Below are 70,420 nucleotides of genomic sequence, written 5' to 3'. Positions count from 1 at the left end.
TAATACACTTATAACAAATTTACCCCAAATTATTTTTTTAACCACGAAAAATCTCAAACTGATACACATGTGATAAATTTACTATAAATTGATACACATGTGATAAATTTACCTTCCGTTAGTCTCCGTTAAATTTTACCGTCAAATTATTGATCTCGATGATAAGTGGCTATTGACGAGTGTATCGCTTTGGGATTTTTAACTTGTATTTGTCATAAGTGTATTATTTGAATTTTTTGAGGTATTAACCCAACTTAACGGAAACTAACGAAGGTTAAATTTGTCACATGAATACTAATTTGAGATTTTTAGTGGTAAAAAAATTAGTTTATGGCTAAATTTGTGCTTGGTTCGAGTCCACTCGTGGCAATGCCATTTTGTTCATACATAAGGGTAGACTCACGGGAGCATCAATTTGGGGTTATCTGTGGTCAATAAAATAGTTTGGGATAAATTTATCATAGGTGTATTAGTTTGGGATTTTTCATGATCAAAAAAATAATTTGACATAAATTTGTCACGGGTGTACCAATTTCAGATTTTTTGTAGTATTAATGCTCAATAATAAGCTATTCAAACACAAGTTAGTGAGAAAAAATCTAGCTAGTGAGTAGCTTAATTGGAGAAAAATGATAAGTCACTCAAGTAAAGATTGGTAATTATTGGTAAATTGCGTAAATGATACGGGAAATTTTTTTCGTTCAAGATAAGAGAAGTTGGTGATAAAAAAAAATATGTAACTAATTGAAATCAGGGCTGGTAACACAAATTTGTGGAAATTTTTAAGAACAATTGATAAATCTAATAGGGTGGTAAGTAAGGCAAATAAAAGTCGATTGCTCAATAGAAAATTCGGTAAATTTTAGAAATGCCAATTAATCATTGGTGAGCAACTCAACTAAAACTTTGTAGACCGAAAAATTTCCCAATCAGCGCTAAATATATTGTATGGATGCGAAATAAGTCACAAACTTTTCATTTTTGTCAATTTAGTTCTAAACATTTGCGCAAATTTCTAATATAGTTCTTCCGGCCAATTTTCACAATAAAATTGCTAACGCGATTGTCTAGTCATTGCTAGCCATTCTACGTGGCATACCACCATGTCAATGATTTTAGGGAAAAATTGACCGGAAAGACTACATTGAAAGTTAGTGCAAACGTTTATGACTAAATTGATAAAGTTGAAAAGTTTAGGATTGAATTAGCTTCTGTGTAATAGGTTTAGTACTAATTGGATAACTTCTCCCTGAATAAATCTAAACTAATTGGTAACCCAATGAGAGCAAAACTATTAACATACTAAGAGTTGATAAGTTTGAGGACTGAATTGGCTTCCATGCAATAGATTTAGCAATGGTTTGATAATTTCCCCTTGATAAATCTAAACTAATTGGTAACCTGATAAAAGTTGATCACTTTGAGGCATTTGTAAGAGAGACAAAAACCAGTTAGAAACAATACAAAAAGTTGATGAATTAAGAAAACAAATAATTTTTTGGTGAGCAAGTCAAATAAGAATTGGTAACTCAAAACTAGTCGATAACATGAACATGAAAATGTTGGATAAGTCACTCAAATGAAATATTGACATCATATATAAGTTGGCAGAATTATGGCTTTAGGAAGAAACACAAATAAAAGTTAGTCAAGGATAAGTATAGTTGATAATTGGTAAACCATAAAAAAGAGTCAATAATTTCATAGAAGTACCATTAAGTTACCAACAGGTTATCAATAAATCAAGTAATTGGTAACTTTTTTCACCAATACCTCTTTTTTATATATATTTACCAACTCTTTTACAAATTTATCTACTGAACGAAGAAATATTCCATTTTTTTTCCATTTCAAAACAATGAATTCCTCAGGATTCATCATCTCTATTTTGACTATGAAATTTTCTTCTCTCCCTTGATTGCTAGCCCCAACTCACATACAGGTATCACTGTCTACAAACTCCCCATTGCAAGATGGACCGTGAACCAGGTTGTGAACTAGACTTAGTGGCCCACAAATGACTCGACATGGCCAAAGCATGATCCAAGGCAACAAGGCATGTGACCAAGCATGACCCCTAGTATTCTGGAACACTCCAAGATCATCCTAGGGGGTGAAGAGTTTCACAAAGGATAACTTATGTAAGATAAAACATAGGAATCCAAACATGCAATACAAGGCATGTAGGACAAAAGGGAAAAAGACAAGGACTAGGAAGACAAGAGGTCTCCCACTTGTGTATATAAAGGAGTCATCTCCTCAATTGTAACACACTATTCCGAATATGAATTCGTGCTTCCTCCCCATACCCTCTATCTCCTTGTATGACCCTTGTATCGTGTGCATGTTTGTGTGTATGTGTGAGAATCGGTTAACTTGAGAAGGTTTTCCTAAAGCCGCATGGGCATGGGAACGCAAGATACAATCGACCCGTGACACATGCATGTGATATTTGACAATCGACTCCTTGCCATGTCCAAATTCCATCTAATGTTAATGGTGATGTGATCAATTGCTTGGTTGTTTCTGCAAATGACTAAGCACTTTGCCTTTAAAAAGGCACATGACTCCCAATTTTTGCTGTCAACATGAGTGAGGGGGTGTGAACATTCTATTCAATTTCAAAGTGGAAATATATTTGAAATTCATCCGGCCCAATATAACTTGAACTGGACCGAGAAGAGAACAGGGCTATCGCAAACTGGGGCTTTTCTTCTTGACCCAAAGATTCAGGGGTTTTAACCTCTCTTTTTTTCAACATTTTGTTTTTGGTACTTTCGTGGATTATTACCTTTAGATAAAGGGTTACATCTGAATAATCTTCTTGATTTGATTAGGATTAGGAGTGGACCCCTCCAATCAATATTTGTATCACACCTTGGGCCTATGCTCACGTGGGGCAATGAATTGGAGGGAATAATAAAAATAATAGCTCCAGTGAAAAACTATTAGCACCACAAAAGGGTAAAAAATCATTGGTATTTGCGCTGCATGCCTTGCACGTGACCATGTGCTAAACTAATGCACATTACAAAATGTCATTAGGACAATCATGAAGTTCTTTTAAGACCCTGCAAAAGAACCTCAGCTAATGGGCCATTGGTTCTTAGTTAGGTCCGAGAAATACATGTGCATCATAGGCAGGAGTAATGATAAGGACAATTAACAGTAAGTAAACTTTTTTTTTCTTTATTATAGGATATTGAGAGCCAAAATTTATATTTTTGCTAGCCCGATGTCGACTATGACATTTGACAATACATGGAGAGAGAGAGAGAGAGAGAGTACTAGTACTTGGTGGGAGCGAACGAGCCGTGATGGGGGAGCTCCGACGAAGTACATCATTTCCTATCTATATGACTATATGAGTGCTACCTGAGGAGCAGCAACTAATTCTTGCCCTTTTTCTTTTGATTTTTGAAGTACATAATCTTTTCAATGAATATTTTATGAACACCGTGTTAGGTTTTTATTGAACGGGAAATACTCCAAACACTTTGTGGGATGCAAATATCGACTTATACATTCATATGAATATTTTTTGTTATTGAATTTTGGAGGGAAGCACACGGTTTAAGGAAGATAAAACTATTATTATATGAGTGTCATCCGGCGAATAACAGCTAACTCTTACCCTTTTTTTCTTTTGATTTTTTGAAGTACATCATTTTTTTCATGAAAATTTTATGAACATTGTGTTAGGTTTGTATTGAACGGGAAAATACTCGAAACACTTCATGGGATACAAATATGGACATACATACTCAAAGGAATATATTTCTTTTGCTATTATATTTTGGAGGGAAGCACACGGTTTCAGGAAGATAAAACTGATGAGAGCTGCAATCCAGAAATCACAGCCAACATGGGGAAAGAGGCAAATCATCCGTGAAGTGCAATGAACAAACATGAATGAAATCGAGCATCTTGTACTTTGGTTTGCCAGCATTAAAAAGGTCCCTGAAACTGCACATTAATTGATTCCCTCTTTTTTAGGACCCTCTTAAGAACGATGTCCCCTCAAAAGGGCGACATACGAGAATTTAACAGCGTAGCATTGCCTCCACCTCCACATGTTCGGACAGAACAAGACGGACTCATCCTCATCTTCAAACCTTGTTAAACAAAACATAAAACGAGAGAGAGAGAGAGAGAGAGAGAGATTCTTCTGCAATCATACCATGGTCTTAAGCTCATTGATATCGACAAAACTTGGATCTTTTTCTTACTTTTTTTTTTTTTATATTGTGTACTCTTGATTTGTTTTGTTTTAATTTGCCGACATTTCAATTGATTTAATCTCGATTTTATAGCTTCCTAAATTCTACAATTCAACTATATGTTTCACCTCCTCTTTTGAGGGTTTCCAGAGCAATATCAAGTTGTTATATTCTTATACAAGGTTTGAACATTCATCCCCCTAGATAGACACTATCCAAGGTCGGAGCTGTACAAGGAGGACGATATAGCCCACACCAACAGGTATCACAAGACGACAACACGGTCATTATCAGCCACGTGGTTCGCTCACTGTTAGGGTTTAGGTGTGGAACCCACGATTTGTCCTTTTAAATCTCCTTTCTCAAATTTATTAACGTGGAGCAACAGGGAATCTATGCTCTAGTGGGTATTATTGTTTCATGTAATTCCATGTTTAGTGCGGGTCCCCCCTTTTTGAAAAGAACAAGGGAACATTGCGCTATGATTGATCGATTTTAAAATGTGGCGTTTCACAAGTTGGATTTTAGGGTTAGCAATGTTTTTTAATGTAGGGTCTAATCGAAGTTGTTGCTTCCTACCAACGTTTGATGAATCCAAAGCTCTACAAAAAAAACTTGTAGATGTTTTCATCACAACTTTCACTTTGATAAACTCTTGTCACATGATCCGCTTTTGCTAATAAGGGAATGGTTTGATGATCTTGTACACACTTCTAAATGTTTAATAGCTCTACCATGAAATATCCGTATGGAGGTTTTGCATCTTCTGAATTTCAATATGTAGATTTTAGAGACCGCATCGGCTATATTTATTTCATGATGTCCTTTCATGTTTCAAACTTTTCGAACAAGTGGTAGTATAATTAATTATTCAAACGATGCGATCGAATCCCGTACTTGTCAATACCTAATTTTCTTTGCAAACTTATTGTTAAAAGGTTGGGAAATCGGTATTTCGACACTTATAAAAAGAGAAGTCAAACAACCCAAAAAAGAATAATTTAAGAAAAGGTCGATTTCCATCGATTAGCTGAATGGTGTTATAGTCTAAATGGCGATTTCGTGCAATTGCTTCCTATTCACATGTTGAGAGCATCCGTGGACTTCAACGTGTCTAGCGAAAGGATCCAGAGTAGGCTTCTTGTTTTCTTGAAAAGACAAAAGCCTGTGAGAAGTAAACAAGAGACCAAGCATTATTAACAAGTCCGTAATGAAACCTAATAATAATCGTACAACCTTTTTTCCTTAAAAATAAAAATAAAACATTGACATATGTTCCAAAAAAAAAGAAGACAATTGTTGTCGAGAGTATGTGGCGATTAAGGGGATGCATGACAGCCATTCTATTTCTCTGTTTCTATTCCAAACTCATTTCTAAACAGGGTTTGGAACAAAAACTCATTTGGTAATGTAATTCTATTTTTCTATTTCTGAAACAAAAATTTGTTCCGAAAATAGATTTGGAAGGGAAATTAGAAATAAAATTTTTTAGCTTCTTAGAAATCAGAAATAATAACTAATCATTTTTTCTCAAGTACCCGTTGCCACCAACCACCGCCGTCGCCGCCCGCCATTGCCCCCCGCCTCACCGCCGACCACCGCCAACCACCGCCGACCTTCGTCGCCGCTAACCACCATCCTCGATCGCCCGCTGCTCGCCGTCGCCCCCCGCCTCACCGCCGGCCCGCGCCACCCACCGTCTATTGCCATTGGCCACCGTGGACCACCGCCTACCTCCAACCACCGCCCACCGCCACTCTCTGCTAGCATTCGCCGACCTCCGCCGACCGCCGCCGTCCACCACAACCACAATCGTTGCCATAGTAAAAATAAATAATAATTTCTAGAAGTATAAATTTTCAACCGTTGTCAAACGAACTTCACTTCCAAGATCAGAAATTTTATGTCGTTATCAAATACATTTTTTTGCTCAAAAGCTCACCCAGAAACAAAAGCAGAAAAATCTATTTCTAGTCAGAAATTTATTTCTAGAATAGAATGGTTGTCATGTACCCCCTAAGAGTGCGCATGGCAACACTTTTGCTCCAGAAATCAACTTCTGATTAGGAGTTGATTTTTCTACTTCTGTTTCTAAGCAGAAATTGATTTTTCTACTTATGGAGACAAGTAATTTTTTTTACTTCTTCAAGTGACTCCAAAACTACTTCTAGAGCAAAAGAATGCTCCAAAAGTATAATAATGAAGTTGTGTAACCAAACAGATTTCTACTCCGGAAATATTGTCATATGTTTATCTTGTTCCAAGCTATGATCATATCTGTTTATTCTAAATTGAGTTTAAAAAAAAGGGAGGATTTTCACTATTTGGTAATATTTAAAAAGAATTCCGTATGTGTTGATAATTAAAGCACGTCTTATTATAATGCAATACAGGAAAAGTCAATATAAAAGTAGAATAGTTAAGGCATGCATGAGTAAACCACTCAATTTATTCATCATAGATATAGTAGTCAAATTAAACTAAGAAACTATGTTTCCGTGCAATAGAAAACGCCCAAAGTACGCCGGTTCTCAGCCTCTCCTTTTTGCAACTTTCAAATGTATATTCTATGTTTATATTACGGAAAAGAATAATCATTTCTCGAGAGCTCATCAAGGAAAAATGCTCATCACATAATGATTACTCGAACAAATAATCCTAGGTTTTAACCAAATCCGTTATCATTCAAGATCAATGCAGAAAAGACTTAAAATATAGAGCTCAAATTCAGGAGTGCGCAATTAACAAATAATATCCTCTTAAAACAGTGTCCTTGTGGTAACTACATATGTACACTTGTTTAAGAGCAATTTAAGGATTAGTTTATCTTTTGTATGGCAACTTTGTGGACATCATAGTATTTAATTGGAGGTAGATAAGCTATAAAATCAAGTGATTAAATTAATGATTCATCACCACATTGCTGACAGCTTAACATAACCATACGCTAGGAATTAAAAAAAAAATACAGCAACTGTTCCCCCATGCTTGGTGTGAAATTTACACATCAACCAACATTTGGTAGTACGATAATCAATCAAGAATGCTAATAAAGAATTTCTTTTTTCGGATTTCCAGGTAATGGTTCATTAAACACTATCATGAGAGGGAGGGGGGGTCCTCGGATGTAAGCTTCTATTACGGGCGATTGATTACTTCCTTCGTGTCCGGGGCCGCGCACTATGATTGGTGGACCGCATTGTTATCACCAAGATCAGCTAAAAGATATCGTTAGTATTATATTAAGGTAAACGACGGATTAGCGAACGTAATTAGATCGCAAGTGAGAGCAATTACTTGAAAGAATCACAAGGAGCCTAGTGCTAACAATAATTCAAGCTGGTCAACCGATACATAGACGTGGTTCCTTTTTCCGGGTCATGTATCACAACACTTTGAAATGATCAAAACACGAGGACTTAGGTTTTATTTTTAATCTTCGTTCTGCCTAAGCAGGTCTCAACTCGCCCGGTGCTTTGACCAGGGATCAGCTTTTCCAATACTCTATCGAATTATCTTGTATGTCTCGAATATAAGCTTTTTAAAAATAAAATAAAAAAGGGAAATTTGCGTAGTTAGGGATTTCAGCTCCTATTTACTATGGGGATTATCCCACATTAGTTGTGGAAGGGGCAACCCGTATCTCCCGTGTGACAGTTGGGTTCGGATTGAAGAGATCTATCGTAAACCAATTCGGAATGATCGCACAGATAATAGAAGAAAAATAGACGACGCACGGTTTACCCAGGTTCACCCCGTAATATGGCTACGTCCTACAAAGAGATTTCACTACAATTTTGGTTTACGATCGCACAACCCGTTACAATAATCAGCCAAAAAACGAGCAAATATATATATATGCCCTAATCGGGCCCAAAACCTAATCTATCCGAAACCCCTTTAATCCCTCGTTAAATGAGCTAACTTAAGCAAAAGCCCAAACCCATTGAGGTTTTCGGGGCGCTATCCCCGAACCGCTGCCCGTATGCCCTAATCGGGCCCAAAACCTAATCTATCCAAAGCCCATTTAATCCCTCAATAAATGGGCTAACTTAAGCAAAAGCCCAAACCCATTGAGGTTTCGGGGGCGCTGCTCCCGAACCCCCGCCCATTCACCGACGAGCGGGGCAGCCGTCCGCTCACGGGGAAGCGGAACCCCCGCCCGCTAATCGGGCAGCGGGATACCCGTGTCGAGGGCGCTGCTCCCGAACCCCCGCATCCCGTGCGCAAGGGTCACATGTCGTCGGATCATACTTCGGTTTCCCTAAGCTTACGTGGGCGTGCCCGGTGTGAGAAACAAGAGTCCCCGAAGTATTCGTCAACTCCAACACGGATTTGCTAATAAACTAAGCTCTCGTATCAATTTTTGCATGGATAGATGTGGCATTTTATTATCAGAGTAGAAGTAATCATGGATTTAACCACACAAAAAAAAAAAAAAGTAATCATGGACGTATGATTATAAGAGGTCTTTCTGCAGTTTCATTTTATATCTACAACAATACATACTCCTTCCTATTAGCACTCCCATTTTAGTATTTTCAAAGTTATTTAAAAGGTAAATATTTATATTTATGGTCTACTTTTGGGTCAAAGTTTAGGGTTTCGATTGAGGAAGTATAGTGTGATGAAGGGTACAAACTTTTTTATGTTGTTTTGTCAAAGAAGAAGAAATTGTTGTAGTAACCCAAATTCACGTTACGTTTTGGGATAGTGGGCTCTCATTTGTAGACCGGAAACAAGGTAAGATGAGTGAGGACAGAATTGAGCTGTAAGCACTTGTTCCCATATCACATTCACATTGTATTATAGTGTATTTTTTTTTAGTATTTCAATTTTTAGTTTTGACTTTTAAGCACGTGCCCGCACGGCGATGGATGAAATGGACATGTTGATGGCGCCAAGTGGGAGATACGTATGAGGAGCTGGTGATTGGGGGTGTCTTCCCCAAGGACAGATCAAAGGTGCATTCACCAAGTCAAGACTTGCCTTCTTGGCGGAGAGAGAGAGAGAGAGAGAGACATCTTTTTTCCCTTTTGAACAAGTTTGATGAAGATAATTATATAATGTAGAATCTTGCAGATAGATGTGAATAATGAGTAGGGCCGCCATTCACTAAGTTAAATTCTTCTTGTTGGATATGGCTAATTTCAATGTTTTGCTTAGAACAACATCGACTTTACCTCTTCGTACATATAGCTTTGATATAAGATCGATTATAGTTACGAGAAATAAATAACAACGGAAATTTTCTCTTCTTGCAAAATACATAACGTTTTGTGAGAGTTGGATCTCTCTATAGCCTAGTTTGACAGAGACTCATCAAAATATGGGACGGCGTGTTGCGTTGGTAGATTGCCTTGTCTTCCAAGTACACTTAATCAAGTATTCAAGCTCTCAAAGGTTGAGTGAGAAGAGAAAGTAGATGAAATAAATTGTGATTTGGATTGGCTATGGTACCAAGACTTGGTCAACTAAAACACCCTCATTATCCAGTAAAGGAAAAGAAAAAGAAAAAGGGTAGTCCAGACTCCAGTATGTTTAAGTTAGATGGGCATCTTCATTTTTCTTAGGTAAAAGGGTTTGATTCCTTTCTTGATCACTCATTCAAAGATCAAGCTAAATTCTCCAAGGTACCAAAAAAGGTGGAAAAATATTTAAAAAAATTGGGAGTTTAAGCTCTTTTATCACTTTTTTATTCTTGAAGAAATCACTTTGCACCGTTGATTCTAATTTAGATAAGTGAAAAAATAAAATTATTCACCCTTGAAAAAGAATCCTCAAAGAAACCCCGTACGATGCAGGGACCTAACATCCAAACCCTATTCTGAAAATGTCTATTAAGTTAATTACAGTGGCATTTTAATTTAACCATCTTGGGCATGACAAGCAACAAAATTCCAAAAGAGAAAAAAGAGCGAGAACTCCCCGGAATTTAAGTCGGGGTTGGAAGGAGAGAACAATTCCCAATGGAGATGGACAGCTGCCTCGTGGCCGACAGCCATGCGCTGCACTTAATCCTCTCTGCCTTTGAGTCGGAGACCGCACGTGAATTCTCTCTCTCTCTCTCTCTCTCTCTCTCTCTCTCTCTCTCTCTCTCAACTCGTTTCCTCAACTTGGCTTTTGATTCCTCAAACTCGTTCTGGCTTCCTTTTATTGCAAACCCTATTTGTTTGCAGGCAGGAGAAGGCACAGTTGGCAAGATCTCTATGCCCTAAAAAACTTTCAAATTTAACTTTTATTCCGATTCTACCTTTTATCCGATAAAAAAATCTCCAAATTTAAAGTCAGACTCAATTTTATCCTAACTTTTTTTGTTTAAAAAAAACCCTCGGGTCATACCATAATTCCACCCTAAAGTTTATTTTATCATATGAAAAATTCTCAACTTTAGATCTTGTCCCAATTTTACCGTCCAGTCCCAACTGTACCATAAAATTTTTACAGTCTCATAAAAAAACCATAAACTTTTAATTGAGTCACTAATCTGCCCTTATCAATTCTCCGTCCAAAACTTTTCGTTGACAACCGAGAAATGGAAAACTTTTAAGCATAAGTGTCCCGAGCGCGAGCTCTTTGACCACGAGAAATGAAACATTTTCAAGCACGAGAGATCAAGTAAAATTTGGTGATTTTTTATGAGAAAAACGATTAAAGTATAGTTAAAACTAGACCTAAAGTTAGGACTTTTTTATGAGAAAAAATTAGGGTAGAATTGGTACCGGCCTTAAAGTTTAGGGTTTTATTATGAGACAAAAAAGTTTAGAGTAGAAATGGAACCGAACCTAAAGTTAGAGATTTTTTATGAGACAAAAGAGACAATTGGGACAAGAGTTAAAGTTAAATTTTTTTTTTAGGGTATTAAACCCAATTCGAAAGGGAAAACAACCAATTTTTCTAGGTAAAATCAACAAAACTAAAAAGAAAAAAGGAAAAAAAAAAAAGAGAGAAGTGCCAACATTGAGGCATTTATTGAAATTCACTTTTCATCTCTATTGATTGTTTTATTTTTATTTTTCTTGTCAAATAATGATTATTCAAGTTGAACAGTTACAAAACGAGCAAAATTCTAGCTAAGCATGCTAAGTTTGGCATACGAAATTGGCAAACGCAGTGATATGGCACCATGCAAGTAGATGGTTAAGCAAGTGAACTGCATTTAATGTTTAATAACAGTATGTTACATCATTTAATATACTGATTTTGGAGTTTAAAATTGATAAACATAGCATTCGCTTTCCGAATCAACTCAAAATGAGAAGTCAAGATGCCCGCAGGCTGATTCACAGAATTGACATAAGATCTATGTTGCAAAATTTGAAAACTCCAAAAAGAATTGCTTTTTTTAAGGCAATTTTTCTGTGCTTGTAAGTTGTGATATGACCATTAAAAAGAAAACAAAAGAAAAGACATAGGAGATAGCAGAATGGCCGTTGTTAGCAACCCGATGATAATTCATAAATGAAAAGTAATACAAATACTTAAAGTAGTTAGTGGATATGGAGTTGAGACATCTTCTGTACTTCTGTTTTTTTTTTTGTCAAAACATCTTCTGTACTTGACTTAGTAAAACAATGTCAAGTGTTACTTACAATTATTACTAGTAAACTTTATGCTAGTGGGAAAAAGGGGGTTGAAAATGCAATAGACAATCAATTTAAGAATAACTAAAGTATTTGCGCCTGTCCAATTAGTTTTTTATTTTATTTTTTAATAATGACGAAAGTATGGTTTATTATTATTTCTTTATTCCTACCTCGGCGCGGTTTCTTTCTACTAATTTTTTATTGATATCTCTCTTGAAATTCTATACTTTATTCTCTGGATAAACCCCAGCCACATGACCCGTTTTCCATTAAAAAAGCAAAGCATCGTGTCAATTATATATAAAAAGGCAGCTTCTCAAATTAGGAGAAAAAAATGAATAAACAAGTGAAGAACAGGATGTTGAGTCACCTATAGATAGTCATTGGACGTCTGATAGTACTCACCAAATCTAATGCCAAAATTAACTCCAATGATGGAGAAAACGCAACAAAAACAAAAGGGGCATCAAATAGCTAATTTGTTGTAAAGCATGCACTTCTTCTGCAACCTGCAAGGTATACCTTAGAAAGATTGATGGGAAATGTGTCCAAAAAGTCCAAAATATTTTTGTATTAGTGTCAATTCAGCCATAAACCTTTCAATCATATCGATTTAGTCTTAACCTTTTTATATTTGTACCAATTAAGTCTATCGGATCAATTTTGATCGGTTATCGCTCATGTGGACGCCAATTATCCTATGTGGCACGACCGGCGCCGACGTTGATATTTTTTAATACTTTTATAAAATTTTAATATTTTTTTTGGACTTTTATTTTCTTTTTCTTTACTTATGTTTGTTTTTTGGATTGTGTGTAGGCGAGGGCTGTGAGGTTGAGGACGACCGGCATCCACATCATTAATTCCGGCCAAAATAGGTCGAATTGACTTAATTGGCATAAAATGCAAAATGTTTAGGACTAAAATGCAATTTAACATGAATGTAACATATAATTATAGGACAGTAATCATTAGATTAACCTTTGAAAAGCACTCGGGTTAGACGCATCCATGAAGACCCTTGGTACCAATAAAAGTTGCTCGGACGAAAGATTTATCGGTTGCATGGAGTTCCAAACCCTAATTGTTGCTTCCATGATTAGATTTGACAATTGCGATTCTTGCTTCCCACGCCATGGATCAGACGCCCCATCTTGACGCGCCTTCTTGTCAAAGACGAAATATAATTCTCGCTACTAATTTTAGCCTATAATCGGTAATTTCTATGTCAAAGTTGATGACCAGCCTGTTGGTTATCTTTAACTAGGTTTTTCGTCCACATCTTTATTTGTAACATTGATCTGTCTAGTTGTAAAATAACATATGCGTCGACCTACAAAACAAAAATGTGGCAAAAAATTAGGGCTCCATTTATTTTACGAAAAATGTTACATGTATAAAAAATATTTTTCAAGAAATCATTTTCCAAGAAGATGATAATATTTCTTGTGTTTGGCTGAAATCCGAGAAAGAACAAGAAAATATTTTCCATCTTTTGAAAAGGAAAAAATAATTTGATTTTTCAAAATATACATATACATAATTTAGGGGCTAGTAACTTGCGCACGCCTAATCGGGAAACCAAGCACGCGCACCAGCATCCTAGGCCAGCCTCAATGGACCCCGATCCCGGCACTAGGGAATCGAGCAAGGCCACGTGGGTCCTAAGCAAGAGCGCAAGTACCCACGCAAGACGTCTTGGTGCCTTCACTCGGGTCTACAGAGGCCGGCCCCAAGGCTCTGGTGCTCATTCTCAAATCCCCGGAACCTAGGCCGGGGTCCATAAAGGCCGAACGCAAGAACGACAACGGTCGAACGCTAGAAACATAATGAAGGAGGGTCTTGGGCCTTGGCCTTATTGGACCAGCGCCCGACCTCGATGGATGCGGACTCGAACACTAGGGTCTTGGGCCTTGGTCTCGATAGACCCATGCTCCGGTGTGGGGATCCGGATATAGGAATCGGCGACTCGAGCACGGCCTTTGTGGCCAAAGCCTAGGCATAGGTACCGGGGTCCTATGCTCAGCCTTTGTGTACTCGGCCCAAATGCTAAAGCATCGAGAACCGGCACCGAGGTCCCATGGCCAACCTCAATGGATCCATGCATGAGTGTCGAGGACCCGGACCTGGGCATGGGGACCCTAGAATGAGCATTAGGGTTCCAATGTCCAAGCGCAAAGTTTCTCTTTCTATCGCCAATATCTAGTCAGATTTTGGAAAATGATTTTCGAATTTTTAAGAGAAAATCATCTTCAAAAATTTAAGCACGGATTTCCCGTTAAAGAAAATACTTTTCGCAAAAAAAACAGAGTCTAAGACAAAACCCTAGTCCAATAAGAAAGTTGCATCAATCTCGGATTCTTTTGAGCACGTGGTTACTAGCAAGACATTCATCAATGCCTAATTTACAGGCTTTTCCGGGAGTGCCATTATAATTAAAGACCAGACATTAAGTCGTATCTTACTTTAAGATTGATAGATAGAAGCAACGGCAATTATATAAAAGGCCTTTTTATGCAATTCATATATCATATTATATATCCAAGCAAAAGCTTAGCCATGAGCTACTAAGCTCATTGCTTTGCTGAAAAGCCAGATTAGTTTAACCTCTCTCAGACAATTGATTTGGTCAATGTGGGCTAGCAATTAACATGATGGAAATCACATTACATCACAACATATTTTATATAGTGTTGCCAACAGTGAAAACAAGATTTGATTAAACAAGATGAGTTGATCGAGTCCGGGATGGAGAAATACAAGGCGACGGTGCATGGGACCCCCCGCGTCGCACCACCTTCTTCCACCTGCCGACTCGGACTTTCTTCTTCTCCTTTTTTTCTTATTTTTAAATTTCTGGAGAAAACAGATTGGTTGACATGAATCACGATGAAGATGATCCAACGAGCGAGATTATGCTAATTACAGCACTTAATTGTCAACTTAACATCTATACAACACTGGCAGCGTGTAGCTTGTGCGCATACAATGGTCGAAAAGAAAATGAAATAATTGGACGATTGAAAAATCCTTGGTAAGTCTCTCCAAACCCTTGACCCGGTCAAACCGCGCTAAAGCAATCGGGTTGGTCCATCTTAAAGTCCACACAGAACTACCTTTGAAGGGGGGGCATCAATCATTTAACCCCGTCCACACATAAGTTCTCTTTATTCAAGGGTTTATTTACTCCGAGGCTAATATTATATGATTCGATTCTACAGTCTCAAAAGAACATAAACAAATGGTCTCGTTAGCTCGCCAACCTTTATGACCACGGGCATCTCTCCAGATGAAGAGAAAAAAAAAATTTGAAAGGTTATCCCAAACTTCTCGGAAAGAAAATTGAAATTGTACACTAAGGGCCTATTTGGTAACTTTTATGTTTTTTTGACTCCTGTTTTTTTGTTCCCAGGAATAGAAAAAGAACATAAATCTGTCTGCTAACGTCAATTAATTTTTCTGTTCCTAAGAATAGATCAGTGGCCAATGAACAGATTCATAATATAAACAAAAAGCAGAAAAATCCACTTCTCTATTCTCAAGAATAGAATTATTATCAAACATGCCCTAAGAGATGTCTATCCTCTTTAAATGGGCAGCACAAATTATTGCATCACTATGAAAATATATGTATAATGTGGCATGAAGGTCTAGGTTCAATCACAATATTGGGGGAAAAAAAAGAAACCCTTAATTATAAAAGGACCCTAATATACCTTTTCTTTCTGAGGGTTCTCATATAATGCAATCAAATTTGGAGAAAAAGCGCTCTCTCTCTTCTACGATGGCCGACATCATCACTTTTGCGACTCCGATAGATGTCACTTGTCTTCAGGATTTATATGCTATTCATATACACGTTATCTCCCTCCACCTAGAAGATTAAGTTTTTTGGTTGGACTTTCTAAATGTGCATCACGACCGGATTGCGTCCTAGCTTTTTCACTTGTGTAGGCACCGTTCGTTGAACTTCACATGCTATTCCTAACCCGGGTTGAACACGAGGGGCATGTTGAAGTACCTTGCATTGCTTGTAAATGAGTTTATATGATCTTTATAGACATGTGATCTCCCTTCATCGATAAATTAAACTCTTGGGTTTGACTTTTTAATAAGGTCAAAGGTATTGATGAACAGGCAAACCATGAGAATTGGGCGTAACATCCTCCGAACCCGTGATATAAGTTCAATTATAATAGCATGTGAAGAAATGAATTTAGAAGGTTTCTTACTCTAATTTGCAGCCAATCATTTTAAAACTTTAAGCTAGTAAAATTTTCGATATCACCAATTGAAAAGAATTAGCATACTTTTTGCAATTCATAATAATTTAATTTACATATGATAACTCACAACGAGCTTATCAAATAAATTTTTAGCTACAAAAGGGTAAAAAGACACTAGGAGTACCAATATTTGTGTATGGCACTCACTTTAGTGCCAATATTTTTTTTGGATCACTTAAGTGCCAATTTTTTCAAAAAAATTGTTATTTTAGTGCCAACTCCAGTGAGTTTCGCCAAAAATCTGACGTGGCATTCATGTGGCTCACCGTAGCTTCCAAAACAGCAATTAAAAAAAAAACCAAAAGTTAAAAAAATTAAAAAACTAAAAAATAAACTAAATGAACTTTAAAAAAAAATTGCAGCAGCTAGGGCTTGGAAGCCCTCACCGTCGCCGCCCCACCATTGCCAGCAATGGCCTGCGAGGGGTGGGAGATGACCGAGGGGGTCGTCGAGCTCCCGGTGACCCCTACCGAGGAGGGGCGCGGCCAGCCTCGCCCGACAATGGCCAACCTCGCCGAGCGGTCACTAGGCGAGGCCGGCCGTGCCTAGCCACGGCTCTTTGAGGCCGGCCTCACCCGGATCTGGGCAAAGTCAACCTCACCATGGGTTTGCGAGGCGGGCCATGGCCATGCCTCACCGACCCCGATGGCGTGGGCTCACTACCCTCATCGCTGCAACTTTTGCTTAGTTTTATATATATATATATAAGGCTATTTTTATGTTGAATTTTAATTTTTAACTATTTTAAAGTTGAATAGTCCACGTGGGTTGATTTATTAAAAAAAAATTGACACATAATATTAAAAAATTAATAATAAAAAAAAAAGCGACGTGTATTGTTTGGTCGGAATTGGCACTCAACCGATCATTTTTTTATCGAAATTGACACTTAGGTAATCGTTTTTTCTCCGATTTAACACTTAAGTGATAAAAAAAAATATTGACACTAAAGTGAGCGTCGTACATAAATATTAACACTCCAAGTGTTCTTTTGCCGCTGCCAAAGTAATTATTCTCAGCTTGAGTAAAAGACATGTTAAATTTGACCTTTCCGGAGCTTAAAAAACACACGCAACACAAAAAAGCACATGTGAATGTGCAGCCCGCAGTCAAAGTTGGCATTTCAAAGTGGCATAGTTTGACCAATCTGTGAGTCCATATCGAAAATATGTTTGTCTACACATCAACTTTCTCATGTAACTTCCAATTAAATCGCATTTTATTCAAAGTATTTCTTTAGTTCCACGATGGTTTGACTAGTGATATTAACAAATGATTTACATGTGCACACCACTCTCTCTCCATCCACCTTTCAAATTCTTCAAGTTTTGTCAAGATTTTATTTACCCAGATTTAAATGTCAAGATCTCTTCTATTTTAATTTTGGGTTAATACCACCAAAAATCCGAAATTGATATACCTGTGACAAATTTACTCCAAACTAATTTTTTGACCACCAAAGACTTTAAATATTGCACTTGTTATAAATTTATCCTAAACTAATTTTTAGACTACCAAAAACCTCTAAACCGATACACTTGTGATAAATTTACGGTCAATTAGATTTTATTTAATGAAATTAGCACAAAAAAAAGGCTCAAAATTGTTACGCTTGTAATAAATAGAAGGTAAAAATCACAAATTGATACACACATCAACTGACACATGTGATCTAATTCATCAATTTGATGGAAAAATTTAACAAAAAGTGACTGAGGAAAAATTTCATGGTATTAACCCTCTATTTTTTAATCTTCCACGCGCTAGCAACGAGAGTGTCTTCGTCATCTTCTCTTCTTCTCTAAAATAATTGTAAGAAAGGTAACGCCACTTGAAATTTTTATATTGTGTATATCTCAACTTTTGGGCTGTATGAGAATTAGAAATGACTCTTTCCTGAAGAACCTCTCTCTCCTCTCTCTCTCTCCATCGTCTCTCTCACCTCTTCCCTTTTCCTTCATCTGCACTTCATCCTCCTCCATCTTCTTCTTCTTCTTCTTCTTCATCTTGATCCTCCTTCCTTTCTTCTTCTTTCTTTTGACTTAGCTGTTTCACATCTGTTCTGGTTTCTATATACTCAATCTGTGTTGCAGTACTCAAATCAGTCTCTCTTTCTCTCCTCAAGTCACTTTCCTTTTCTCTTTACTTTATGTGATTATATCCCACTTCCCTCACAATAAAATACCCAGAAGTGATTTTCTTTTTTAAGGAAATTTTCTTTATATTAAAAGTTTTTAATAGTTTTTCTTGCTCCTTGTTTTTCTGTTGTTTTTCCCTGTTGATGTGGGCATGGCCGGTTTGGATTTAGGCACTGCTTCTCGATTCAATATCCACCAGCAGCTTCAGAGACCCGATTTACATCTCCACAGCCACCAGTCCGAATCGGACGATCACGAAGCAATCAGCAACAACCACAACCACCAATTCTCCAGCGGCGACCATCATGACGAGGGGGCGCACCAAACCCTAGAGCTTGGAGCGGTCAACGCTAGCCATGGGGTCGGTGACATGGTGGCTCGCCGGCCTCGTGGCCGGCCTCCTGGATCCAAGAACAAGCCGAAGCCTCCCGTGATCATAACCCGGGAGAGTGCCAACAGCCTCAGGGCCCACATTCTCGAGGTTGGGAACGGGTGCGACGTCTTCGACTGCATCACTACCTACGCACGGCGGCGGCAGCGGGGAATCTGCGTGCTGAGCGGGACTGGCACGGTCACCAACGTGAGCCTGCGGCAGCCGGCCGCAGCCGGATCCGTGGTGACGCTCCATGGGCGGTTCGAGATTCTGTCCCTGTCTGGCTCCTTCTTGCCCCCACCAGCTCCACCAGGGGCCACAAGCTTGACGATATTTCTGGCGGGTGGGCAAGGCCAAGTCGTTGGGGGGAGCGTGGTAGGCGAGCTCATCGCCTCCGGGCCGGTCATCGTGATCACGGCGTCCTTTACCAATGTTGCCTACGAGAGATTGCCGCTAGAGGAGGAGGAACAGATCCAGATGCAGGTGGCCACGAGCGGTGGGCACAACCCGTTTCCGGATCCGTCTTCGGGCCTCCCATTCTTCAATTTGCCACTCGGTAACATGACCAACGACAACAGCAACACCGTTCAGCTCCCAGTTGACGGGTGGAGCGGAAATTTAGGTCCTCGCCCTCCATTTTGAGAAGAAAAAATGGAAGAAAGAAAAGACGTGGTGAGTTGAAGCTGCAGTGTGACCATCGATTGGGGAAGAGCTACTGTAATATCCAAGGTCAGAAAAAGTTCACATAGATTTGTTAGCGCCATGATCATGGTTTGGTGTTCTGATTCTGTTGATCTTTTTAGCTTCTTCTTTGTTTGTAACTTCTTGAATTTGGTTCCTTTTGGGTTCTGAAAATAGTCTTTTCTTCTCGATGACTATGTGGAAGCGCAAACTCCTTCACGAGAAATGGTTTGAGAAATAATTCAACTTTACTAATTATGTGTTTCAGTAGTTTTATTGATTGCATTTGGAAACTTTTTATATGTCAACCTTCATGTCTATACCAAAAAATGAACGTCTGGCTAGGTCAATCTCCTGCTCATATAACAAACACTATCGTCCGAATCTAGTAAACTGTTGTTGAGTTTTCGGGGCATGTCATTGTTTTGGCTGTGCATTGATTTCAGCGTACATAATAAATACAGCACTGAAAAACATAATCTAGAGAGGCAGGAGGCTCACTCAAAGGAGAGAAGAACTGCTAGCATCCGGTAGAACTGTCGTTTTTACAGTCTCAAATGATTTGCTGGGTAAGCGGTTTTTCGAGATTCAGCTGTAATAATCTTGTTCTCTGTCTGAAAATGCCTCCTTGGTCAGCTCATTAATCCTTTATGCAATGCTAGAAGATAAGTAAAAGGAGATTATACATTCCATTCATCTATCCAAAAAAAAAAAAAAAAAATTTGCAACTTAGGAAAGTGCAAGAGTTTAACATTACTTAATTCTCTAGGAAATGTTATCCGTATTTCGTCGTATTATTTTTCTTTGGGTTATGCTAGGAGTAGATAGTTGTACAATCTCGGTTTCAATCGTAACTGAAGTATGATTTCTGAAACCCCGGTTTCTGTTTTTCTCATGACTTGTTTCGAATAAGAATTTCATTCCTTTGGGGTTCACCTGAAACATAGGACCCCTACCTTTTCTTTGTTAAGAAAAAAACTTATTGTCTCCTTCATTGATCTTCTTTAATGGAAAATCCATAAACAACGTTGTATGCATATTCAGTTGTTTGGACAAATGTCTCGTGGGTATAGGCACACAAAGCACAGCACGATTCGAATTCATCTTCCTTAATTTTTGGCTTTATTTTATTAGGTTCATTGCAGGTGCAAAAGAAATAACTTGCACATTCACAATTGGATTATTTACAGGCGAAAGAATTCGGTTACAATACTAACTCTAGACAAACATCCCACCCATCCAAGGGTAAATGTTATAAGTTATTCTTTACACTGATGGTTGATCGTCGCTTTTTTTGTGAACATAAGCAATATTATCTATCTCTCTAGGTTATTGGTTTAGTCTCTTTTGCCCTCTTGGTGGTGTTCGTTGCAGAACTTCAAGACAAGATGAATGACCCAGAGTTAATTACTTACGTCTTAACTCACTCTACTAGACCGGTTATTTTGTGCACTGTGATCGGTTTTATCCATCCTTTAATTACTTTTTTTTTCCCCTTCAACAAAATAAAAAACCAAGCTTCATCGGCAAATTCACCTATATTTTGTAACCTTTTAAACCCTACGCAAACTCCTCGAGGTTCACTGCACTCCATTCTTTTAACAAAAGAAATAAATGAAAGAGATGAGTCTCAACTGCTTTCTATACCTTAGGATAATCACATTTGTTTATTTAGTGCATCAAATTGTCCAAAAGGAAGCTAATTCCAACCATGTCCATCACATCCTATTCACGATCCACCTTCTCTAGCCTTTTGCGAATAAGGTCATTAGGTTCACTAATTTATTTAGGGTTCCACACACATTTTCCACAGGAAGTGCACTTAAATATTGCTAACACTTGTGTAGTGTGCTCAAAAGTCTTTATTCTCCACTTCTTGGATTGCTGCTGAGTTGCTGAATGTATGGTTCATTGTACCTCTAATGTTCTCTTCAAACATTAGAAATTTCAAATTGATGGAAGGATAACTAGAGCTTATCTCATAAGGATTGAATTTGATTCCTTAATGATCTGCAGAATATGCTCCCTCACAAATAATTCTCCCTCGAGTGATTTTCCATTTACAAGATCAAAATGAAGTGTCACAAGAGCTATTGATTGCTGCCATGAAAGAATTAAGCCGGTCATATGTGTCGCTAAATAGACATTGAGTAGACACAAACATTTCATGTGTTTAAGTCTGACTGGTGACTAGGTTTATTTAACTGCAAGATTATGCTCGTGGAGGGTGAATCGATTAGCATCATCACCAAATCAGCTGCCAAACAAAAGCTTTAGATTTGCTTTGGGTAATTACCAATTCCAGTTGATGCTCTAGGCCTATTTGAAACTCTTCAAAAGTTCAAGCTAGGTCAAAGAAGAGAACGTGTAAATCAGCACTTTAACTGGACCTTTCTGGTTATATTATGCTTAAGATGACAATTTTGACTTCGATTAGATCGAGGATAATAGGTTGTAATATGGGTGGAAGAAAACAAAATGCTCTTGGAACCCTAAAGAGGTTTGATAGTTGCTCTAAACATGCCGACCTAGATTAAATAGAGCATACTGCACAACATAAAACTCAGATTTAGATATGAGAATAAACATATTTAGCCCTTTGTTATGGAAGATAAACAACGAGTGATAATTCGCGAGTTTTACTAAGAACTTCTTTAATTAGCATAAACATATGCAATTTGCGGTAATCAGATCAATAGCTTGAATCTTCGAGGATTTGTTTATGGTTATGTGGACAGTGTGGCAGTGATTGTGGTCAAGGCAACTACAATGATGATGGCAACACATATGGGTTTAATTAATTATTACTAACTTTCTTCTTTCCCCCCTAATCTTAGCAAATTCTTATTAGTTTAATGAAGCTAACAGCTTTACCATAAACTGGACATTCATAACCAATATGACCCGGAAGAAAAATATTGAATAAGTAATTTCATTGTTGCCCAACTGATTTTTTTTTTTTTGACCGGTTTAAGTGATAACACTAATCACATCATGATCTCTTTAATCTTATGTAGTCTGACAGGGGTTTATATAGAAAACCTAATTGTCATTCAAGTCACTTGGTGAAGTTAATATTGACAATGCCATCATTGTAATAGTTTGTGAAGAATAGAAAATATATTTTACGTTGCTATGAATTCAAGTTAATAGTATAATTGGTTGAGTAGCATGCCTGAACGATTTACCATAGGTTTTCGAATACTTCTCACACGTCAAGTCGTCATTCCATATTGCGATAGTATTTAGTTGTGCTGAGACTATGATGATCATATTATGTCGTGGAGATAGGAAATATAAATTAGTTTTCCTTGATAACCATATTAATAATGTCATAGATTACATAGGATATACTAGTCAAGAACCTATAACTCTGGCAAAAAGAATGGTAAATGCAGGATGGCTGATTATCCTAGAAGTCAGAGGAAACATTAAAACCCTTGTTTACTTCATGGTGAGCTGTGTGTTTCAAATTTATTTCTTTCAAGCTATGTTTCAAAATAATACTTTGAAGTAGCAATTCAATAGACTAAAAACACCGTGCAGCACACGTGCGGTGCCCACGAATTCTAATAGTTAATATTAGGGGAGATTTCGACCTAAAAAATATATTAGGGCAGATTTTGCAAACCCCCATGACCTTTAGATGTAGTACATATTTGCCTCGAATTTTCAACTATTACACGATATTTAGGAATGTCTATCTTGTTACAACCATTAATCCTTCGTAATTTTTCCTTACAGGTACAATGCACATGTTTTTTAGGAGATAAAACTAATAATTTTCTCTTGGTTTGCAAAAACAAAAACAAAAAAAATATTAGAGAAATTAAGAAAAATAAATTAACTAAAATACTAATAATAGAGTAACTAAGTATAAAAACAGTTTTGAGAAAAAGAATAAACACAAGTTAAATAAAAAAGGAAAAAGGACTCGGTAGTAAAAGTGTCAAAATATCGGCCTATTAGAGTTGACTTCTACTTTTTACCTTTTGTTTGATTTAAATTTCACGGCTTACACACTTTGATTATTGCTTAAATTGTGAAGCTGTTTACTACACTCAAATAGTAACACGTATAACCACGTACACGTTTTTTTTTATAACTTTCTAGGATTTGAATAAAAATACTTTTTGCTTTTATTTAAGTCCAAAAAACTAGGTCAATGATATTTAAAAAACTTTAAAGGGGTAATTAGCACGAAAAATTATCTATTAACAAAATATTTAAGAATTTGTATAAAAGGAAGTGATCCCTCAACTCATAAAAGGATATGATTAACCGAAGTCGTAAGTAATATTTTTAAGTTTTTTTATTGATCAATCATTTTTATAATTTAATTAGCCATGTAAATTAACATAATGAGTATCTAGTTCTTGTGATTTGAATTTTTACTACTGAGCCCTACTTATTTTTTTGTTTTTCTTAGTTCAATCAATATATTCGTTAAATTCAATAAATTTTATTTTTTTTAATGTAGTTACATTATTTATTTCTTGGTATTAATATTTTAGTTCATTTATTCCTCTCCCTTTTCCTTCTTTGTCCAATTTTACAGAAACAAAGGTACAAGAGAGATTTCCATATAAAAAAAAGATAAAAATACATTTTTACTCCTTAAATGTCGTGTGCATGCAATACAACGAAGGATTAACTGCTATAACATAATGAAAGCTTAAATGGATAGTGTATAACATTTGAAAGTTTAGAGGCATCCGTCCAATCGTAACATGGCCAACACTAATCGATGGTGGAATAGAAACTCAGCTCCTCGTCCTCCATTTTGAATATCTCAAAGGTTAGAAAGAAGTTGGCAGATTTTGTTAGCACCACCTGATCTCGGTTTGACTTTCTGATTAATCTGTGGATCTCTCTTAGCTTCTTCTTTACTTGCTTCTTAGACTAGGTTCCTGTCATGGGTTCTAATGTGGAAGTTCAGACTCCTTAGAGAGAGAAATGGTTTGAGAATAAAACATTCAACTCCATTTCTTGACATCCGACCAAAAAAATAAAAAAAAAGCTCCATTTCTTGATCGTCATTTGGTGTTGTATTGAGAAAAAATTTCAAATAAAAGCCCAAAATGAAGTCATTTTTTTTAAGAAGGCCCAAAATAGACTTTGCCTCAAATAGGGCCCAAAGCTGTCAAATAGTCTCAAAGTGAGGCCTTTGGCCTGCCAGTGAGCATATGACTATTCCAGTAGGAGAAGAAAAAGTATATTGCTTCTCTGAAGGCCACGATCACCAGCGGCTTCAATTCCTTATTTTGACTAAAATATCCCTTCCCCGATAGTCAGAATAGTCTATTGCTTGCCGGCTAGCCGAGGAATTCAGGTCCTCATTTGATACGATTTGGTCATTTCAAGCTCTTATTTGAGATAAAGTTCCTTTTGAGTCCTCTTTTAGAAAATGGCTCCACTTCGGACTCTGATTTTTTTTTTTTTTCAACCATATCAGACAGCCTAGCTTGTCATTCCGTCACATAAAACTTACCCATTTGGATCCCAAGCATAAAATTCATAGATCATTATATCTTTTGGTGACAAATCTTCAGCCCCTCTTATTATTCTTTTGTGAGAGCCCATTCTTTTAGTTCCTTGGTCTCCAAAACATCAATCTAGGTGGGCTTTCATTATCTTGGGCCGGAAACAAAGCCCATCCCATGCCCATTAAAAAAAAATGAACGGATTTAAGAAGATGAAGTAAAACTCAAGCATAAACAGTCCAAAGAGAAACGAGACCAGAAATCCTATACCTCCAAAATAACACGATGCTATTGTATTTGATATGTATGTATTGATTGCATAGAACGCATTTCAAAAGAAAATCTACAAGCTCAATCAGTGTTTAACCTAATCTGTAATATTTCTCTTTTCTGTAATGGATGTCCCTCGCTAAAAATCTTGAGCATAGAAGTCAATGATGTCCTTGAGATTGAGCTGGAACAAAGAGGTGGAATCATTGTGCATCAACCACAACATGTGCTCGAACAAGATCGAGTCCACATCCACCAGAATCACCCTCTCCTCTTCCCTCACCTCTCTTCGCCTCGCCGAATCGATCAGGACCCGGAAAGGGCTCTCCTCCAGCACGAAAGGGTCCACCAGGAACTCCTTCCTCTCCTTCCCCACTACCACCGTCACAGCCGGCCGCTCCACCGGCTCGCCCAGTGCCTCCTCCGAGAGCGGCCGGTAGCCCAGCCTCGAACCCGTGGACCGCCTTCTCAGCATCGAGACCGGCAAGACCAAGCAATCCATGCGTGAAGCTCGACCGAGAAGGCCCTGGAAATTACGAGATTATGCTGATTGTCACAAGATGTTTGGGAGAGAGAGAGAAGTTGAGAGATGAAATGGGCAGCTAAATGGGTAGTGAGAGAGAGAGAGAGAGAGAGAGAGTATATGTAGAGGGAAGAAGAAGAAGACGGGGAGGAGCGTTGTTGGGTTTCCATTAATGAATTAGGTCACTTTCATGAGAGTGCGCGCAGGCCAGAAAAAGAGCCGTTGGAGTGCGGAAGGGTAGGATCTCTTGGGAGTTGGAAATTTAGTGTGAATTAAATGCCGGCTTCAGCATAAGACAGGATTTCGCTTTCATGCGGACGTATTCAAATTTTCAGTGCTATAAGGAAAGTGATATTGAATACTCTTGCGAATATACATACATCAAATACTCGAGTCTAACAACATAATTTGGAAACAATTTCAAATAAGGATCTAAAATGATATCATTTTCTCAAGTTATAGCCTGAAAAGTCCTCATTACTTCAAATAAAGGCATACACTGGACATTGTTTCAAATAAGAGCCTAAAGCAGCCATATCAATATCAAAAATGGGCCTCTCAATGGTTAATTAGGGACATCTTCGTCATTTACTTTTTTTATTATTTGCTTTTTTTTTCTTTATCTTTTTTAAAAATTAAAAAAAAAACTAAAAAAAATAGAAACACAAGCGGGAGGGACCCCTCCCGCCCGTGGACGCCGCTCCACATGCGGTGGGGAGGCGGCGATGGCTCGTTGGCCCTCGCCAAAGCTAGGAGAGGGGTCCGGCCGAAGGTCGGCGCCCCTAGCCCCGGTCCGTAGAGGGTTGGCAACCCTCACCCTATTCCGGCCGAGGGCCGCACCCCTCCCTCCTATCCGCCCTCGCCTCTAGTCAGCATGGTCGTTGGCCCTCTTTGAGGAGCTAGTGACCCCGCCGACCATCGCCATCACCCCACCGGCAACAACGGGTAGGAGGGCACCCTCCCACCAATATTTTTTTTTAACTTTATGTTTTTTTATTTTTAAAATTAATTCAACTAAAAATTAGGTTACGATTATATTTTGATGGAAATGCCCTTGATCGGTTAGCCGACCGGCAAGGTCAGGCCCTTTATTTGAAACAATCATGACCACCTCATGCTCTTATTTCAAACATTAAGAGCACTTCAAACTCTTATTTGAAACAAAGATCACTTCAAGCCCCCATTTAAGAAAATGAGGGAACTTCGAGCCATTATTTGAGATTTTCCCTAGAAATTGTATTTGGCCATATTCGCTATGCTATTGATCCCAACTTCATATTATTATAAACGATGAATTTGTTGAACTCCCTCTTCATTGACGTGTTCTTAGTCACGTCGTGTTAGTGGCTTTGGTCATTTTTTCACCCAAGTTATTCAAATCTATTCCACAATGGTGCGAAATAGACTTATCAAAATGGGTCACAAATTTATTTTTTAACCCGTATATGATTGATTAAGTTATTATATGAATTAGTTATATTCAATAAATGGGTCATAAATGAGTTTAAATATATTAAGAGTGTTAAATAGATCATAAATGGATTTACAACTTACTTAGATACAATTTGTAAAATTTGTATTTTGACTATAAAAAAAATAAAGAAAGGAAAAAGAAAAGGTTGAAAAGTCAAAGAAGCAGAAAGTAGAGGCCTCATCCCATTTTCAAGGGAGCTTGCGAAGAGAGAGTAAAATAAGAGAGAGAGAGAGAGTGGACAGTTCTTAAGAAAGAGGGAGAGGGACCGAGACGACCGTTGAAGAAAAAAAGGAAAGAAAAGAAAGAAGAAGGTGGAGGAGGAAGAAAGGAAAGGGCTCCTGAGTGTACATGCTATGGATGCCTTGCCAAGACGATTAGCAACGTTTGATAAGTGTTCGCACCCTGAGTTCGTCCAATCGAAATAGTTTTTGAATTAGGGCATGAAACTCTAAATTAATGAAATTTGAGCCTTGTTGTCCAATTATTGAGTTGTTAAGTTTCGGGTTTTCATGGAAATGGTAGATTATGATGTTATAGAGCCGTGGATTTTGATGAGAGTGATTTTGAAGAAACAGTTCGATTGGAACGAGATTTTAAGGGTTTTGCGTTTGAGCGTCGCTTTGCCAATGGCCTGAAAAATTGCTTTGGTTATGCGATTTGCTGGGGCGTAAGAGTTGTTTTGTAGCATTTAAGTTAGTTTAGCCGATTCATAGTTATTGTAGTTTTTTACTTGGTTTTTATGTTGGTTCTCGTTTATTTGTTAGGATCATGAGTTCGACGATTTAAGTATTGTTTGTTGTTTGGTCATAGGCAATCCCAAGTAAGTAGTACTATCTCTTTTTTGAGTTTGTAAAACTTATGTTTTGAAAGTGATATGGATGTATAGTATGAGTTATGAAATGACATTATTATTACATAAAATGCCGGATCGAGCATTTACTACTTCTTGGTTATTCATGAAGATTTTAGAAAACGTGTTATGCAAAGTATTGTGAAGAGACATATACGTATTGCTTTGTGAATAAGTTTATGAAATGATTTCTGAATGATGAGAAATACTTTGAGCAAGCTATTTCTAGCGGATGAAATGTGTTTTGAAAAGGTTATGTGTTTCTGTTTATGAAATGTATTATGGTTATGAGATTCGGGTTGGATTTGCATTTGTAGTGTTAAAGAATGCTTGTTTGATGCTCATATGACTATGAACTTGGTTAGGAGCTTTTGGGTATGTATAACGATTTTAGGATATCCTTCTGGGTAAGCCACCGGCATTATCGGTGGAAACCTTGCCAAGGGAGGAATCTTGGTTGCCTTGTCACTAGGCGTTGTGTCGTGATCATGGTAGTATATTGAGCAATAAATTAGTCAATGAATAGACCATTGACGTGATTTTTGATAGAAATTGATCAATCGACTTGACCATTGATTTTGGTTTATGATGGTGATTAAATGCGTATTTTTTTGCTTGTGCAAAGCTTTGCTAAAATGAAACCACTCACATTTAATTTGATATGTACAATATATATTGAGATTGAACTATGGGCTTCTGGTATTGCTTTGTATACATGCATAGTGATTACTCGATCCGCTTAGAAGATACGTAATACTCACCGAGTTGTGATTGCTCACCCCATTCATTTCCTAATCCTTTTCAAGTTCTTCGGTTAGCAGCTAGTAGGTCGAGAGCGATATCGACGGGAAACTTTGGTAGTTGCGTTTTGGATTTGAGTTGAGTCGCAATAATTAAAATTATATACTTTGATAGCAAGTTTATGTTTGAGGATGCGTCCTTCAAGTAGGGCGGCCGTGTCATTTCCCTTGTTCTTGTTAATTTGGGGTGTGACACAACTCACATCCATGAGTCTCTCTTCATTCTCTCTCTCTCCCTTGCCCTCACTTGATCTCACGCTAGCTTGCTCGGCACTCTCATCATAGTTTAGATAGTATTCCCAGATTTGATTAAATATAGAAGTGCTTTAGAAATATAGATCGAATCGGCTATAGGTTGATATGGGTCAATAGAGTTGCATTGCAATAAATTAGTCATAAACGCTTAAATAAATATATTTTTGGGTCCGACCATTTATGACCCATGTGAACCTAACTTGATGTGAAGCATATACACCATGCAATGCTTCTTTCACGAGATGCCATATTACTGTGAAAAGGGACGATTACCACAAAAAAAATGGTCATGAATCTATTGTGCATATATTAATTTAGTCTTAAACTTTTCAATTTGGCTAATTTAGTCATGAACATTTTCATGTTTGCCAATGTCGTCCTCCATCCAATTTTAGTCGGTAATCACTAACGTAAATGATCGGTCATCCTACATGGTATGGTCAGCATTAATTTGGACAATTTTTTTTAATTTTTTTTACAATTTTTTCTTTTTCTTCTTTCTTTTACATTAAAGAAAATTTATAACATGCAAAAAAAAAAAAAATCCACGTCAGCACCGGTCATGCCACGTAAGACGGTCAACATCCACGTTGATAACAATTGCATGCCAAAATTGGCTAGGTGGGCCATGTTGAAAAATCATCAAAAATTTTAGGATTAAATTAGTTAAATTAAAAAGTTTAAAATCGAATTGATTTTTTTTTTTGGTAATTTTCTCAATGTGAAGATCACACGAAAGCTCTCTCGTGGTCCACCATCCGCCAATCTTATAATCCTACGCTTTTGCCGAATCGTGGACGTGGGTTGGCACGTACATATAGCAGAGCTCAACATCATATGAACACCCAACCACCAAAGTGATATTAGATAGTCAAACATTGGCGACGCTTGACCAAACTACACCCCCTCTTCGTCCTCAATCCTCAAGATGCGGTTTGACGCAAGTTGCTACGATTAGGTGCCACGTCGGCTTTACATTGACGATTCACACACATCGGAAAAGGTATAAAAAAAAGTCCTACACTTATTATATTAGTATCAACTCAATGAGAAAAGTGTTAAAAAAAATCATAAACCTATTGCATTGGTATCAATTCAGTCCTAAACTTTTTACATTAGTGTTAATTCAGTCTTAAAATTTTTATTGGTGTCAATTCAGTTATAAACATTTTGCATTTGTGTTAATTCAGTCATAAACATTTTGCAATGAGTCAATCTATCCAATGTTGGTAGGAAATTTGCTAACGTAGACGCCGATTGTCATACATATATGGCTGGCGCTAACATGAATATTTGTTGATATTTTTAATAATTTGTTTAACATATATTTTGGCTTTTTCTTCTTTTTCTTTTCTTAATCATTAAAAAATTATTATAATTATTTAAAATTATTAAAATAATATTAAAAAATATCAACGTCAATGCCAGCCGTGCCACATAGAACAACCGATGTCCACGTCAGCGAATTTTTTATCAAAATTGGCCGGATTGACTCAATTAACAGAAAAGCAAAAGGTTTAGAATTGAATTGACACCAATACAAAAGGTTTAGGACCGAATTGACATCAATAAAATGTTTAGACCGCATTGGCACAAATGCAAAATGTTTAGGACTAAATTGATACCAATAAAAGCTTTGGGATTGAATTAAATAGGTTTACAAATTTTTTTATACTTTTCCCTCAATTCAGTCTTAGAACTTTCAATTTGATTAATATAATCCTAAACATTTTCGCATTTGTACAAATACAGTCACCCTGTCAATTTTGAAGGGATTTCTCTGACGTGAACACCGAGCATCCTACGCAGCATGGTCGGCGATAATATAGACATTTTTAATATTATTTTAATCATTTATGAATTTATTACATTTTTTTTGTTTTCAATTTTGTTTTATTTTATCTTTTATTATCGATTCATTTTTTGTTTTTTAAACCCCTTAATTTTAGCAGACGAGAGTCGCCAGCGATCCTTGCCAGATCTAGGCTAGGGCCACCTCGTCTACGGCCGGTGAGGACCACAAAAAGAAAAGAAAATGATAAAAAAAAGTTTAAAATATTGCTAAAATATTTTTCAAAATGTCTATATCAGCGATTTCCGGCCAAAATTGGCATGATGGACTGAATTGGTATCAATGTAAAAAAATTCAGGACTAAATTAATTCAATTGGAATGTTTAAGATTGAATTGATATCAATATAATCGATTCCCATGTTCACCATGCAAGTCAACTAAACTGCAATTCGCATGCGCACTCGTCAACCTCTCCTGAGGCTTTTAGCCTTTGAGGGTTTCCAAACGCTCTGTCAAATCACCTCGTCATTTCTCCCCTTTCTTAAGTTAAGCTTGAAGAAACGTGCAGCGATCGTGTTAATTAGCTAACGCTGATGACTCTTGTTAGTGGCTCCGGTTAGTGGGCACGATCGAGAAAAAGTAAAAGACGCCATTTTGGCACGTCTCCAATAAACACCCATCAAGATTTGTCCCTGTAATCCGCCCGAGTCAGATGGGGCACCACGGTCCCCGCGTTGAGAAAATCTCGTTGGTGCTCCTAAGGGGGAAGGTAACCAAAAATTTATAAATTTATTGTGTTGATATCAATTCAAATCTAAATTTTTTAATTAGACTAATTTAGTTCTAAATCTTTTCATTTTATTAGCATACGAGGGCCATCCGAATTTGGTTTTTAGGCTGGGCTCAATCTTGCCAGCCACCAGCAAAAAAAAATAAAAAAGGATACGTGAAAAAATAAAAATTATATCTAAATAATGTCCACGTCAACACCGGTGATACTTACGAGCCGTACGAGAAGAAAGCTTCATGTGCGTTTCTAAAGGGTTTTAATCTACGTCTATGCCGACGAGCTATTAATCATCGCAATTGACGTTCGATCTCGAAGCAAATGTGTTTTTCAGACTTATGGGAAATTTTCTAAATTACAATGTATTCATATCTCTTAAAAATTGAATTCTCATCGATAGTCACGGGATATGAAGCGTGTGGAGAATACCTTATCCAAGGCATCACTTGTCACTAAACATATGGAAAAATGACACAAAAGTTTAGGGGTAAGCGGTTTTAAGGTCGATTCGGGTTTCATTTGGAACATGGAACTTATTCGTCAAAACCGATTCCTCAATTTTGGAACTTGAAGCCCACTCTACATACAATGGAACATAGAACCTACCACGTTACAAGTTCTAAGGTCGGTTCTAGGTTTCACGTGAATTCTTAATTGAACGATTAAAGTGAATCATCATATCTAATGACCATCATTTGTTGCTACAATTCAATTACCACAACCCATATTTAGACACACGAAAAAGATGAAATATTAATAAAATAAAAATCGCAATCATGGATATCATCGAAAGTAGAAGCTTAAACTAGTGGTTCTAAATTATACATTTTTCATCGGATACCATGGAAAATTGCAAGATCATGCAAAGACATAGAACAAAAAAACACAAAAAACTTATTCTAGGTTATAGGTTCCCAGAAACTTGGTACCTACCATGAGAACCGATTCTCTAGTTTTTGAAACATGGAACCTATCGTGCATACCTTTGAACCTAGAACCAAACCGATTCTCGCTTCTACCTGGAATCATGCTCTTCCCTGCAAATGGTCCCTGAATTTTCGTTCAATGCGCAATAAAGTCAATGAAATTTTAGTTTGCACAAGGCAGTCCCTGAAACTTCTGATAAATATGTACAGTTTAATTCTCTGAACTAGATAATATAGGGATTAAATTGAATCCGTAATCATACCATGTAGATCAGCAGCTGTTTAACCGTACGATGTGGATCCGACAGTCAACATCATTTTGGTCTTCAACAACCTCCAAAAAAGTTGCTCACCTGGTAACATCTGTTTTCAAGTTCTTCTGGATTGGGCCATGTAGTTCAAACATCAAACTAATCAATGTCGTTGACATGAACTTGCTTTGTCATGTCGGTTAAGGCCGTGATCCTCGCGCAAACACGTTTCCACCTGGAAAGAGAGGCTGCGCGTGATCACCTATCCGATGAGACTCGGTTCCAAATCCACAAACTGAGGTGATAAAAAGTGCTTTTGCCCCCATTTTTTGTTGTTGGGTTTGCGGATCAATTCATTCAGACAGGTTTTATCATGTGACTTTGTCTTCTCATTTGAAAATGAGCACCTGGTTTTGTCCTCACTGGTAGTTGAATTTCAAAAGGATAACGGATGAGGAATGGGGATAAGGTTGTGTACCCGTGTGCTTCAAGACATGTTCAGCACCGTGTTAAAGTAAACAGATTAGAAAATGAAGTTTTTCACTTTTTCTCTCTCTTTATCCAAATGCTTTGACAGCAGAAGAGAAGAGTCTCTGTCATTACAAGTACTAGACTCACACGCCCCGAACCTGCCGATAGCCGAGAACTTGCTTATTCAACTAAATGTCACGCGACGGCGAAGAAAAAGGTTTCAACTCTATACAAGTTAAACTAGTAGGGATTTTCTCTGCTTGCGTTGATGGCAATGATGTGCAGTCATGGCAGTGGTAGAATAGAAGTACTGTAACCATGAGTTGTGAGGCCTGTGACTGGTAGGTTTATTGCTAATTCTAGCTGTTGAACTTCTGTTCCGGTGTGCTTGTCGAAGCCTGCAACATCCAAGAAAAAACCCCAAGTTTACCTTTGTGTAACAGGTTGAGGTTATCCGGTGCTTGACTTGTAGATGTTTCTTGCCGAACAAATCATGTACATCTAAAAACTAGGAATTGACAAGGTGCGGCGAAGTCCAATGGGAAATGCAGAAATGGCGGCGGCGGATAAAGACAGGGTATCTCAAAAGATAGACACCGAAAGACTGGAGAAGAAAGGGAAATGAGAGACTCACACCAACTGATGTAACAAAATTGCAGACAGCGCATTTGACCGACCGTGCTCCGTATTGATACATCAGGAGCATCCTGCAGTTCCCGCAGTTGACATGTGCCACCTGGTTTGCTGTTGCATTACCCATTTGGAGTGAGATGAGACCCTCAATAAGCATTACAGATCAAAATGAGCATTTTGAACATTCCGTTTCAACAGATTGGAGAATCGAAGTTCAAAAACAAGGGGAACTCAACATGTGATGACATTTAGAATTCATAGATGATCGATACCTTCCAAGGCTAGGTTGACCGTGTGACAACAGGAGCACTGTACGCTTGTCGCTCCTCGGATGTACATGAGTAAGGTGTGGCAGCCTCCGCATACCAACTGGGCCATTTCGGTGCCTGTCATGACTCAAGCATGAACAGACACTAATTTGTTATTCCAGACTTCCAGTTGCTTCGCATAATTGAGAGGATTAATTGATTACAGTTTATATTTACAAATTTTGAAGCTGCTAGCCGAGAAAGGTACCTGGAGGAGGAACTGCAGTGACCGCATTGCAAACTGCGCAGCAAACGGAGGTCGCTCCTGCAGGATAAAGCAAGAGATTCCTACACCCAGAACAGACAAGCTGGCTCTGTGTACCTGAACACCAACAAAGTGCATTCGGATTGGCATTAATGTGTCATTGAAGCGTTAGTGTCTCCAGAAACAAACAGTGCCTGTAACTATATATGGTTAAGCAGAAAGGTAAGACTTTTTCTGACGATCAGACAGATCAGCGAGCGATTAGTCCTGAACTTATGAAAGTGAAGCTGGAGGTTTCTTGACCAGATTTTCTATTAAAAAACAAAAGGGAATTTCAGCAGTCTTCCTCAGCTAATTGCTTATCCTCAACCTCTGTCATGTTCTCCCAAACTCTGCAATTTTAGTTATCCTGCATTTAGCAATAGATTCATTGTCCTTCCAATAATTAATTGGACAAGTGAAGTGAACAGGAGAAGAACATAAATAGTATGCTTCAGTGCCACTCTAATTATCCCTTTAGCATTTTTCTATCCTAAGAGGCCATCCTCTAAACTCCATTTTATGAAAAACCAATTGAAGGGCATGCTCAGTCTTCCCAAGATCGAAAAGGGAGCTAAAGAATCAGAAGGTACCGTTCACAGGCGGCGGAGTATAAGGTGGCGGCGGAGTCGGATACGGAGCAAGAGGAACCGGCATTGCGTCGACCCTGCAGAGTTGGGATTGCCTTCTTCAAAGCTCTCAAAATTCTGAAATCTCAAACTCAGAGTACGCTCCTCTCTCTCCCATCACATCTGTATCTGGCAGACAACATATATAGCAAGGCACGATGCATTAGTAGAGACTCGGTTTTCCCAAGGGAAAATGGGAAGAAGCTTGTAGAAAGCAAAGAAATCAGAGCAACAGAAGCTCAACAAGATGTCAGATTATTTGTCAAAGAACAGATTTTTTACTACCAAATGGAAGAGTAAGCTTCGATCTCTGCCTAAACTACTCGGCCATTTTCTAGAGGGATGGATGTGTCGCACACCTCAGATTGATAGATGCTTCAAAAAGCCAAAGCCAAGGAAAATTCAGTGACCATTATGAAGTGGGGGCACGAACATACCTCTCCAGGTTGCAGGTGAAGTGGAGAGAGAGAGAGAGAGAGAGAGAGAGAGAGAGAGAGAGAGGGGTGGGGGCAATGAATGAGAGTGAGAAAAATGGTGTTAAAAGGAGCGATTTTTAACTGTCTTTTATAGGGTCGGGTTGTCCAAACTTCCTAAGGCACACGACTAATCTTATGATCTAACATTCTCCAATCCCGCCCCCAACTGGCTTATTATCAAGGCACGAGGACCCCAAGAAAGATCTTAAGATTGTGTTTAGTCGCCCGGATTTCTAGTTCAGGACAAGAAAATTGCTTCCTAAGGCGCAAATTCTACGTGGGTTTCCAAAACCCACCTGCCTTCTCTTACCAGTTTCTTTCTTTTCCTTCCAAATCTGCAACCAAGCCTTCAACTCTTAGTTCCTCCCTTCTGGTAGAATTGGTAAATTAACTACCGATTTCCTTAACCGGTGGAGGCATATCAAGATCAACCTTTTTTTTTCCAAGAGACTCTCTGGGCCCCCCACAACCCCACCCTTCCCTCTCGCTGTTGTGGTTCCCATTGTCTCGCTACAGTTCGTACATGTGAGCGATGCCATTGGCCACACGCTCCTCTCCCCTCGGACGTCGAAGGGTCCCGACCAGCCCACGTCACGCGACAGACCGATCTCGCCCGTCGGTGGTATCCATCTCTGTGCCGTCTGCAACTGGATAGAGATGGCCAGTAGCTTTTTAGTTGCTGGTGGTCCTGCGTTATTCTCCTTATCTATCATCAAGTTTCTCGTTTTGCCTTTAGATGATTGCGAACGGAGATATTCTCCCGATATAGCGCATGGCCGAAAGGACCTAGGCGAAAATCAGGAAGTTTAGTGTTGGGATTCTTCTTGGGACGATGGTTGCCTCACCGTAAGTATCATGAACGAGGGTCGCTGCGACGAGACCGTCGAAAAATGTCCATGGTAAGAGAACATGCTCAGTGTAAGAGAAGATGGAAAGTTTTAAGCTATGCTAGTTTCCAGTTCAATTGATTCCTCGACTCTTTGTGCTTTGCCAGCTACTTAAAAGAAAAATGCCAGGCCCAAACACAGTACATGGTTCCCTCAGCAATGACTAGTACATCCATGCTTTTCCCGATTGATGAAACTTAAGGGTGAACGGCTTTCCGTATCGACGATCTTTTGACGGAATAGCCGGGTATCCGAATTGCACACTTTCCTTCAACTTCAGCCGCCTCCTGCAAAAGCAACACTCGATTATGAAGGTTTATGCTGACGCGGATTCCGGTCAAGATTAGGACTGACAGTTCGCTTTTCGGCATATCCATAGGATAAGATGAATCCGTATAGACCATCTGATTAAACAGTTGCGGCAGAGGGCAGTCCACCGCTATGCATCGCTCTCAAGGACCCTGAAAGGATCTTCACTGTCTTCGGTCATGCTTTTGCATTACCAATTCGCGAGCCATTCTCGACACCGAATAAAATATTCGTGCGTGCATGGAAAACAGTACCAGAATAATTCGACAGTTCTCACGAATTCTCAGATGCCATGCAATTAAAAAAACGCAATACAAATGTGTGTTCAAACATTCGCGCACACAGGCAGGCATGAGACGAGCAATGTTTCTATGAGTATATATGTGAAGAGTGTGCTTGAACATGAGGCTGGTATGAAAAGGGAAAAAAGAGACTAGAACAATGAGGCAGAGTGGGACAAGAGGGAGCTAATAATGAAAAAAGTCCAAGGATGGGCAGTGTGGCCTTCACAAGTTCAAGAAACACTACAGGAACCTCCATTAACAGGTCCATAGATAAGGGTGCAACGGGACCACAAGTCCTTTACTATTCTTGGCTGTTTTTCCGCGTTCCAAACTTTGATCCCAACTGGATATTCCAGCTATTGTTCCACGGTTGTCCAAGAATCCTTCCCTATATTGAGTTAGGGAGACTTATGTCATCACTCTGATGACACCCTTTAACCAATCTAAATGCATTTCCATAACACCCTTGCCGGAAAAAGTCTCGTAATGATAACCAAGGAGCACGTTTCCATGAAAAAACATGAGGAAAAGCATTCTGCATCGGGCATCCAAGATGCCGACTATACTTACCTTGAGTCCGTACTTCGGCATTTTTCGCACCACGGATGCAATGTTGCCTTTCTAGACAGAACAGACTGTTATGTGGCTCTTAGCAATGCCCTCCCGGTTGTTAACGGGCATTAATCACTGGTATAGACAAGAGAATATCAAAGTCAAGTGGATAAGTTTCGAGCCTAACCTTACCAGTCGGGCAGCCCTTATGATGCAAGCAGCATCAGCATCTGAAATTTGTGACTTTCCAACCAACTTGATCTGGTTGTCCAAACACACCTCCTCTTGGATATACATATCACACCACTTCTCTAGCTGACATTGGAATGACATCAGCAGGTGTTTTGGAGGAAGACCACCATCATGCACTTGAGAAAGGTCTATTAATGCAACCTTATCAATCAACCAACTTGACCTGTTAGGCAAAATAAACTAGAATTTGCAGGTTTGAGAGACCACCAAAATCCGTATATCATTTCAAAAGATGACAAGGACCTTCATCTCCCAGTCAAACATTAGCTTTCATCTCCACAGACTTGATGCAAAGAAGAATCCGTATATCCTTAGTATGAACTCGAGGTAATTTGACATTAGGCATATTCCCAAATTGAAAACAACATCTCTGTAGCAGCAAAATCAGCATACGTTTGGATGAACAACAATGAAAGAAAGCATCTTTTCAACAGACAAATTAAAACGATTTCGGAAATCACTTCCTCTTGTCCAGATATGCAGTGCCATTCCATCAGATGCAGACATGTCATGCTGTGGGAATCCCTAGATGCCTTGCAAATGTAAAGAATTAGCAAATCAATTTCCAGCCACAATTTGCTAGATTCCTAATATCAAGGTAATATGGAGAAGAGACTCATGGTCAGAGTCAAATATCACGCCCATTTTTTAAGCATTTCTGAGCAGTCTCAAAGAGTGCATCTCTAGACAGTTTCCCCCACCAAATGAGATCCAAAATTACGAAGTTAGCCCATGAAATTCTCTCACATTTAATTAACATGGTGTTTGGGTCGAAATGAAACCAAAGGCCAGTACTTCAGTATCCCAAATATCTGCTGCTTAAGCATTCAAATAACATTATAAAATGCTTAAGTCGTGTGCAGAGAGAAATAACGATACAATTGAGAACTCAAGGTGCGATCCACGACTATTAACACTAGTTCAAAATTGGGAGAGTGGAAACTGTTCTATCCATACCGACAAACACATGCGGAGGAAGATAATGCATAGTGCCTCAATTTTTTCTGCTCGGTTATCGCCATGTTGAAATGGAATTATGTCAGTCCATGCAGTTTATTGCTCCATCAAAAACCACAGATATTAGCAGCCTTCTCACTAGAGAGAACATTAGCACTCGGCTACTTGCAAATATTTTCTGCTTCCTCCATGAATCTCCTGTTCAATTTGCATTCAGATACCATTCTTATCCTATCCCTCTCAATGAAAGAATTCGGCGCGCGCGCCGACAGCTTAGGATTGATATTTTTCACCCCCCCCTCCACAACCACCTTAAGCACCAACATTGTCCCTGGGAGAGCCTCCTCAACATATTCAGAAGGCCAATGCATATTTTTTGTCTCCGATGTTACTCTTTCCTTCATTCTTCACCTCCAGCTAAGACATTGCTACACTTTCAATCACCATATCAAAAGGTTTCAACTTGAGGTACAGGCTTCGTCATCTGCATCGGCTGAGTGAATACCCGCCTTCCTGTACACTGGAAATCACACCCGACATCGATCTTAAACAGCTAGGTGATCCTACTAATAGAAATCAACCAGCAGCTCATTATACACGAGCCGACCAAAGAGACCCTTCAACTAAGTTGTCCGATGAAACAGCAATCTATGCAGGGAAACCAGCGATTCAGCTAACAACGCTTGACAAGAGGTGAATCACCAATAACTCGGGACCATCATCAATGCCGTGATCCCAATAGTATCAACACCACTCATTCGAGCCCAGCCTCCGACCAAACACCTCCACCGAAGATATCGAAACCGACGAGGCGACGGGTGATCGATTCCTTAAGCTGAAGTATCTGACTTTGTATCATCCAATGCAAACCCATAAAGGAAAACATTGCAAAATCGGTGAAGACTCTGAGAATCTCCGCACTTCGCCATGCTCCACTTCGCTTCACGATGCTTATCACATCGCGCATCTCAGAAGAGTGCTCGAAGATGCTAAACCACGACTGAACAAGAATGATTTTGCAGGAAATCCTACACTGTTGAGTCGGTCCATCATGACGAGCAGAGACCACACAGATGACGCAGTATCCACAGATTTATCAGAGCTTCAAAGCTTCCGACCAGGAAAAAAAAAACCCAAAACTTTAAAGCTTCTAAATGCCGCGGAGAGCTTGGGCTTGGGCTTGGGCTTGGTCTTGGGCTTGGTCTTGGGCTTGGGCTGAGCTTTTGCACATGTTATTTTTGTGCTGGGATTTGCCCAATGATAATGTACATTTGCCTTAGTTTCATCACCCCACTTTCATTGAATATCTTAATTCGGTAAATAACTTTAATTTTTTTCGTACGTGCATCGCATGTTATTGTTCCGGCATGGAAATTGTAAATTTCAATCTCCCGGCAGAAGCTATAATGCGATGTCGGTGGCCATGCCTACCAAGCCGCTATCGACAAGTTTGAAGCTAATAAGATAGTCGGTTATTCGATATCATTTTTTTTTTAATCGGGTGCCATAAACTTCAGATTCGATGTTAACTTGCGATGACATTACCATTCGATCCTCATAACCGACAAAATTATTTTTCTTTATATCGGTCAGATTCATATATGTGCACGATTTGACTCGCCCATCTGTACTTCTTATTCGTGGAAATAAGTGGAAGTTGTTGCTATCATGGGTACCTCTGGATAAGGTTAGAAGACTCAATACACATGCTACTTCCAATTATCATCCATGTTTTTTTCCCCACGCAGACATCGCGTGTTCACAAATACCGACACTTATGTCAATACGATTGGCATTATCCATCTCCATTAAAAATAATCTAAAACATGAACGTTAAAAACGGGTTTTTCGTTCTTTGCGATTCGAAGTCAAAACGTTGTTCTCTTCTTTAATTAGAGTTTAATAACTAAACGGCTCGCATGATACGAAGAATTAGGAACATGTCTTAATCAACGTTCCGATGCGGATGGGGGCGTGCTTGCCCCGAATATTCCAACGTAGGTCCACTCCATGTCCAAATCCAGAAACCAAGCATGGTAGATTAGGGATACCATCAACGAATTTGATCCCACTGGTTTAGGGAATTTAATAGATGGATTTAGGAGATTATCAGCAAGAATAATCTTATAAGCCCCTCTTTAAATAATCCCAGCAAATGTCACTAGCCAAGACCATATATTATATTGGGAAATGTTAGTCTTCTTCTCATAAAAGATTATGCTGAAGGTGTTGCTTGTTTTGCTTTCATCTGGGTCAGTTTGAGCTCGCCAGATAGCACATCCCCAGTTGAAAGCTTCATGAATAAATAATTACAGGCCAGACAAGCAAAGTTGTAATTTAATACATTATTGGATATTGATTATTCCTCTCGATGCCGGATTTTATTAGTTTTCCACTCCAGCAATAGCGACTCCCCGAAAGAGTTAAGGACCGGCCATCGTAGATCAGTTGAACTGGACCGGATAGCGCATCCAATTGGAGAATATTTGCATTTTGGTACCTAGTGATGTAGGCATCGTCGACCAAGCTAATCCTTGCCGGTTGGATTAAGATGAGGATTTATACTGGTAATGAAGGAATGGAGACTATTGTTTTTGTAGCTTAAGAAAAGAGTTGTTGTGGTTAATCTTTTATGCATCTGTCTCAACTCCTGTAGCTCCATTTAGCATGGGTTTTGCACGGGTGAGATACAGATATGCTGATGTGAATTGTAGGCTGATTCTTACGCACCGTTTGCATCTGTCAAGGCGTATAAAGACAAAAGGAATCAACATCAAGCAGTTAAGTTTGACTTTGAACGAGAAGAAAACTCTTCCTTTCAGCACCAAGCAGAGTCTATGTTCATGAGCATAAGTTACAGATCGTTGAACTGTAATATATACAGAATTTCAATATCACAAACAGATATCGGCGGAAGATTTACACACAACAGAATGCTTGAATAAATAGACATGGAAACAAGGATGATATATGCGTTTCCGATATACCCACAGGGACAGGTTGCGAAACAGTTAGGCTCAGGCTAGGTCCTTCTCTGTGGAAGTTTGACTAGGCTAAGCACCCGAGCAGAACCAGAACCCGAACCGGAACCACTGTCTCTTCTTCTTCTTTGTCGGTTTGGACTTGGAATCTCTCTTAGACACGTGATCAGCCATGTATTGTACAACCACCTGACGAACAGGATTTAAACAGGCGGAGCATTAGCCAAATGACCATCTAACAGAGAACCTAAAGAATTGAACTATGGAGTAATGAATCAGTACCTGAGCACCAAGCCTGGCTATTTCTCTTGGAGGCAATTCAAGAGGAGTCTCATAGGCTCTTAGAACTCTCAGCCTTAACAAGAACCTGAAAGAATCCGGCAGTTCTCTTATCTGATTGTTGCTTATGTCAAGTTCTTCAAGCATCTCAAGATTTCCTATCGATCTCGGTAGGGATCTCAGATCGGCAAAGTTGCTCCCGATATTCAGCTTCTCAAGGCTCACGGCAAAAGACAGGGTCTCAGGCACGGACTCTAGTTCATTGAAGCTGACGTCCAGTTCCCTTAAGTTGGAAAGATTGCTCATAGTTGTAGGCAACCCTTTGATTCGATTGTAATGCAAAGTGAGAACCTCCAAGGATTTGATCTTCCCGATCGCCTCTGGCAGGGCCTTGAGCTGGTTGAAGTCCAGCCTTAGCTCGATGAGGGATGAGCAAGAGCCGATCGTGTAAGGAAGCTCTTCAAGCTCATTGCTTTCCACATTTAGTGTCTGTAAAGAATTCAGATTCCCTAGGGAATCAGGCAAACGGGTCAGTTCGTTCGAGTTCAGATTGAGATTCACAAGGCTAGACAAGTTCCCAAAGGAATCGGGCAAGGACCGCAATCTGTTGGCTTGGAGATCGAGATCTTGGAGATTGATTAGCTCGCCAAACGATTCGGGAAGATTGATGAGCTGGTTGGAGTGCATGGATAGCTTCGTCAAGGCCCTTAGGTCGCTCATGGAGGACGGAAGAGCCATGATTCGGTTTTCTGATATGTCCAACTCAGTGACTTCAGATAATTTCCCAAGTGACATGGGAAGCCACTCGATTTGATCCATCAACTTCCCCTTGAGATCGAGGGTTTCGGCTCCGGTTTTTGCAGAGTTCTCAATGAGGGCAGCCACCTTCATTAGGCTCAATTTCTCAGAATCTCCCTTAGCTGTAAATGCAAGTTTAGATACTTCAGTCTTCAAACATGGATGCTGAACAACATATCAATGGAAAAATACGATCTTTCACATATCAAGATTCAATAATCATAACACTTCTGCAAGATCCTAAAAATCAATGAACGTGTGAAAATTGTGATTCGAGTTAGAATTTCTGCTTTTTCCCCTGTAATCCAGTAGCTTTTACAAGAAATCACATAAAGAACACTCAAAAGAAGCATGAATCGCAAAGAAAAAGCAAAACCCAGATGAGTAAACTAAGGGAAATGAACCGACTCGAACCTGTAGAGATCGTTGCTTTTGTGGAAGCAGTCTTCACCATCTTGATCAGACTCTCTTTCTCTGTTGCATCATCAACCTCGCTACGCGCAGAATTCTCACTCTCTCTCACAATCCTCTCAACTGGGTCCTCAAATCCCACATTTCTACGGTCACTGCGATCTCCGGAGACCAGCTCAGAAGCTCTCTGAATGAGCTCGTCAAAATTCTGAAACATCCTGTCCACTTCAACCAAGAACAGAGCCTCCTTCTTCTGCTCATGGCTCCGGAAAAAGACCACGTTCCTTCTCACTTCCTTCAGGACAGAGCAAACCTCGTCGGGGACGTCTTTGGGAAGCTCTTGTGTCGAGATCTCCTCGAGCTTCGCCCTCTCTTCGGAGTCCACAGTCTGGAGCACGGACGAAGCAGCTTCAACTTCCTCAATGGTGGGTCTTGGAGGGAGTGATCGGTAGATTCTCGCGATTTCATCGACGGAGGCAACGAGAGCAGGTGGTGGAGGATCTTGCTTCGGGATTACAGCCATTGGAGAAGCAAGATTCTCGCTTCGTAAGGAGAAGGATGCAAGGTTTCGGGATTGGAGACTCAGGAATGTACCTATTTATAAAAGAGCTTTGGCAGAGACTTTGTTTTTCAACCTCTCCCTCTTTTTTTTTATTTATTTATTTTAGTTTATCCTTAATTTAAATAAATCTAAAAAAGGAGAAAAAGAAAAAGCAAATCAAGGGTGTTTTGTCAAGGGAGACGATTGAACCTATGTATGATTTCCTAACAAGTTGATAAGTTTATTAATGAAATAATATAAGCTTTAACGTAGAATTTATTGGAAATATGGTGCATACTCTCCATATAAGAAAGCGCAAGGTCCCGCTCCTCGGTGAGCAGGCGGTAGGGGTGAGCATGGACCGGATGGGTAGGTCATGAATCTGGACCCCGAAACCATTCATATTATAACCGGTTCCAAATTTTTGAAATCTAAAACCAACCATGTTTGTCTTCGAACATATTTTGGAACCTAACCTATTTTTTTGGTCTAGTTCTAAGATCTACCCGAGAAACTATTTTTTTCTTTTTTTTTATTTCAATTTTTCCAGCAAAATAATATAAGTAGCAATGAAACGATTCAAAGTAAAAGATAAATAATAAAACTCACTATTCATCAAAAGTAACAATCCCTAATATGAGCAATATAAATTACAATCCAACAAAAACAAAGGAGGTGAGGCGAGGTGAGCGAGACTATGTTTTTTTTAATAGTTGTTAAAAATCGATTACAAAATCGATCCAATCTCTAGGTACTTGGAATCGAAAATCGGCCCGATTCCAACCGGTTCCCAAAATTTAGAACAGGTTCCGGTATCGGTTTGAATGGGAACCGGTTCACGAACCTATTTTTCCGGTGGTCTGATCCGAGTTTCGGGTAAACCTGGTCCTGTTGCACATCCCTAGCGGACGGGGGTCCACAGGGCGCCCCTGCAGGAGTCGCGAGATAGAGTCCCCAAGTCGCCATAGAGTTTTTATAATATAAGCCCATATTTTTTTAGCGTTCGGGCTTGAACCCATGACTAATTGTCGCTAAATATACTTTTTTTCGCTTGTTATTAAGTGATGTAACAGAGATATACGATGTGCTAATTATATTGAAATTATCTACTGGATATTACCCTAGTTTAAGGGTGAACAAGCCTAAATTTTGTGTCTAGATTTTTCTTTTTTGCTTGTACGTTCTAATTCGTTGTGGTTATGTGTTGACTCCTAATAAAATTACCACATTAAAAAAGAAAAACCAATAGCCTAATAGTCTAACAAGACTGTCATTATTTCTCACCCCACGGTGTTTCAATTAATGAGTGTTTTATGCAAAACACGCGGTGATGATATATGGATCTATGATTAGAAATAATTAACAGTAATGTCAAACTGTCAGGAAAGCATTCTCCTTAAGTTCACGGAATTTCAGGATTTTTCGTGTTTAAGCTTATCACTACACGTCCATTGGCATATATCATCGAAATGTGAAGGAAAATGCTTGCTTGCATATACCAGAGTGCATGCGCATGTACAACCCCTATAATTTCTTTTTGCCAAAAACCAAAAAAATTAAGAACATCAAAGTTAATAAAACTCCACGTAACATTCGCTTAATTCGAAAAGACCAGCATTTTTGTTGAGTGAACACATTACCCGCAAGGTGAGCAATTGGAGCCAATTCAACGCAGAAACTGAATCGAATCGGCCTCACCTAACCAATTTCAGATCAATCGTCAGTAATAATTTGTTCAATTTTCAGTTATGAACCGTTGAAAAACCAACCAAATAGGCCGGTTCCATGGTTGAATTGGTTTAGAATCCGTCTTAGACAACTTAAGTTTTTTCAAAATTAAAAATCAATAGACCCATAGGAATAATATATTATACCAATTATGCTATTTTTACGAAACCAAATCCGATTCTCGGGTGAAAAAAAGGAATAAGCTAGTCCGGTTTTAGGTTATTTCCAAGTATAATGAATTCAATTCCCATTCCAATTTTTCAGAACCATGATCTATGGAAAAGGTTTCGGGTTTTGATCTCGATTTCGACAAAACCAAATCAATTGAGATAAATTGCTTTACATCACGGCATGGGCGACATAGAAGATTAGGACAAGTACTTATTAGCCAATCAAAACAGGGGAAGAGAAACACAAATTATCCACATAATGGTTGGGTAAAGAAAGTACAAATTTTGACTTTTAAGCTTGGTGCTACGAAATATGTCGTCACTGATGAGAGTAGCAGAGCTGCTTGTTCTCAGCAGTGACGTCAAAAAAAGAATGATAAAAAGTCAGTTTAAAAGTCTCTGTTGAAGAAAAAACCTGAAAGAGAAAGTAAAAATAGAGAGGTTGAATTTCGGCGCTTTTCCAGTAACGACCAAAAGGTGGTCAATGTTCACCAAATAATGAATTGATTAATCCTCCATAAGACATTGATTAATCCTATACATGCTTATTGGTCTCCTGTCCCGTGAGTGAATTGTTCTGGAAAGTGTCCTTAACCGTTTTCGACCTTGGTAGGAATCCTACAAATAGGTCAGTCCTAAACCTTTTAACAATTTTTCAATTTATGTCTAAAAATTTCATTTTTGTTAGTTTAGTCATTAACCTCTTGACGATTTGCCGATTCAGTCATAAACCGTTTGAATATTTGCCAACTTAGTCATTCGCGCGATTGTACCGACATGGCGGTTTAGTCGCCTTCAACTATCTTACGTGGCACCGTATGCTCTATTGTGGATAATTTTTTATTTTATTTTTTGAAAAATTTACTGAATTTTTTTGTTCTTTTCTTTTTCCCTTTCTGTTTTCTTTTCTTTTCTTTTTTCTAACCTTGGGAGCCACTGGCTAGGGCCACCCTTCATGGGCGAGGCAATAAAAAGAAATTTTATAATAAATTCAGTAAATTCTAAAAAAATTATAAAAATTATTCATATGAGCACCAGCGATGCCACATAGGACAGACGACTAACTAGATCTCAATGTCAACGATTTTCTGCCAAAATTGGCTAGAATGACTAAATTAATCAATCGTCAAAAGGCTTAGGACTAAATTAACAAATTATCAATAGATTGGAAATTAAATTGGCACAATTAAAAAGTCTATGATAGAATTGGCAAGTAGTTAAATAGTTTAGGTTTAAATTGGCCAAATTGAAATATTTAGAACAGAATTGATACAAGTAACAAGTTTATAACTTTTTTGTAAATTTCTCCAGTTTATTGGTTTATCGGTTTGGTTTCGGTTTGAATTTTTTTTTTTTTTTTTCTTCTCCTTATAGGTTTCTCCAGATGACTTTAGTTTGACAGTTGAAAAGTCCAACTTTGGATATATAACGGGAGAGTGTTCTAATAGCTTGATTCATTTTATTTTTCTGGTAATTTTGCATTTGCCAAGAGATCACTGTGGAAATGTTATGAGGAATAAAAAAAGATGCTTGAGGAATGAGATAACGTCTCCCGAAGTTTTTCCCTCTTACTAATTCACGGATCTAGTAAGACCCTAGCTGAATTTAGCTGAGAACGCCCGAACAAAAATTGTTCCCGGTTGACGTTATGTTGAATTGAGTCTATACTAAAAATATGGTACGAAAACAGATTCGTTTCATAACACGGTAAAAATAGGCGAAAAATAGTTTGAGAATATTTTTCTATATATATTTCGCTGTTTGAAAAAGAATACACGAACTTATTTATAAGGTTTATGAACAAATTGATCAAGATATGCAGTATCAAAGATATATCATAATTATCTCTAACATAGAAAATTTTTTTAGAGAAAATCTTAAATATCTTTAGCAAACATTAGTCGAGATCTAGGGTTAATTGCCAAAGTTATTACTAGATACATTTGCAACTTAAGAACCAAAGGAGATTGTTGACACGCCTTGGGGAAGTGATGCTGGAGGGTAGAAGGCGATGGCACATGAGCAAATGCAAAGGTCGGGGAATAAAGATTAGTAGGAGTGTCATAACTTTCGTACAGTACTCACTTAAGTGCCATAATTTTTTTTTTCGCTTACTAAAGTGCCACAAATTTTGAAAAATCGATCAATTAAGTGCGATTGGTGATTTTCTTCGCCTAAAATCGGACGTGGATGCCAAAAAATTTGACATGCACAATTTATTTATTTTAATTTTAATTTTTTATTATTTTTTGAACTTTTTATTGTTAAAAAAAATATATTATTAAATCCATGTTGGAATGGAAAATTAGAAAAAAAAAATTCAATATGACGATTTGCTAGAAATGACACTCAAATGATCGATTTTACTCTAATGTGATAATTAAGTGAGCAAAAAATAAAGTTATAATACTCAAGTAAACGTGATACGAAAGTTATAACATTCTTGCTGTTTTTATGTATTATTTGGTTTAGGGTTATCATCTTAGTCGAAATTGTGGAATAATTTCCATGATAAGAATTATAACTTGTTTCAATAGTGCATTTGAGTCTTAAATTTTCCAGTCGTGTAAGTCCTAAAACTCGCATGAAAGAGACGATTGACGGACTTCGCTAACTTCATCAATTTTCAATGGACGGAAAATCCTAGGTAGCAATTTTTTTTTCCTTCGCAAAATAATTGGAGAGTCTAATTGCAGAGTTGAAGAGAGTTTAAGAAACAAAATTGTACTTAACTGCAATGCCAGCCTATAAAGTGCCCTAATAATCTGTCATGTCTCAAGAAAGACGCAAAAAGATTGAATAACTGATACTATCTTAACCTCTAATGCGAAAGAATAATTTCAATGATGATGCATGTTCTTTGTTTTGTTTTATTTTCCTCATTTGAAATTTTTGCACTTGCCCGATATGTAAAAGATATTATGCTTCACCCAAAGGATGGTGGGCATGGCCCTTTGGATTATTCACAGTTGGAGAAACTATGATTTAGACACGAGATTTACATTGTTTTCAGCAATTTTAACTCCCACATCGCTATGAAGACACGGATCGTTGAGATCCATACATGCCGAAACCAAGGTTGAGAGAATGTAAATTATTGACCATGCTCGAAGTAAAGAGAGATACTTTTGGGACTTCTCCCATGCAATATTATGAATATATGCTTATTCAACGATGAGACTTGTCTTTCTCATTCGTGAGAGACACGTCTCTTTGAATTAGATATAGTATTTCTCTCAATGCCATGTCAAAGATGATATAAATATTTAAATATTTAGATGATATTTCCTTGTGGCTGAATCGGTAAAAAGACACTAGTAGTGCCAATATTTGTGTACGAAGTTCACTTTAGTGACAATATTTTTTTGGATCACTTAAGTGCCAATTTGGAGAAAAAATGATCACTTAAGTGCCAATTCTGGCCAAAAAAATTACTTAAGTGTCAATCCCGACCAAACAATACACGTGGCATTTTTTTATTGATTTTTTAATATTACGTGTCAATTTTTTTAAAAAAAATAATCCACGTGGGGGTCCACATGGACTGTTCAGCTTTAAAATAGTTAATTATTTTAAAAAATTAAAATTCAACATAAAAATAACCTAGAAATAAAAATAATTAAAAATAAAACTAAACAGAAGTTGCAGTAGCGGTGAGGGCTGTGAGCCCTCACCACTGCCGCCCCACCCCTCAGGTCTTCGCCCACCCTGGCAAGGCCTTGCGAGGGCTCACACGTCGCTACAAGTGTTTTCTTTTTTTTTTTTTAGTTTGTTTAGCTTTTTTTTTAGTTTTTAATTTTTTTAACTTTTGGTTTTTTTTGTTATTGTTAACTTGGTAGTTCCATTGAGCCACGTGGATGCAATGTTAGATTTCCGGCAAAACTCACCGGAGCTGGCATTGAAATAATCGTTTTTCAAAAAAATTGGCACTTAAGTGACCTAGAAAAAAATGTTGACACTAAAGTGAGCACCATATATAAATATTGGTACTTCTATCATCCTTTTGTCTGGCCGAGTCATATTCAGCTCATTGTATCTACGGGCTAACGTTGAAAATCTGAATAGTCATCATTTATTGTTTCTGGTTTTGTTCATGAATGCAGCTTAGCTTATGACCCATAAAATAATGCGACTAGCAATTCTTTTTTCTTCAATAATCATGTGACGTACTTAGAAATACAAAATCGGACGGTCTTTAGGTTAAACTACATGAAAAAAATAGATTGATTGGACGTCATATGCTCACCACCAAGAGCATGCTGGAACAATTGGTAAACGGGGCAATGTTTCAAAGTCTTTGCCGCCGTATGCATGAATGAATATCTTCTTTAATATATATAGACACACACGAGACTCCAATCTCATAAAAAAAATTATTAGTGGAAGAAATGTTCATGAAAATATAAAAGAATGAGTTCACAAAATGTAAAAGTGGAAGTGAAGAAGGAAGAGGGACCTAGAGAAGCCGTAGGGAAGGGCAAAATGATCGATTTTATTGAGAGATCATTCCTCAAATCTCTCCCGCAACAGTTAGGATAGATGTTACAAATACAAGGTTATTTTTTCAGGAAAAAAATGAAAGAGAGTGTGATAACTTTTGTATTGCGGCGCTCACTTGAGTGTCTAACTTCTTTTCGCTCACTTAAGTGTCACAAATTTGAAAAATTGATCACTTAAGTGGCATCGGCGATTTGCCTCAACGAAAAATATGACAATTTAATCTTATTTACTTTTCTAATATAATGATAATGACAAAATCCACATCGAAATGCAAAATTAAATTAAAAAAAAAACCCATGTAAGATGATTTGCAGAAATGGCACTCAAATGATCGATTGTATTTCGATGTGGCATTTAAATGAGCAAAAAAAAAAAAGTTATGGCACTCAAGTAATCGTCGTACGAAAGTTATTGCACCCCTGTTGTTTTTATTCCGAGTTAGAGATTGAAAGTACACTTAACCACACATTAATTAAGATAATGGTTTTAAAAAATCACCTACTTAATTACACAGCATATGCTTTAGGAAAAAATTAAATAGAGGTCTAAAGTAGGTCATTTTCTCAAAAACGAGTTCACAGCATTCTTATTTAAATAAGAGTCTAAAGTGTCCAAATCAGTCTCAAATAAAAGCCTGATCTCGCTAGTCGATCAAATGCTCACCGGCAGACAAGCATGTGACTTTTCCAAACGGCCGAAACAATGGCATTTTTGTCCAAAAATGTTTTATGTAAAAAGCCAAATTTCCAAAAGTAAAAACCCCAAAGTTGGTTCTCCTCTTCCCAACTCGCTATATGAACGAAGGTTGAGGTTCTGAACGGAGTTCTGCCTGAGCGAGAATCAGTGGGCACTGGCGGCATGCGACCAGGCGACGATGGTTGAAGGGCGATGGATTTGAATGAAACTAAAAGACAAAAAAATTCGATTTGTTCAAAGTCGCGACATAGCCTCCTCATTTTTCTATTGTTTGAACCACGTACGACCATGGATTCTAATGTCCAGTTTGTTTTTTCCAGTTGCAATCGTCCATGTTGGTTATAATTTCCTCTCTGTTTCAGTTATCTGAACATGTACCAACTTGGTCAGTATCGAGCAGCTGGTTTTTTGATACACAGTGTCGTCAACGACGTAATGGCTGATGCAAAATCAAGGAATTGGGAACCTCGGCACAGTTGAAAGTAAGAAGCTGAGGGGGAGAAAAAAACATAGGAGGACTACATTCCATACAAATTAATTAGAGCATTAAGTCCCACCCATGCTCTTTCAACGTAGGGATAATGACACAAATAGTCCTTAAACTTAGATTCAGTGTATAATTTGGTCCACGAACTTTGAATTTGGGCAATGTGATCTTTGAACTATAACTCAATGTGCAATATCATCCCCGAATTTTTAATTTATTCAATGTGATCCTTGAACTTTCTGTACATGTTCATGCAATCCATAGACTAAATTGAACATGTACCGAAATTCTAGAGATCAAATTGAATAAATTTAAAATTTAAGGATCAAATTAATATTTGACTAAAATTCATGGATCATTTGTGTCCTTTACTCTTCAATATAATGACACCACATGCTAGAGGACAACATTATATCATAGTGTCAAACATCCACACTGCCAGTATCGACAGCAAGATACTACCAAAAGAGAGGAAGAAAAAAAAAACAAACAAGATGCAAACTCAAAACCATGCCACCAGATTATAGCAAAGTTTGTCAACACGATGGACTTGCCAATCAAACACTTAAAAGTCAGAAGTGTTCATAATCCTAAGTAAATTTTTACGCAAACGCTTAGGGTCCGTTTATTTCGCGAAAAATGAATGATTTAAAAAATATTTTTTAAAAAAGGATTGCCTATGTCACTAGCAAAATCGAATGAAGAAAAATGTATACATCGTCCGTGAAAATATTTAGACACGAATTGTCGTCAATAACGAAAACTTTTTTCATTGACCAAAAGTTATTTCAAAACATCGGCACCGATAATGGGTGACGCCGCTAAGAATTTGGAGTATCTTTCAAAAAGCGTGCCAGAATAGATAGATATTCACTATTCGAACACCCGGTGGGATAATGATTACATAGTGTGTTACATAGGTCGGAGTATTCGGTAAGGATGCATTGGAAACCACAACCGTCGGATGGCAATTACTCACTCAACCATCGTAAATACCGAATGGCACCCATCAGCAAATTTATCTTTATATTTACTTTCCGCACTGTACTTTAGCTTTCTTAACTGTAATTTTAAAATTCTCGTTCAAACTCCAGCATTTATCTTTATCTTAGATATTTTTCTGTCGAGTCAAACTCCGGTGTAGTATCCAAACGTGATCAGACTTTATCGTTAAGTCAAACTTCGGCAAGGTTTGGGTACGTTGGTTCGTTCTTTTGATAGAAATTGTGCTTTCCCGGCCACCCCTTTGAGTCAAACTCCAGTCTAGTCTAATTTCTTTCAAGTTTCTGTGCATAGGTTCTTTAAAGTTGTACTATCCGAACCTTCCCATCGAGTCAAACTCCAACTTGGTTCACGTTACTGTTAACTTTATTGAAATCTTTGTATAATCTATATGTTGATTTTTTGATTATCTAGATCACTCCCGCTCGAAATCGCGGCAAAACTATTTTTTTTTATATTTGAAAGCCGAAGAACTAATTTCGATGAAACATATATTGTCGCAGGAGAAATTCCGGCGAAGCAAAGCGACATGAACGATCATTTTTCAAGAAGATATTTTCCAAATCGGTGATTGTCCCTTGAAATAAACGTAGCATTAACCCCGGTAAGTTCATCCTTCGGGTCGCTTGCAAATCTAAAACATGAACACAGCTGTAAAACTTGTTCCCAAATCCGCTTTGAGAGCACGCGCTTGAAGAACTAGTGCGTTCGTGATTCTTATTGTTTTTTCAATTTCATCGGATATGGTAACATAATCGTGCTATATTTGTACATATCCTAATTTCGGTCCACTATGGTAAAATATATGACTAGGCTTCATTCCTAAAATTAAAAGAAATATTTTGATTTTCACCTGCCAAACATGCTTTTAAAAAAAGGATATTTGAAAAGCCAAAAAAAAAAGGGTTAATATCACGGAAAATCCCAAGGCGATACACCCGTAACAAATTTACCCCAAACTATTTTTTTACCATAAAAAACCCCAAACTGATATATTTATGACAAATTTACCCCAAACTGGTCCACTTGTGATAAATTTGTCCTCCGTTAGTTTTCAATAAATTTAACCGTCAAATTGCTGGGTTGGATGACACGTAAAAGTTGATGAGTATACCATTTTGGGATTTTCACCCTTTATTTGTCACATGTTTATCAATTTGAAATTTTTCATGATATTAACTCAATTTAACATATGGTAAATTTATCACAAATGTACTAGTTTGAGGTATTTTGTGGTAAAAAAATTGATTTAAGGTAAATTTGTCACAGATATACCAGTTTAGGATTTTTTATGGTCAAAAAAATAGCTTGGGGTAAATTTGTCAAAGGTGTACTAATTTGGGATTTTTTGTGGTAAAAAAATAAGTTGGGGTAAATTTGTTACAAGTGTACCAGTTTAGGGTTTTTTAAGGTAATAACTCAAAAAAAAAGTATAATATGTTTTTAGAAAATTTTCAAATACCGGCTCGAAATGTCTCATTTTCTCATATAAGAACTTGAAGTGGTTTTTATTTCAAATAAGGACATAAAGTGCCATTATTATTTCAAACGAGGGCTTGTAGTAATCATGGTTGTTTTAAAGAGGGCCTTGACCTCACTGTCCAACTTGCTAATGGTCAATGGTACTTTCATCAAAATATAATTTTTATTTAATTTTTAGTTAAATTAAATTAAAAAAAAAGGTAACCAAAAGCGAGAGGTCTACCCTCCTATCGACCAAAGCCGATGGTCGGTAGGCCTTCACCAAAGTCGAGAGAGTGTCGCGACCCTTTCCCAAATCGGGACGAGGGTTATAGCCCTCGCCTTGGGGAAACGAGGTCGTTAGTCCTCTCCAAGGCATCGGCAAACGAGAGAGCCATCGTCGTCGCCCCATCGCAAGTGGGAGGGCCTCCCGGTTGTGTTTATTTTTTTTTATTTTTTTCTGATTTTTATTTGGAATTTTTTCTATATTTTTCGTGAAAATAAGAAGGCTGAAATTTTTTTGTTAAAAAATCCGGCCTTTGGAAAAATCGGAATAAAAGATTTCATTGCCCTTTTTACTATCCAACGAATGACCCTCGTCTCTCTATTTCTTCTTCTTCGTCTCCTTCTTCAAACCTACATAAGCTCATCGCCCTTCGTCGTAGAGAAGAGCACGCTCACCAACTCACACACATGACTGGCACTGCGCGAGAGAAGCACATCAGAGCCAATCGGCGATCGCATTCCCGATCGTCGAAGCCGGACATGGATCACTCCGCCCACTCGAATCAATCGCCGATCCCCAATTCCACCCCCGAATCGAGCCTCAACCCCTCCGCTTCGCCTCAAGTCCCGATTCCGAGTCCCGCCCCATATCAAGCCCCGTCCTTGGAGCAAAACCCTATCCCTAGCCCCAACGCCAACCCCGATTGCAACCCCATTCTCGACGACAGCAACGCCTGGGGCTACTGCACCGAGGAGCAGCTGGAGGAGTTGCTGCGGAAGCACGTGCAGTTCTACTACAACGAGGCTCTCGCCAAGCTCTGCGCGCTCGGTTACGATGAGGACGTTGCGCTGCGCGCTGTCCTCCGGAATGGGCATTGCTATGGCGGCATGGACATGCTGACCAACATTTTGCACAATACGTTGGCTTATCTGAACAGCGGCGGGGATGGTGCTAGTTCGGGCGAATCCGAGCTGGGTTTCTCGGATTTGAAGCAGTTGGAGGAGTGCTCGCTCGCGGGGATGGTGTGTTTGTTGCAGCAGGTGAGGCCGAATTTGAGCAGGGGAGATGCTATGTGGTGTCTCCTCACGAGCGACCTCCATGTGGGTCGCGCGAGTACGATTGAAATTCCGGTGGTTCAATCACCGAGTGACGGATTGGGTCCAGTTGGTGATAAGAGCAATGCTGAGAGCGGCGCTAATGACGCTGCCGCTTGTGTTTCGGCTCCCGTGTTGGGTAGGTTTCTTTGTAGTCTAGGATTTAGTAATGGTGGAAATGATTACGTGGAGGCTGTGAATGGCTTGGGAGATATAGGAGGAATGACAATGCAGAAGGATATCGAGTGTCCGAAAAGGTTTAACCTTTCGCCATCGATGAAATCTTTGCTGAAAAGGAATGTTGCAATGTTTGCGGCAGGTTTCAGGGCAAATGCAAAGACTTTGAAGGGACAACCTCCTTTCTCGCAAAATGGGCCTCCTAGTGGAGGTGCCTCAGTTGTTTTGCGAGAGAAAGCTACAGTTGAGAAGAATGCAGAGTCGAGGAACTCAAAGAACCAAGATGATCTCCATGCCATGATGCGCAAATTTCTCGACATGGATATTGGGGCAAGCATTGATGAGAATCCGGAGGTTGCCGAAGAAGAGCGGAAAGACGAGATAATTTTGTCTATGCTTCATCAGATCAAGGATCTTGAGAAGCAAGTGAAGGAGAGGAAGGAGTGGGCACAGCAGAAGGCTATGCAAGCAGCTAGAAAGCTTAGCAGTGACATGACAGAGCTCAAATTGCTGAGGATGGAAATGGATGAGACTCAAAGATTGAAGAAAGGGAAACAGACTCTAGAAGAAACTACTATGAAGAGACAATCAGATATGGAGAAGGCTTTGAGGAAGGCGAGTGGTCAAGTGGACCAAGCTAATGCGGCTGTGAGGCGGCTCGAGACTGAAAATGCTGAAATCAGAGCCGAAATGGAGGCTTCCAAGTTGAGTGCATCGGAGTCAGTGTCATCCTGTCTTGAGGTAGCTAAGAGAGAAAAGAGGTCCTTGAAGAAGCTTTTGGCTTGGGAGAAGCAGAAGACCAAGATGCAGGAGGACATCGCTGAGGAGAGACAGAAAATCTCGGACCTGCAACAGCAGTTGGTTCAAATTAATCAGGCTTCAGAAGAAGCTGAGGTGAGTTGAATGCGTGAGTTTAGTTCTGACATTCCTGCAGGTACAGGTCCTGGATGGTAAAGACGAGTTATCTACTACGACCTGTTTCATTGCCCTACGGCCTGTGTTTCATTGCCCAGTTTGCTATGCATTCGATATGTATGCTAAGGTTGTTAGGTCACTATAAGTTTCCCTATTCGGGACTCAACATTTCCAGATGTGGCGTGGGATGTTTAAATTGGTGGTTTATATTAAACTTCTAGTTACAAGTAAAAGCCAATTATCTATGGTATTGCGGTCTGAAATGTTCCTTACAAATTAGGGACAGCTTCAATGCATATGGTTAAATTCACGTTGCAAATGTTTCGGCAACAAATCAGTTTTGATTGTTGCTCATATATGCGTGCACATGTGCACGTCAATCATTGCATTCCCTATAAATTCATATATCTAATCATTTATAATCAGGATGCATTCATCTTCTTTTGGCAAGTGGCATGGTACTTCATGGATGCACCATGAATATTGTAGTGGTCTGGTTCTGTTAAGTATTATAGTCAGCTGGTTCTGCTTAGTGTTTGGAAAAATAATGTCTAATTCCAAGTGAGCAATCTGAATACATACCGTAGCTAAAAAGTTACTTTACTCGCAGGGCGATACCATTTTGCCTTAAAGGCTTTTTTATGATACATGGAGCTGCACAAACGAAAAATGTGAATAGTAGTATAGATTAGCATGAGCCATGAGGAAGAGAGTATAAAACTCCTGAAGATAAATCCTACGTTGTGATTTTTTTTTTTTTTTTTCGGGGGAGGGGGGGGCGGTGTTGGTGGAGGAGGAAGGTAAAATGGGTTTCCAAACAGACCAGCTTGAAGTGACATTCTTGTCCTGGAAATTATAGACGACCGTGTATGAGGCAATTAGGTTTATTTCAGTATGAATTTCTTGTTCAGCATCTGAAAATCCTGAAGAGGCAATTGCTATTTTTTTTTCTTTTATTTGGCAACTGAATTTTACTGATTGTTGGATGGTTTACTATGTTTTCAATTGACGATTGATTGTTACTTCTTTTGTTGCTGATGTTGGTTTTTTGTGCCCTTTTACATTTAGTACATGCTTAATTTTCATTTTACTTTTATATTTATTAGTAAATACCAACCGTTTTTAGTGCACCTAGGGACATCAATTTATTATTTTGTGGCTCTCCTCATTTGGCTATCTTCATTTGCTTGCTCCTGTAGTTATAACAATGAATTTCTTGATCTTGTCGATCAATATCTAGTACTTATCTTGACGATAATCTTTTGATAACTTGAAGGTTATGCTTGCATTGCCCTTATCTCTGTAAGGGCGAGACCTTAGACTTGTCTGCTTATAGATCTGAATCAATTACGACGGTGACATAACATTGCTGTTAAAACTGGACTGGAACAGTTTGTACAACCAGCTGGGCTGGAAGGTGGTTATTAGTCTGGCACCCTTGAACCCCTTGAACTGGATTAACCAATGACTGCATCATGCCAGTTACCCTGGCAAACTGGAGTGGGTTGACTATTCTTGTAGAGTGTTGATTTATGTACTGGTTTGGAGAAAAGACGTTCTAATAGTTATTAGGATCGGAGGCCGGGCAAGTGGAGTGTCCAGCCCATTTTGTGTCCATTGCAGCTCTTTTGAAAGGTGATTAAGGGGCATGCCTGCCAAATTGAACCTTGGATACTGAGAGGCTGGTTGGTGTTAATGTTGGACTAAGTACATGTGCTATGTCAGATAAAGATATAGGTCTATGAAGCCACCACAAGTTGACCCGCTAGCAGTTGAAGCAATTGAGCAGGGTGGAACTCCATCTGGCTACTTCACCCATCCTTTCATGAGACTGGTTCTGAAACTTTCTCCTGTGATGAATAACATCATGGCTGATATTAGCCGTCAGAATGTTCAATACATCTATCATTGCTGCTTATTCATTAAAGAGAGCTGTCTTACCTTTGATTTTCTTCATTGATATCCACGCATATTGATTGTTAGTCGTGGTTGATTGTTTGTCTAGTTTTGCTGAATGTGCTTTTGGTATATTTGGTTTTGTCAAATAGAGCATTCACTCTCAGAGGTGTTATAGAAAATCTCTGAGCTAATTATATGTGGTTTTTACACATTTACATTAGATATCTTATTGCTAGCTTAATGTGTATACTTCTTAACTATGTTGGCAAAGAATAGTACTTCAAAATGCCCTTTCTATCAGATTAGTTCCTCGTACGCAGGAGGGTCGACATTCACATAGCTTTGCTTTTCATAATGTGAGTAGAATTATTTTTTGACTTTGTTTATGTTTTAATTTTGCTTTCGCAAGTGCGGATTATTTTCCCCTAAGGTCCTTCAACTGTTGATTTGTTGCTTGCAATTCCAGTCAGTAGTATTAGTTATCTTGAATTTCTGTGCAATCTCTGACTGCACAAGCTAAGAATTCCAATGTTGTTGCAGGTTAAGTGGAAGCAGGCAAAGAAAGAGAAAGAGCTTGCCCAGGCACAAGTGGAGGAGGAGCGGCGGTTGAAGGAAGCAGCTGAGGCAAGCAGCAAAAGGAAGCTCGAATCTTTGCGCTTGAAGATAGAGATAGACTTCCAACGTAAAAAGGATGATATTAAAAGACTTGAACAGGAGCTTTCGCGCCTGAAAATGTCTGCATCAGCCCAATCCGCTGATGTACATCATGGATCGCATGCTTCCCCTGTGGCGAAGTCTGTGGGGGGAAAACCAGAAGGAGAAGCAATCGCCAGGCTACTTCATCAATTGGAACTGGAAGACTCGCCTGAGGTCAATAGAGATAGACAATGCGTGCTGTGCATGAAGGACGAGGTCTCGGTTGTTTTCTTGCCATGTACCCACCAAGTAATCTGTGCCAATTGCAGTGACAGCTACTGGGGGAAGGGAAAAACCTCTTGCCCTTGCTGCCGTGTCCCGATTGAGCAGAAAATCCGTGTCTTTGGGGCAAGTTCATAGTTCGAAAAAGAGAAGTCAGCCTGAATTGCTCTATTTATTCTTGGACAGCCTGTTTCTTCTGTCTTTATTGAATTATAGTTTAGGTGATGCTGCAAGTGCATCCCATTAGAAGGATGTAGATAAATAAAAATGGCATCTGTCTGAGCTTCTGACTCGGATTCAACAACAAATGCTTGCAACTTTGAAAGGCATGGCATTCCGGCTGCTATGAGAGATGCCAGTTACATCCGATCTGCATGATATCATACGCACTCTTCATCTGCTATTTTTTGTCCCTTTTAATAACAATACATGCCATGATGGTTTTCTGTGTAAGAAGGAAATATTGAACTTTTACGGACTTAAGCTTGAGATGAGAGCATTGTTTTCATGTCATTTCCAAGGGAAGTTTGTGCAGCTCATCCTGCCTTGCCTGGGTGCCGGAAATTCCCGAAAGGGATTTGTTTTAGTCAGGATTCCCTTTTGACTTGTCGTTTTGGATTACAAAGTGGTTAATGCAATCCAATTCTGCCAAGAGGTCCCCCGTGGAACTGTTAATCTATTTTGAATGCTTGAAGCCAACTTTCCTTATGAATAATTGTCGTGTCTTAAGCATAATGCAATATGTGCTATGCATGGGTTTTTTTTTGGGATGTATGCATACCTTGTCCCTTCTAGTCCTGAGACCAAAGCAAGGGCAAATTGTATCATTGAACTGACCTCTACTTACAACCATTCTCGTTCTAATTTGCCTATGCTTTTTCCTTTTCAATCTAGAGAGGAATGTGAATTATTAGGGACACAATCCTTAAGGAAAACACTGGGCACTTCAAGGTGGAAAAGATCTTCCCGTCTGGGAGATCATGGCATAAGTAGAGAAACTATCATCTCAAGTGAGGAGTCCAGAACCACAGGATACAAGATGTCATGCGCGCTACAATGGGCTGTCGTACGCTTTGTTTGATTCTTAGATTGATTGAGCAGGTCAATCTGAAATCAAAGTCGAGCTCCCTGCAGCTTTTCAATCAAGAGGAAGCAGTCGGAAGACCATGGTGATAGCTCCAGAAATTAATGGCAAATCGATAAATTCCTACAAAATCGTCTCTGCTACTACTAGAATCATTGGCCAATTTGCCATCTTCATATTACTGATGTCGATGAAGTTAGTTGTACTATTTTTTCTTTGGTCAAAAGTTAGTTGTACTATGAGCTCATGGGAATTTAAGGAACCATTCTTTCTAGGAGGGGCCAATAGGAAAGTGGCAAGTGTCATCGGATATATAGAGAGAAGGTTAAAAAGGGGATAAGGCAGGTGTGGCTTGAGTGATGCTAGTGACTAGTGAGCATGCTAGTGAACCAGCTCGGCGGGTTATGTAGTAGCAGACAATCATCGTTAGCAGATGGCTTGCTGTTTCACCAATTCTTCCTTTCAAGTGGGGAATAATGGAAGCACAAGGTGCTTCTTTGATTGGAAAATAGGAAGAAGCAACAAAGAGGATAAGCCTCAGCCTAAGTACTATGACGATGTTCATCCTCCTTTTTCATCATCCCTTGTAAGGAAAACATTCTTGAAGGGTACTCTCTCTCTCTCGCGATCTCCATCTTGACAATATTTGACTAGAAACAATAAGTGGCTGATCTTCTGAGATGAAATTTAGCAGGGAGGGAGCTCAAGTGCTGTTACAAGGCCACAGTGGATGGTTTCAGTGCCACGGAATTCCACAACTGCTGTGACTTCAAGGGACCTTGTGTCATCATTGGTTACACAAATAAGTCCTTCAAGTTTGGTGCATGCAACCCTGAAGGCTACAGGAGCACGGATGATTACTACGATACGTTCGACGCGTTCCTCTTCTACTGGACAGAAGATGAGAAGATCGATCCTGTTATTTTGCCCAAGGTTGGGGGTAGTGGTGCAGCTCTCTTTGATTATGCTCGGGGTGGTCCCCAGTTCGGGGCTGACGGGCTCCTCATCGGGCCACCACTGGCACCAGTTATGGGTGGATTCTCAGGCCCGGATACTAACTCCGGCGTGGGCGACCTGAGACAAGCTAAGTCCAGGTTGGGACTTTCATATGCGAAAAGGGAAGATGGGAAAGAGTCTATTTTCGGCGATGAGTCCCGGGCCACTCTAGAGGAAGTGCAAGTTTTTTGCAGTCCTGAAATTGCAAGCTTGTACTAAACTGAACGGAACAGGTGGACAAAAGCAAAAGATTCTACCAAATAATAGGCTGTGATACCAAGAACAGAGATGTAATCAATATGAGAGACCTGATTTAGGAGAATCTGGCATCGTTACTTGTTCATTACTTGATTCTCCACTTTTGCTTCACCTCTTAAAGTAACTTAGTGCATCACCTTTACATAAGTGTTAAAGATGGCATGAGGCGGTGGCGAATCCTCCGAAAGCTTCGGCCGAAGGATGATGGATCATAGTTTATACGTGTTTTTGTGAGTATCTGGTAATATTCGGCGACTCCATTGGTCTGCCCCCTTCCCACTGGCCCCATGGACATGCAAGTTGGAGTATAAAGTCATTCTTACTTTGTGATCTTTAGCATCAGAAAAGGAGAGGGTGCTTAACTGCTTGTAGAACAGACCCTACTTGAATTTTCTCATTTAGTTGGGTATTTGGGCAAGAAGCATAGCCCAAAATGGAAGATAGATTGACAGCAACTTTCTCATGTGCTATTCAATATAGGCTTGTAGCCTCAAGCATGACTTGCCACACGGAGTTAAGAAAAATTTCCAGACTAACATGTTTTATGGCAAATAGTCCCAATTGCAGGCAGGACAAATTGCTCTGCTTTCTGTAGCTAAACCGGGATAGTGTAAGCCCTTCATGGAACATGTGCTTTCAGAAATCTCGTGTTCTTAATCTTGCTCAGCGCTCGACATTACACAGTGTTCATCTCGTTGCAGTGCCAAATGAGGCATTGTAGTGGAGCTGATTCATGTTGTGGAAAGTTTTGTTAATTCCACCTGACCGACCTATTCAAAGCCCAAAAGTTCATATTTGTACCATGCGTCTGCAAGTAGCTTTAGTCAGCCTAATGAAAAAAAGAGTGAAAAAAAAAAAACAGAGAAGGCTTTAGCCTAATGGATTGAAAGTTTCCAGTTGAGAACTTGCCTTTATTCCGATGGGGTCATCATTCATGAAGTATCTCATTTTAAGATTTTACAAGCATTCTGACTGGTAAGAGGATGGTCCGTATCAGGGCACTGAAGTTCAGATGTGAACAAATCAACTGTCGACTGCATTTTGGTTTTGAAAGCATAAGAAGCCAGGTGAAATCAGAATTGCACAAGTGTGCTTCCCCTGCTGGACCAGTAAGCACAAAAGGCTGTGCAACCATAAACCTAATGACTACCATAACATGTTATGGCTTGCCAGGCGTTAAAGACATCCTAGTTCACTTCCTAAGCGATACACTGTTCTCACACAAATGTCATATTATTCCGGTACCAAAGAAACAGCACACACATAAAGATTCCCCCCCTTAAAGAACCTTCGCCTCAATTCACAGTACGAGCTTCAATATCACAACAGCGAGCAGCTTTTGTAAGGATAAGCTTCCACGAGAGCGAGATAATCAAGACTGGAAGTCCTACTTGTAGCTAAACCATCTCCTGGTGTAACTGATAAAAGCCATTATCACCAGGGGGAGTATTCCGATACTTGAAATAAGAAGGGACGCCTAAACCATTTGGTATACCAAACCAACTCCAGGCTGCCTACGGACCATAAAACCTTCCATCACAGATGCAAAGAACCGCCCATCCTTTGTCACTTTCCAAGAACCAACATTAAAAGGCGTCTTCTTGGATACCACACTTCAGATACTACTAGAAAGCAATAATAACGTAACTAACTGCTGCAAAGCAGCTGACTACATCACAATCGTCATGTTGTCTTCCTGCATCCATAGATTCCCAAAGTCACCTGAGCCACCATCGCCACTGGCTTGCCTGCAAATTGGAGATTGTTCCCAAGTTCCATAGCCTGCAAGCAATGAACAAAAATAATCAATCAATTTCTTTTATCCAAGATGTTCTGATATCTGGGTGGGATGTACGGTTATGACCTTCATATGAGATCTCTTCATATGGGCAAAACCTGGCATAGTTCTCGTGCCCCGAGTAAGGTGACATGCAGCTAATTTGGCTGAGTTCCTCCGCAAGTTCGACTTCCCCAATTAAATCCGAATTTGCCAAACAGGACGAGGTCTCTTTGTCTGCCAAACAGGACGAGGTCTCTTTGTCTGCCAAACAGGACGAGGTCTCTTTGTCATTGGTCAAATGCCAGGAAGCCGCAGAGCTTGGAATCTCATGCTGAGAGAAGTGCTGAAACTCCAATCCTTGTCCTTGAGGGTATTGCTGGAGCACAATTAAATGTAATGCTTAGAAGATCTGTCATTTTTGTGAAATCGTCAAAGTAATCATTTGCGAAGAAAGTTCTATCGGAGGACTGTATATATCACTTTCAATCTAGTTTAGTTCTTTTGAAGAATCAAAACTCAGATCAGGCCATACCCAGATGCTAACAAGATTGTTCTGCATTAAAGCTGGTTCGGAATCTGCTATTTCTATGATTTCAGGTGGAGGTATAGGGCTTGAATTACGACTTTCGTCATAAAGTCCACTGTCTTGAGGTGAGATGTCATTCGAGGTGCTTGGAAGCTCACTTGATGTGTCAACTGAGGTGATGTCCACTGGGCTCAAGTAGCTTCCCACCCTCTTGCCTTTCGGCTCTCCATTGGAATCGCTTGTCTTTGAAGTTTGTTCGTTCTTCTTAATTACCCGGCACAGTGCAAAAGCTCCCTGATATACAAATAACAACCCACAAAACTTGAATTCTTCTTCACAAACATGAAAATGACCAGGTTTTCTGTACAAAGTTTCTGGATGATCACAAAATAGTTGCAAGTCTCTAAAACTACGAATATGAGTCTACTCAACTACAGCATGAATTCATCTGACAAACCTGAAGACCGAGTGATCCTTGGGGATGCTCATCAGAGAGCCGATACTCATGCATGACCCAATCCGTCCTATCCCCTAAGGGAGCCCGTCCACGGTAGAAGACTAATGTCTTTCGATGTCCAGTCACCGAAGATTGGCAGACGACCTTACGGTCTTTTCCAGTTGCTTTCCAGTAGCCAGATTTGGTTGCTCTATTTGATCGTGAGCCATTCGGGTACTTTCTGTCCCGTAGACAAAAGAAGAACCATTCCATGTCGCGGTTCGGGAGGAATGATTTCTCTGCAAACAGCAGATTACAAATTCAGTCTCTTCAATTTGCTGGAGAGTGATCAAGCAAGGAAATATGCAGATGCAATGACTTTTTGAAGACAAAGGTAACTCTTTATTCTTTTCACTCTCTCTCTCTCTCTCTCTTTACTTTCAGTCTATGAGAACAGAATCAAGCCAATTGAACCGGCTTTTGAAAACAGAATCACAAGGATAAGAGCACTTGACTGACTTCATTAAGGAACCCTTCTCATCATACCCCATCATCATCTCTGTCATATTAATAAAGACTTCCATTAAGGTTACTAAACAAATCTCATCTCTATTTCAGTGAATACCATGACATTCCTGGGTCCATGAGATGTGAAGCATATTCAGGCAATTTACTAGCATCCTCAGTTCATCTTAGCAGGCAGAATCTCAAATTGCACAGATTTCATGTGATTTAATTACTGCTAATAATTGAGTAAGTTGCTTTAGCACATCAAAAGTCCACTTTCTAATCACGAATGACCCGGAAATTACACAACTATTCATTTTAAAGCCAACCACTATCTTCTGTAGTACCTGGAAGCTCCCATGGATCAAACTTGTATAAATCAATTACAGGAATCACTTCAAGCTCGAACCCACGTCCCTCGGTTTTTCTTTTCAGGTAATATCCCATCAATTCCTCATCGGTAGGATGGAATCGGAAACCTGGCGGCAGAGATGCCCCTCCCATTTTTTCTCTCCACAATCTACCAAAACTTGAGAAAGGAAAAAAGAGAAAGGATAGAAAGTGCAATAGAAAACAAAAATTATCAGGAGACAATGCTCAGAATTTCTTCCTAAGTACCAAAACTGTACCTATTAAAGATCTGGAAAATCCAAAAATAAAAGTTTTTATCAACTATTGATTTGTTGTTGAGCAATGAGCAGCACTTCCACAGTACGCACCCGTTGTCCAACAGGATCATTGTCTCTAAATTAAAAGTCTGAGATTTTTTCTTATGACAGAAGATATTTTCCCTCCAACCCCCCTTTCCCCTTGAATTTTGGTCCTAAAGAAAAGATGAGAATGAGCAAAAAAAACTCTTAAGCAACACCAAAATTGCAGTGAATTTACAAACACCCCAAAAAAAGGCCTCTTTTTCCCCAAAAACCAGTCGAGAACCCACAAGATCGAACCTTCTGCAGTACCCAGAAGCAAAAGATACAAACTTTATGCTGAAGAAGCAAAATTACGAGATGGTTATGTGTTCTTTTGGTGCTGCGGCATAGAGAAGAGCACTGAACGGTGAAGGAGATGTTGCAGAGAGCAGTGGAAGTATGGGCTATATATATATATATATATATATAGAGTGTAGGAGAAGGCAAACAGTCCAAAATGCACGCCGAAAGGTTGCAGATTGCTTAGTTGGAGCCTCATCGCAAATTCCACAATTGTGGCCCCACCTAAACCAGTTCACACTTCCCACTTCACGAAAAACGGTTGTTCCCGCCATTTCATTTCCGACCGTTGCTTGAACAGCGGTGATTGTTTGACAGGTTCCATCTCCTCAAAGAAGCAATTTTTATATAACAGTTACCTTGCTTTTGTGATAACAGATGAACCATATTTTAGTAGCAGATCATCTTGATGTCTAAATAAGTCGAAAAATTTGCTCTTTTGTCATCGACATGTCACAAGGCATTTGCTCGACAAGTTCTCCTAATTCGAATTGATATGCTAGGTTTTATGATTCAGAGAAGTGTCTCCATAATCTGACTAAGCACGTTAAAAGTTCCCTGATCCTTTCACTTCATCATCTGCATTTGCATGATCGTGCAAGCAATGATCCCACCTGCACACATGATAGCACACAAGAAAAGAAGATTTGGGGAGAAAATGCAAGGGGAATAGCTCAGATCGAAGACAGTGGATGGATTTGTAATGCCAAGTATAAGAAACTAGAATCAAATTATGGTAACTAGGAATTAAATTATGGTCCTCTGGGTCAAAGTCGTCGCAGTTGCATTCTAAACTTCCACATCATCCTGAGTAGGACAAACACTTTTTCCCTGCTTTTTTTTTCCCTAAAAATGTTATCAAACCGATGGTGTCACCGTCATCTACGGACCCAATTCCCAAAAGAAGGTCCAAAAACTTAAAAAGTGCTAACTCGGAGTTTTAGACCCTTTTGAAATGACCCCATGAAGGAAAAAAAACTCAGTGGTGGGAGCTTTAAGACTATGTGTTCACACCAGTGGTTCAAGTTAATTACTAGGAGGTGTTGGTCCCACTAATTCTTAGATGTAGAGATTAGGAACCCCAGGGAATTTGGCCACTAGGACTCACCACTTCTACATTAGGAAGCTGGAAAAGTAGAGTCCGATCCTGGGTGTCCAACGTACATGAATAGATACTTGCATGAACCAGGGTCAAGGACCAGACGAGGCCGTAGTAGTTGAATTTTGTGGGACTCACATTGATCCGTCACTTACCGGACTTAATAGAGCATTTGCCAATGTAGATGAACTTTCATTCTTGAATGAACTGTTAAAACTGGGGAAGAGAACCATGTATAGTATATGTATGTGTAGAGACTTTGTAGCTTGTGGGTCTCCTTTTCACACTTAAAAAAAAAGGGCAAACACAGGCAACTGAAAAGAATTGCCCCGTTAGGATTTCTAGGATTCTAATTGGGAAAGACGACCTCCATTGGTCCATTTGGCGTGAGCTGTTGCTCTTTAGGACAATAGGCAATTCCCATTTCTATCTTGCCTTAGCAATGAGAAAAGGAAAAGCAGAGTTCAGATATCAGGCCATTAGAGAAAGCTAGCTTTCAATCCTCCTGAATTGCTTTGTTGTTGTCGTTCTCTCTATTGCTTTTATGTTGCTGTTGGGATTCAAATCGTCCTAAATTATTGGTGGGAGATGAAAGAGGAAGTACCCAGGAAAAAGAAGAACAAGGGAAATGCAGCCACACAACAGGACTTCCTGCTCTTCACATTTGAATACATAGGAAAAGAATCCTTTTTAGGGAAAAGGGAAAAGCAAAAGGGTCATCAGGGTTCATCTTTTAGGAAGTTGGACTCTTTCTAACTCTTAACAAAATGGGCTTCTTTAACAAGGCCAAACTTTACGACCAAATATGCAAAAACAATGGGAAACATGCATAATAATGATATTTTGAAACTTCTTGGATACAAAGTGCAGAAATTTGCCAAGCATTGACTCAAACCATTTTTAATTTTTTGCCACTATGGCACAGTGATCTAGCCTGCCAGATTCAAGAACTAGGGAAAACTGCAGATTTTGCTGACTTGGTTTTCCTCAAGTGAGAATTGTCCGTGGTGCTTTTTTGTTTGTTTTTTGGAACAAAATCCGTGGTGTTTCGAGTGAAGATCTTATGAGGAATTAGAGGGTAAGACCACCTTATCTCTGATTTTGTCTGCTGCTTTCGGCTCCTTTTTGTCTCTTGCAACTGGCTGATGAAAAACATGGTCGACAAATTATTCCAACCTCTCAGAGAAATAAGCACAGAATCATTAATTCTATGAAAGGAACTTTGAGAAAATTGCAGAGGATGATGCTGACTAGTGCTCACACTGCAGCGGTCCAAAATTTTTGTCATATTGATGGTGTTAAAATAGCAAAACCCTTTTTTGGGTTTCTTCAAATAATCTCAACAGTATTGCAAATCATTCTAAAAACCTGCAAAATCAACATTCTTTTAAATCTCCAAGCAATTGCTCAACTGAAAGCTTTAAAAAGGAAGGAAAAACAATTTGTGGGTGCATTTAGTTCTAGTCTTCTAAGGAAGTTCTCTGCTCTGTTCTTCATCAAGTATTCCTTGAGAATTGATTTTCTGCTGTACAATTCTAAAGGGTTTAAACATAAAAAGGTCTAACATGACATGAAGTGTTCTTCAGGAAGCTATAGTTGTCTTCTAATTGCAATCAAATTTCAAGTTTTTTTTTATAGCTTTTTTACAAACTAGAAATAAAAGACCAGCCTATTAATAAATGTTTTGTCGTTCATGCACTTCTCTGTTTCCACAGAAAGTGAAAACTGAAATTCGACCCTTCATTGAAAAAAAAAAAACGAAAAACTAAGCATGCCCAAAGAAATTATTGACAACTGTATTCACAACACAAACAGTCCATCTACTTCAGAAGGCCACTGCTCATGTCATGGTCAATCGTCAATAATTTCCTGGTAGCCCCACCAGGAATTGACCAATCTTTGGCAATGTCGCACTGGTGTGATTTGATGTGTTGCTTTCCAACACCAGTGGGTGAAGATCGTGGATTGATTTGGAGAGACTGATCATCTTGCAAGTTCAGTCCACCATCATGATGAGAGTGGCAATTATTAGGTCATTAGGACCAAGTTGAAAGACCAAATGCCTCCTCCAAACAACATTTGTCACATCATTTGCCCCAAAAAAAAAAGGGGGGGACTGAAAAAGACAAAATTTCTGCACATTTTGATGGTACTTCTTCTTCCTCAAGATTTCCCAAAGCCACTAGTGTGATGTGCATGAATTTATGCAAATCCTTTAACTATTTCGTCAGAATTCTAAGATATAAAATTAAGAATATTTTTTAAAATGAAGAGAAAAAAAATATTTTCTCTTAATTTAAAAGATGACGATAAGAAGATAAATTTCACGTCAATTTTGATTGGCTACTATTGAGTAAGCAAATAAAGCAGCCTCTCACGCTTAAGGTGAGTCATTAAAGCTTCGACTCATATGTCGTTGATTTATGCTTCACACAACGTCTTATAACAAAAGACAATTTCTGCACACTTCGTTGGTACTTCTTCTTCCTCAAGATTTCCCAAAGCCATTATTGTGATGAGCTCGTCCTTCCTTTTAGCTTTTTTTAATGGAGTCATGGAACACAAAAAGTGTAAAAGTGCACCAGACATGTCCCCGACAATGCCACGGTGGTACCGCCACCATCTGGAGTGGATCCGCCGTGTAGAAAGAGTTGGTGTGCGGCGGCTGCTGCTTGTCTGGACTTGACTCTGCATGAGCGTGGACTCCGCGTTTTTGCTGAGATACAGTCAGTGGACTAAAACAAGATTTGATCGGATCATGTGAAGATTAGCACCCAAGAATGTGTCTGACATCGATTCCCACGTTCAGCGTATGATATTGTATTTGTCAACTTAGAACAGTGAAAGGAAAATTATGTCGCCTATAGAAAAGTTACCAAAGGACATTTAATGTGAAGATTAGTATTAGTGCCGATAATTATAAACACCAAAGAAAAGTTGCGATCAAATATGTAATTTACTTTTAGGGTTGAGTGCGGTGACCCTTGCCTAAATCGGGGAGAGGGTAGAGAGGGTCGAGCCCTCTCTCGATTCTAGCGAGACACCGACGATGGGGCTGAGGCCAGAGGCACCTAGCATTATTTTAATGTTTTAGCTAACCTTAACGCCACGTAAGACATCACGTAAGAGAGCGAAAATAATAATAAAAAATAACGTCAGCATTTTTCGTTAGCTAAGTTTGATGGACTTCTATTGCAGTTATCTGTTATTCCTAATAAGAGAAAAAAAAAAGTTTACAATTAACTTAGGTAAGTTATTATTTTATGCTGAATATAATGAACCATAAGAACCGCAGAATTCACGATGATCAGACGTAAATTATGTCCTCCGAAGAACAGGTACAAAATTATAAGTAATAGATATCTCGTCTCTTTGGAAAAAGTGATTCGATGAAATTGAAAGAAATTGTGTGGAGAAGTAACCTATAACTCTATGCTTAAGTTGTGAATTAAGAAATGGCAGTCTTTGTCCCTTAAGCAATCAGCTAAGGTATAGAATTTGTCTTGCTTGCGATTTTTTTTTTTTTCTCTTACAAATTGGGGCTGATCCTCTGATTCGCGTCCAGCTCGTCAACAATTAAAAGACAAATCACTATTGGTGAGATTAATTATGAAAGCAAAAGTAAAGTTACAACCAACTAGGAGTTTAGTTACAATTGGAGATGGAAATTTTATAATTAACTTAGGTAGATTGTTGTTTTTAGAAATATTACAGGCCATAGGATCTTCATAACTTTCGAGGACAAAAGCGAAATTACATCT

At 38.9% G+C, this 70,420-nt stretch overlaps 7 protein-coding genes across 15 annotated transcripts; 3 read left to right on the top strand and 4 right to left on the bottom strand.

Annotated features, from left to right (window-relative positions):
* The first annotated feature begins 18,108 nt into the window (after positions 1–18,108).
* On the top strand, positions 18,109–19,656 carry LOC115737112 (AT-hook motif nuclear-localized protein 23-like). The gene has a single exon (XM_030669091.2). The coding sequence runs from the start codon at positions 18,382–18,384 to the stop codon at positions 19,243–19,245; it is 864 nt and encodes a 287-aa protein (XP_030524951.1). The 5' UTR covers positions 18,109–18,381; the 3' UTR covers positions 19,246–19,656.
* A 5,334-nt stretch (positions 19,657–24,990) lies between these two features.
* On the bottom strand, positions 24,991–25,678 carry LOC115737016 (auxin-responsive protein SAUR77). The gene has a single exon (XM_030668961.2). The coding sequence runs from the start codon at positions 25,537–25,539 to the stop codon at positions 25,177–25,179; it is 363 nt and encodes a 120-aa protein (XP_030524821.1). The 5' UTR covers positions 25,540–25,678; the 3' UTR covers positions 24,991–25,176.
* A 7,533-nt stretch (positions 25,679–33,211) lies between these two features.
* LOC115737099 (protein LOL1) lies at positions 33,212–35,569 on the bottom strand. Of its 6 annotated transcripts, none has more exons than XM_030669076.2 (6): positions 35,264–35,569; positions 34,946–35,104; positions 34,317–34,430; positions 34,073–34,186; positions 33,802–33,911; positions 33,212–33,565 (listed from the first exon to the last, which is right to left on the bottom strand). In XM_030669076.2, exons 2-6 carry the CDS (start codon positions 35,007–35,009, stop codon positions 33,527–33,529), a joined length of 441 nt encoding a protein of 146 aa, XP_030524936.1. In that variant the 5' UTR covers positions 35,010–35,104; positions 35,264–35,569; the 3' UTR covers positions 33,212–33,526. The 6 variants fall into 6 exon arrangements, with proteins under 6 accessions (XP_030524936.1, XP_048141762.1, XP_048141760.1 ...); XM_048285805.1 differs by having other exon boundaries at positions 34,946–35,110; positions 35,341–35,568; XM_048285803.1 differs by having other exon boundaries at positions 34,946–35,110; positions 35,264–35,567.
* Positions 35,570–41,496: 5,927 nt separating this feature from the next.
* Positions 41,497–43,725, bottom strand: LOC115736941 (plant intracellular Ras-group-related LRR protein 5-like). Its single transcript, XM_030668854.2, has 3 exons — positions 43,171–43,725; positions 41,962–42,878; positions 41,497–41,868 (listed from the first exon to the last, which is right to left on the bottom strand). The coding sequence occupies exons 1-3, from the start codon at positions 43,688–43,690 to the stop codon at positions 41,752–41,754; spliced, it is 1,554 nt and encodes a 517-aa protein (XP_030524714.1). The 5' UTR covers positions 43,691–43,725; the 3' UTR covers positions 41,497–41,751.
* Positions 43,726–54,340: 10,615 nt separating this feature from the next.
* LOC115736940 (MND1-interacting protein 1-like) lies at positions 54,341–59,350 on the top strand. The gene is made up of 2 exons (XM_030668853.2): positions 54,341–56,143; positions 58,604–59,350. Exons 1-2 carry the CDS (start codon positions 54,446–54,448, stop codon positions 59,117–59,119), a joined length of 2,214 nt encoding a protein of 737 aa, XP_030524713.1. The 5' UTR covers positions 54,341–54,445; the 3' UTR covers positions 59,120–59,350.
* A 1,080-nt stretch (positions 59,351–60,430) lies between these two features.
* Positions 60,431–61,322, top strand: LOC115736844. Of its 2 annotated transcripts, none has more exons than XM_030668691.2 (2): positions 60,431–60,673; positions 60,760–61,322. In XM_030668691.2, exons 1-2 carry the CDS (start codon positions 60,499–60,501, stop codon positions 61,278–61,280), a joined length of 696 nt encoding a protein of 231 aa, XP_030524551.1. In that variant the 5' UTR covers positions 60,431–60,498; the 3' UTR covers positions 61,281–61,322. The 2 variants fall into 2 exon arrangements, with proteins under 2 accessions (XP_030524551.1, XP_030524549.1); XM_030668689.2 differs by having other exon boundaries at positions 60,757–61,322.
* Positions 61,323–62,381: 1,059 nt separating this feature from the next.
* Positions 62,382–65,653, bottom strand: LOC115736861 (NAC domain-containing protein 71-like). Of its 3 annotated transcripts, none has more exons than XM_030668713.2 (6): positions 64,916–65,653; positions 64,083–64,360; positions 63,632–63,919; positions 63,358–63,475; positions 63,184–63,303; positions 62,382–63,101 (listed from the first exon to the last, which is right to left on the bottom strand). In XM_030668713.2, the coding sequence occupies exons 1-6, from the start codon at positions 65,070–65,072 to the stop codon at positions 62,989–62,991; spliced, it is 1,074 nt and encodes a 357-aa protein (XP_030524573.1). In that variant the 5' UTR covers positions 65,073–65,653; the 3' UTR covers positions 62,382–62,988. The 3 variants fall into 3 exon arrangements, with proteins under 3 accessions (XP_030524573.1, XP_048141749.1, XP_048141748.1); XM_048285792.1 differs by having other exon boundaries at positions 63,184–63,475; positions 64,916–65,088; positions 65,519–65,653; XM_048285791.1 differs by having other exon boundaries at positions 63,184–63,475.
* Positions 65,654–70,420: the final 4,767 nt, after the last annotated feature.

This window comes from Rhodamnia argentea, chromosome 9 (assembly GCF_020921035.1).
Source record: "Rhodamnia argentea isolate NSW1041297 chromosome 9, ASM2092103v1, whole genome shotgun sequence".
In the NCBI taxonomy this organism is placed as follows: Eukaryota; Viridiplantae; Streptophyta; class Magnoliopsida; order Myrtales; family Myrtaceae; genus Rhodamnia; species Rhodamnia argentea.
Note: the sequence above shows the minus strand (reverse complement) of the source record. Positions and strands in the feature narration are given on the sequence as shown.

Bases quoted from the DNA above. Each gene is read 5' to 3' on its own strand.
- LOC115737112 (XM_030669091.2), top strand. From the start codon at position 18,382: ATGGCCGGTTTGGATTTAGGCACTGCTTCTCGATTCAATATCCACCAG.
- LOC115737016 (XM_030668961.2), bottom strand. From the start codon at position 25,539: ATGGATTGCTTGGTCTTGCCGGTCTCGATGCTGAGAAGGCGGTCCACG.
- LOC115737099 (XM_030669076.2), bottom strand. From the start codon at position 35,009: ATGCCGGTTCCTCTTGCTCCGTATCCGACTCCGCCGCCACCTTATACT. The intron at 33,912-34,072 runs GTATCGATCATC...GTAATGCAACAG, and splicing joins GGTCAACCTAGCCTTGGAAG to CAAACCAGGTGGCACATGTC. The intron at 33,566-33,801 runs GTGAGTCTCTCA...TGGATGTTGCAG, and splicing joins ATTTTGTTACATCAGTTGGT to GCTTCGACAAGCACACCGGA.
- LOC115736941 (XM_030668854.2), bottom strand. From the start codon at position 43,690: ATGGCTGTAATCCCGAAGCAAGATCCTCCACCACCTGCTCTCGTTGCC. The intron at 42,879-43,170 runs GTTCGAGTCGGT...TTGCATTTACAG, and splicing joins AAAAGCAACGATCTCTACAG to CTAAGGGAGATTCTGAGAAA. The intron at 41,869-41,961 runs GTACTGATTCAT...CCTGTTCGTCAG, and splicing joins TAGCCAGGCTTGGTGCTCAG to GTGGTTGTACAATACATGGC.
- LOC115736940 (XM_030668853.2), top strand. From the start codon at position 54,446: ATGACTGGCACTGCGCGAGAGAAGCACATCAGAGCCAATCGGCGATCG. The intron at 56,144-58,603 runs GTGAGTTGAATG...ATGTTGTTGCAG, and splicing joins AGGCTTCAGAAGAAGCTGAG to GTTAAGTGGAAGCAGGCAAA.
- LOC115736844 (XM_030668689.2), top strand. From the start codon at position 60,499: ATGGCTTGCTGTTTCACCAATTCTTCCTTTCAAGTGGGGAATAATGGA. The intron at 60,674-60,756 runs GTACTCTCTCTC...GATGAAATTTAG, and splicing joins AAGGAAAACATTCTTGAAGG to CAGGGAGGGAGCTCAAGTGC.
- LOC115736861 (XM_048285791.1), bottom strand. From the start codon at position 65,072: ATGGGAGGGGCATCTCTGCCGCCAGGTTTCCGATTCCATCCTACCGAT. The intron at 63,920-64,082 runs GTTTGTCAGATG...TTTGTATATCAG, and splicing joins AAGGATCACTCGGTCTTCAG to GGAGCTTTTGCACTGTGCCG. The intron at 63,102-63,183 runs GTCATAACCGTA...CATTGCTTGCAG, and splicing joins TGAAGAGATCTCATATGAAG to GCTATGGAACTTGGGAACAA.